Source organism: Trichoplusia ni, chromosome 8 (genome assembly GCF_003590095.1).
Source record: "Trichoplusia ni isolate ovarian cell line Hi5 chromosome 8, tn1, whole genome shotgun sequence".
Taxonomy (NCBI): Eukaryota; Metazoa; Arthropoda; class Insecta; order Lepidoptera; family Noctuidae; genus Trichoplusia; species Trichoplusia ni.
Window position 1 is genome coordinate 10,245,485 of NC_039485.1, and position 72,089 is coordinate 10,317,573.

Genomic DNA, 72,089 nt, shown 5'->3' on the forward strand with positions numbered 1-72,089 from the left:
CCGACACCAAGAAGTATTTTATGAACTGTGATAACTAGATTGAAAGTACGGATGGTAAAATAACATCGCGGCTAAGCGTAGTTTTTTTGTATAAAGGTGTTCAGTAAGTTAATGATTATACATTATAAATTGCAGAAATAGCCGAGTGGTAAAGCTCTCTACGCCAGTGCTAAGTAATGTCATCATCAGTCTCTTTCACAAAACGAAACTTTGAAATGCATAACATAGCGTATTTATTTTATACTAAACTAGCTGTTGCCCGCGACTTCGTCCCCGTGGGTAGATATAAGTTATGATTTATACCTGCCCTGTTTTTTTTTCACATTTTCCATTGTATCTTTGCTCCTATTAGTAGCAGCGTGATGGTTTATAGCCTAAATCCTTCCTCGATGAATGGTCTATTCAACACAAAAAGAATTTTCAATTTGGACCAGTAGTTCTTGAGATTAGCGCGTTCAAACAAACAAACTCTTCAGCTTTATATATTAGTATAGAAGTATAGATGAAGACTTTTAGAAAATACCGCTGTTTGTCTATAACTTGTCCACAGACCACACAAAGTTTGTTTTAGATTGTAAACACGAGTTTTTACGTTGCGCACAATGAGTGAATGATAGCGAATGGAAAAACAAGTCATTCATTTTGTCATTCGTATTATTTGTAGGCAAAGTTTATTCGACCTTCGTATTTAGTAAGTTGTTGATTTATTAATGTAGTTATTGTATACACGGTATTATAGGGAAATTGTATGAGGCTGGAACTGTATTAGCTGTTTTGAGGCGGTGTTTGCGTCGTATACATTCTATTTGTACTTTATGGTGCACTACAATAAAGTTGTCAAGTTGTACAGTAGGTGTTTTTTCTTTAGATATTTTTTGAGACGGAATTATTATATAAATACTGTCAGTCTGCTTAAGCTAACTGCAATTTAAAATAAGAAATATATATACCTATATACTTGTCTCATAAAATGAATGTATGGTAATAAAAAATATGTGTAACAGGCAACAAATCACACTCCGATTTCGAGATAAATTTAAATAACAAAAAATATCGATATGATAATTCGATATTCGCAAATAACAATCATTCGATAAGTCCAATCATTCGTTCAATTCGACACCGCTCATTCGATTCGAGCGTAGCGACATCTACATATCGGAATGATCCCGAGTTGATTGTGTCCAAAATAATTGGATTTCTCATATGTCGGATGTAAGCCCAGCTGTTACAGGGAAACGAACCATAGCACTTATGATTTAGGGTAGAATTTGAGAATGGTCAACGAAAATTTGGCTGATTATGAACAACGTACGGGTAATGCATTCGAATTATCAGCTTTTATGTAACACAATTCGATTTGTGATCTCTTTCATCGTTCTAAATACCAGGATGAACTAGTAAACTGAATAATTAAATGGGGATAACTAGTATAAATAGCTGAAGTCGACCCAGACAGAATATTCTAAAATACCATTGAAATTATGCAACACTACTTACCATTTAGCCAGTTTTACAGAGATTTCAACCATATTCTTTCTAAAAAAAAAAATACGAAAAACGTAATTTTCAAAAATCCAAATAAAATATACGTTCTTTAAAAAAACCATCTTCTCATACACTGTCGGGCACTAGTCCAATACGAAATAAATAATAACTCATCCGTTCATACAAATTAACTGAAATGGGAAATTATAATTCTCATATGAAAGCAACGAACGGACTAAATATGATAAATCAAGTTGAAAACGGTGCCGCGGTCCGCTGACCCCGGTTTGCATTACATAAATTCGTTTTTATGGGACCCATAGCAATCGTACCTTGGCTATTTAAACTTTAGCTCTTTAATTTCGTAAGTTCATTGCTATTAAAGTATACAAAAACTCATGACAACTGGCAAGCATTTTTGTTTACTGATACTTGTCGATTACTATATCAAGATATTTTTATTTAATTTTATTTCACGGTGTTTCCAATTTTGCATCGTCAACAGTCGTATGCTAAAATACTCATCTAATCGACTTTCTGTCGCTACATTCCTCTTTCTTTTTTTTCTCTACATTCCTCTTTACAATGACAACGAGCGCACACTAAAATATAATTTACTATAATGACATTTTGCTGGAAACTCAAGGGTTCCGCTACTTGTCTACAATAAATAAAACAATACCACCAAAAAACTTAATTTCGTTTTGGTCACAGGAGAAACTATTCACTGAATTGAGTGTCTTAGAACTCTCAACGAAGATCGTCTATCACTTCAAATTTTATTTGGGGTGATAGACGATCTTCGTGGCACTGGCATTTATTATATAGCATGTATGTAAAAATGACTCCAAAATATCAGAGACCAGATAGCCTATTAATCAAAAATTGGAAGAGAGATGACTCTCAATCCCGGTAATTGCCAAATACATTATATTTTTAATACCCCCTACAATATCATTGTAACTTAATTGTTTTAGCAAACCTCTTTACAGCCAGCCAAGTTGAAGACTATTGAATTACCCGGTACTATGTTAGTCTGTAAATAAATTTAAGTTTAAGTAACGCCGAAAAACTCGGTTAGCAAGTGCACGCCGTGAAACGAATGGAGGAACGATGTACTGCGTAAACTTATTATATGAGACTTGAAGTTTTGTTGATGGCAGTGTGTTAGATGCTTTTTTTTAGTATTCTGCTCCCAAACAGTAAAAATGGGACCCTATTACTGAGGCTCCGCTGTTCGCTCGACTTTCTGTCCGTAACCAAGCTGTGTCTTATGAACCGGGATACCTGGACAGTTGACATTTTCACTGGTGATGTATTGAACCATATGACATAATATGGTTTCCCATCTATCGGATGAAACGTTACTCGGGAATGGTTTATTTTTTATGAAACTTTCATTTTCTCCACTGAAAAAAATGAAAAAAACACCAATGTATTAAAACTTAAACCTCCTCCAAAAATGACGCACGAAACGCTTCTTCTTATTCCCTTTGGTATCAAAAGCCCTGTCATTACCGAGAATGAGTACAACAAAAGCAAGTTACCGCAAGCTGGAGGCGAGACAGTGTCGGCAACCACTTGCGTACAAACTCTCTATGTGTATACAACTATTATTGGATCAACCGGTAGCTGGTATTATGAACTTTGAGTATTTAAGTAAGTAGGCAATATTGTAACTATGGAAACACCCCTCGCTAGAGACAAGAGATTCATCAGTGAGTGAATGATTCAAGTCACTTTTACTCTTCGATTTACGAGTACTTAGCAAAAAGCTTCGTTCGCTCATATAGAGACTCATGATTCACAAATTAGAAATACATATTTAGAAATTATGGAAGTGAAGAAGTACCAGACTTATTGTGGTATTTAAAATATGTTGTACAATGGATCTTTCTCTACTTCTTAAAGTTTTGGATGTTGTGTTGTGGAAGGGTGACAGCGCTCTATAAGAACGGTGTTACTTTCCAAAACGTGTACCTGGTCGTTCTTCATTTCATCTGAAAGATGTTCATTAGGCTAACGTAGTCTCGTATTATACACGGTTATAACGATTTTTGAGCAAAACAATAAGGTCTGTTTTTAGATATAACCGTTTTTAACATCAATCTTTATTTTTTACTGCAGCAACATAAATATGTACGTCATCATCTGTGAAAATTCAACCGTCAAGCTATCACAGTTCTTAAGACACAGCCTAGTGACTGAAGGACGAACAGATGGCGAAACCTAAGTAATATAGGGTTTTACCCTTTGGATATGGAACCCTAGAAAGGAGTACGAAGTTCCCCACAATTCAATCAAAATGACATTGTAAAAAAAAGTACCTACACTGCCTCCGTTGTTTGCCTGCTTCCGTAGCAAGATGTTTCCTATTACGCCTTGTTTGAACAGCGATATTGAAAGTCGCCTCCTTGGTTCACAGCAAACATTGGCACATCTAGATTTAAAAAAATGAGATGAGAAGGGGCAAAAAAAATTCAAGGAAATTTTATTGTAATACGTAAGTATATTGTAAAGGTGAAAAAATGGTGCTTGTTTGATTGAACTGCCAAGATTTACTTATTTGATAACTAAAATAATATTGTTCATTTATTTATTTATGGTTTACCAACAGATGTTACAGCTAAGCAACACTTATGTTAGGTAAGTTTATAATAAACAATACTGCACACCTAATTAAAGCTAAACACCGCATGCTTAGTGTTTTACAGCTTTGTCAGTTTTATATTCTGTACCCAAAGCGGAATAAATTCATTATGACTGAACTGTCTGTCTGTCATCAGGGTCGGTACTCGTAAACCGTAATAGCTAGACCTGCTAAAAATATTTTTTTACCTTTGATTCCAGTATAGCTTAACATAATCGAAATATAATACGTCCTGACTGCTAACGTTCTCTCCTAGGAGACACACATTCCAAGAAGTTATATTATGATCAATGAAATGTTATCAAAGAAATGATCAAGTGCCAACCCATATCTACACAAACTATAATTAGTTTTGTTACATTTCTAAGAAGGATAACATGGAACAAGTTTGCCCTTAATAAGAAAAGTTGGCGAGACATCAATACCAAGAATAAGAGACACGTATTTATAGTTATTTTAGCTCTTTTTCATATATATTGTAGTGTCAGAAGAAGCCAGAAGTAAATAAAAAAACAAGGTTTAACATTGCTATGTTGCTTTGGAATCTAATTATTCGAAAAGACAATTCATGACATAGAGCTGTCCTGATGCATCCAGCATTAGAACAGCTCTATGTCATGTCAAATTTTCTGGTGAATCGGAAACTTTCAGCTGAAGCAAATTAAATTTATAAGGTTAACGGGAACATTAAAATCGGGATCGGGATTTCGGGACCCAGTTTTATACAAATCCCTTGTCAGTGGTTTTTGCATAAAAGAGGAACTAGCATTCATCCATACTTACAGTTTTGAATTTATAATATTAGTGGGATGATTGCAGGTGATTTTTTTTGTTAAACTACGGGTGAATGGATTTTGGCTCAAGACAAAAATTTACAGAAATAGTACAGTACAAAATTACTTCCTCCAAATAAACGTGGATTTTGAACTCAAAATATAAATTAAATGCACTTATAGTTCATCTATCTATCTCTACATAATGGTCTCCCTCCAGATATTACAATACCAACATTGTTCCGTGTATCCGTCCGTTTGTCTATTAGCAATCACCTGCACAAGACAGCTAACACGCTTCGACGCGTCCTATACGGTCCATACTATATATTCACTAACATTGTTTTATGTAGTAGACCGCACAGGTTGTAACTAACAATTACGATATTCAACCTTATAACCATGCCGTAAGGATACAGTTTATGAATTGTGTCGACAGCTGTGCGGTTACCTGTGTTGCTAATTGGGCTGTTGGTTCTACACCAATTTATAGCTGTGGCAAAATGTTTGAATGAAAAAGGTGGATTTCTTTTGCTAGACAACAGTAAATAATGGGTAGTTACCTAATTGTATTTTCAAGGTTTCTACCCAAAGAGTAGAATCAGATCCCTAATATAAGGATCTACTGTTTTAGTCCTTCTGGCATTAGGCATAATCGCATGGACCGTTATATATAAAACTTTTAAATATTCACAGATGATTTTTGATTACTGCTAAAGTCACCACGACAATCCGTTCTGCACGAAGTGTCGTGGGTTCGATCCTCGCGCTGTATATAAAGCATTTGTGTGATCGACAAATTTTAATACTTGTTCTCAGTCTGACTGATTGTGACAACCCCCCCCCCCCCCAGCACACATGCATTAAACTCCTTAGATCTATTGCTAATAATATAATACATTTATTAAACAAGTATGACAACAAGACCATTAAAGAAAAAGAAGCAAGATAGCTCTCTACATGGTTATAACTCTGTCTCTTTTCCACAGCGTTTCCTTTCAAAGTTAGCAATAGCACCCTAGTCAAGGTTGCCTTATTAATACACCTACCTATCTACATCAATATTGATATTCAGAGGGGAGTGTTTCGGTTGCACCCTCGTAGTAGGCTCTATAATAATACCTAATTGTTTCCTAAACAGACAGGGGGGATGCTAACTACATTATAACATTGTCTGAGTGCAGTTTCATTTGGTATTAGTAGCTACTAAGTACCTATATTTATTATAGTATCTATGTTATCTATAGAATACTGGGCATATTTTGTTTTTGAATTTTAATTTTGGGACGAACCACATTTATTTTTTTGTGTGAAGTTTGATAAATTTACTTACACGTAACCTCAGTACGCAGGGGCGGTATCTCATGAACCTCGACACTTAAGTAGTTGAGGATTTTACAGATTATATGTTTCTGTATGTAACACCAAATACTTAAAATAAAGACCAAGATTATAAAACTGTTGCAAATAAAGTACCAGGTGGGTGACAAATAAATTGATTGTTAACATAAACGAACTAAATAAGTAAATAAATTTAAGGCTGGTTATTAAAACTTTTTTTTTTTTGTGTTGGGAGTTCGACTTGCACTTAACTGGTTTTTTAACAGGTTTTTTTTTTTGTAAAATCAGCAAAAAATGTTTACTGTATGATATTATTTGAATTTACCTTTCCCCACATTGTAGTTTAAATTGCAAGTAGCCAACGTGCTGTTAAAAGCATTCACGCATTTTCGCTTTATTTATTCACCTTTATTTTATTCATCCAAATAAATTATTACAATCGTCAGCAAGATTAATTTGACTTTATGCGTTTTTGTGGACGTTGTGGTAGCTATCAACGCTTTCGCAACAGAATAAAATTTCCACTTTAAAAACTCTCTCGTAAAATCATTGACCCAAATGCGAGTCGACATTTAAAATATTAGCGTAAACATTTCCTTATTTTCGCGTTTCGTCCAGATCAAAAGAATTATCCGACGAAATAATCAGTTTGAGAGTGCTTAGTCTAATATTAATTAATTTAAGGTTCGTTACACAAGTGCCCACTCGGGTTTGAACGAACACAATCTTTTTTCATTTATAACCTTTTAATATAAACGTTGCCAGACGTCCTTTTATGGGACAACTTAATAAAAAAAGGATGGAGTTCAAAGGGAACGTTTCGAGTGTAATTTATGTTTAAGAAATATGAATGTTACTGAACACGTTCGAGTTTTATTGTTCTTACCATTGTGAGGTAATGTGAATATTTGTATGGGTGAAAGGTTTTCGCGATGTCTGTCCCAGTTTAATATTAGATTGTCTTATAATCTTTGTATAAAAAACTAGTTTTTTATGATAAACCTAATTATTGATTACCATCATTATAATATTACATAACTAGGTATTTATTATAAATAGACTCTTGGAATATTTGTTAAATTTTTTACATTAAAAAATGGTACAGCAGTGTTTATAAATAGATTGTTGACATTTTATTTATTAATTTGTTCGCTTCTATCAAGATAAACTGTTACAATGCGTATAAACTTTTCTGTATCCAATCGCTTTATATAACACACACTATTTGTATACAATATACACCGAAAATATATTTATCGCAGGACCGATTTATTTCTTTTCATCCTTTTTGTACACAACCCTCAGTGTCGGGAGACCGCCACTAGAACGGTTATTCACTACTGCGAAATGAATTAAAAACATGGAATGGCATTATCGTCACAACTCAGAAGAGAGTGTAAGACAAAATCGAAACCCCCTGAAGCACATGTGAGACCCTTGTCACAGGGCAGTCGTCATTTCACGGGTACCTTGTTCCTGCAAGCAATTACAATGTGATTGACCACGCCCCAGCTTACGAAGACCTTTACCCCTCCCCTCAAACCGGCTAATCCACGAAGCTATAAGAGAAAAGCGTTAGGTTAGCTAGGGTCTTTGTTGACTGGACGGTGTATGTACCAAGTGTTTGGTCCAATGGCTGGATTGATTGAGCTTTGACTCTGAGCCTCTGTTTCAATAATGAAGTGATTGGGTATATACACAAGTTTTGTGTCCATTTGATTGGAATTCCGCTTTGCTGTGTAGAGTTAGATAGTAATAAAGTTTCTGTCTATGCCCAAATTGGGTAACGAGTAATCATATTAGTGATGACTGCAAAGATAAAAAATATTTGTTAAAAATTGAGGATAGTTATTTAGAGAAAATGACAAATTTTTTAAGCTCCGAATTTAAAATCCAGATTAAACTGATAAAATCTGCAAATCTATGAATTGGTGTATCAATTTCGAATTCACTATCAAAAGCCTCTGCTCCCAAGCACAAAATTAGTCAGGCGTTTCTCGCAGCCATAAATATTTACTTTCTACTTATTTTTTTAAGCGTATTCTTTTATTAAAACCACCAAAACTTACAAAATGTGTTGTATACATCCAAAATATGTTTCGTCCATTTCTTGAATTCAGTACTCTTTTCTTCAACGAATGTCCTAAGGCTTCGGCAACTGAACTGGTTGCTTTAAAGCGCCATTATTCTTTCACAGAAAAGCGAGTCAATAAATTCCTTTGAATGTATTTCCAATCATAAACGACACTTGGAGAAACAGGCGACGCCCTATAAATTGCAAGGATATCTTTGAAATGCACCAGCCATTGAAGAAGTTATTTCAAATCTATTGTTGTTTATTCCACTTCGATACTTTCCTTTAAAATGGTTAGTCAATTCTTTAAATATTTTTAACAGCCGTTATTTGCCATTTATTGGTTCTCTGGGCTCCGATTCTACTATTTCCAATGGCCAATGATTGAATGGCAATTGGATTAAATTGCATTGTAAATAGCAGAAATATGTATATCTTTATAACTCCCGGACGAACTCGCCATCATCAGTAAGTGCTGCATAATTTTGTGACAGTTAGAAAAATCCGTGTACACAGTTTACCGAGCTTGTGATATTTTTAACTAATGTTAGGGGTAAGGTATACGTGAGGGTAAATATAATAACGCGTTCGCCCTTCTTGATAGAATGCTAAGGATGACACAAAACCATAATATAACCAGAAAGTGAAGTCTGCGCAGATGATGAAATTTCGAATCACAATGAAAATCAAAAAGGTTTTATCACAAATAGGCCGTTTTCCAACGTAATAGTTGACAATGACTCTTAATTTCGATATTCCAAAAAGTCATTGCTATGAAGAAGAACCGACAAGAAACTCCATAGGTTACTCTTTTAAAAATAAAATATTACAATGTAATCTCATACGTTATCATTTATGAATGCAAAACAGCGTAAAATAGCAAAACTAGCATCAAAGTGAGAGTGTTAAAATAACAGAAAAGAGGAACTAATCTTAACTCATAGAATTTATGAAATTGTGAAATTGAAATGAAATGAAATTATTTTATTCTGCAAATAGGATATTTTATCACTTTTACGTATTTTTTGAGAACGATGGAGCCGACATTTCCTAGTTGACTACCCTGAGAAGAAATGTCGAAACAAACTCAGGGATGATATGAGGTAATCTTTAAATCTACTGAACTAATTGGATTTCTTATATTTTTGATTATTTAGCTTTATGCAAATAAAGAAAAATATGTACTTCTGTATTTGTTGTATAGTGACGTAGCATAGTGGGTGTCGTCTGAAAGCGGCGGTTGTTTGTCCTCGGAGTAACAAGTTTGTACTGCCATGCCTTCGTTAGTGCGTGTCTACATTGTTTTGTAAAGCAATATACGCACATGCATAGTAAGGCATAATAATAGCGCAATATATTAAGTATTGCAGTTAACATACACGGTGATTTTTTAGTCGTCTTACAAAAGCAGTCCAGTCCAGTCCAGAAATTTAACATGTGTGAAGTGAACGTATTCAAAAGCTGGGCCCCGAGTCTGCTATTCGCAATGGCCGATGAATGAATGCCAATTGGATTAAATTTGATATTATTCCTATTCCCTAAAGCATTTTTCCAACACAATAATTGAAAATTCATTGTATTGACCGTGACTGTTACGCCCCGTACTGAATTTCCAATTATTGTGGTGAACAAAATGCTAAGAATTATACGAATAGTGTCAATGTCAATTTTCATTCATTCATCGACCGCTGTAAATAGCAGAATTGGGGCCCTGAACAGATACAGAATGCGGATTGAAAATGAGACTGAGATTACTGCCAAATCGAATTTGACTGCACAAGTAGTACCAGCATTTGTGTGATCCATGAATGCTAGAGCCCGGATGACTATGTGCATGTGGTTTGAATGTTTGTGAAACCTTATTTAATTCCTTGCAGCGGGAGCGGGCTGTTTTTGAAAGAAAACAAAATAGATGGCCGAGCTGTCACCACGGCAAATCACTGTGTGGATTGTTGATCACCACCCACGACAAGCACTTATGTGATCCACCAACGCCTGTTCTAGTTCTAGGTTGTAAAAGCCCCTACGACAAAAGAATTCAATTCCTAAGTGGGGCCTTATTTTAAAGACACTTTAAATTTGAACCTAATTCCCATATTATATAACTATTATCACAGCTTCTTTGTTTCGGAACACACGTTAAAAATGTATGTTTGTATTTTTCGCGTATGATATGATCTCTGGTTGTGTCAGATTTCCATCACGAGAGTAAAGGAACAGAACATGCACCGGTGTTTGCGCAAACAATATGTGCTCTACGATAAAGTCCTTCGTAGTTGGCTAGTGTCTAATGAATAATGACACTAGCCCCAATTTTCGGAAATCAATTGTGTGAACATAAACAACTTTCTACGATAAAGTTATATGTATATGTACATTCTAATATGGATAATTTCTATTAAAATTGGTGATCCTCTGACTCGAATGTAAGCTAATGCCTATTGGGTATGGTGGCTGTAAGACGAATAAGCTTTCAATGTTTCAAAAGCAGAAATGATTGAGTAGGTTTTCGCAATTCTAAATTTTTTTTTCAAATAAATTGTTTCATATCCATAAATTTCATAATTTAGTGTATTTCTTTCTTAAATTCGTCATTATTTGTACTTGTAAGGTTCGAAATTCAACACATTTCAGCATAATTACGGAGCAAGGTTTCCATTGTCATAATGTAAACTTACACGTTGATAGTCAAGCAAAATGAACCGAGAGTGTTTCGTCTACATCATTATCTAGTGCCAGCCCTATTTTATTTTCTGCCATTTGAAAATATACCTTAGAGTGTAAGCAATAAGGTGCTCAGATCTTGAAGGTCGGAGTGACGAGATAATTTGTGTACAGTCAGTTGTTTTTATGGTGAAAGAGTATTCGTGTCTCGTGGATATGTGAGTATGTTTGCGAGTTCAACACAGTTTGGGGATCGTCCGTTAACGACTAACGACTGTCACTCATGCGAAATGTTTTTGTTTGGCAAATCACAACGGTTAAGTCATTATTAGTATTACGTTAGTACAAGATGCGAAAACACAGTAACAAAAATTCCTGGGGGGTTATTTATTTCTTAAAAAAAAAACGACTGCTGCAATAAGGAATTTAATCCTGGTTTTACGGGGGTTTTACAAACATACAATTCAAATGCACAAAGACACCCAGACTCAGAACAAGCATTCGTGGATCACAAAAATGCTTGTCCTATGCGCGGATCGAACCCGCGACACGACGCCCACGGTGGGATTGGCGTGGTGACCTCAACCACTCGGCTATCCGTGCAGTCAAGACAGATTATATTATCAGAAAGACTCAAGACAAGGACGCTCAACCTTATCAGCGCCCATGTCCTTTTCGTTTATTTTGTGTAGAGATGCTTCTATAAGTCTTTAATGAAAATTTTGTAAAAATTTCCCGCCATCAGCGAGTCGAAGATAGATTCGATGATGCCTTTTCTGCTTGTACTGTAATGATAACGTTTTTATCATAGTTGCGTGATTTTAATATGTCATTTTGGTGGAGAATAGGCAAGAAACTACCTTCTACCCGGCAAAAATCTTAATTCTCTCAATCATTGGAAATAGGGATGATGACAATTTTTTTTGCAGTGTCCGTCTTGTAGTTTTTTTGTATAATAATGGATACGTATTTTTTATTTGTCCCGCAAACATAAATTGACCAAATTACAGTGAATGAAAATTACGCGATTGAGTTTAAATTTTACCATATCGTTACGTCACAAGCCCCCTCTCCTAAACTTTAAAGCAGTTAATCTTTGCCAATTCTAGTTTTTCTGACAAAGGAAAAAATACGTGTCTCATACTTTTCAATTATCTAACTGAAGGACTAATGAGTTTTTTTCTTTCTATACCAAGACATCATCCCTATTCTTGCCAATTCATCATCTCGTCGTTTATTCACTCAGCGGCAGTATGCAAAATTTAAACATATTTTTATACAAATGGTCTGCGTCATCGAGTAACCGGCGCTCGTACGACAAAACAATGCGTTGTTATCGTTGGTCACTTCCCATTACAAAATAAAGATGTGGATACATTAATAAAGCGAAAATGCGAGTGTTCAATTCCACCGATATTTGTTGCTTTAGCGTTGAGCATCGAAAAACGAGTAAAAATATAAAGATGATTCATAATTAAATGATGCAACTGCTTACTCACACGCAATTATCCCGACTAACGACTCCCGCGCTAAGGATTAAATTCCTTAGTGCGGGAGACGTTTAAAAAAAAACATAAAGAAAATATTTAGCGCGGTGGTGCCCGTTTCTGTCGGAATGCCGGGATAAATTTAACCTTGAATCCGGGGCTATATTAAAACCTTTTTATTAACCTATTATTTAGTAAAACCTTCCTTAAGGGACATACAAATAAAATCAGCAATCAATCAAAATTGTCCATCTATTCTTGACTCATGCGCTTACCTTACCTTACATTCATTTTTATTTATATAGAGGATGAGGAACACCACAGCACAAAAATCTGACTTTAATAAGAATCATCGGCATTGAGGTTGTGTTCCGACCCTATAGTTAGTATTTACGGTGATATGACTAATACTACTCGAGTGACCGTCGTAGTAAGTATAGTATTGTAATCAAATAACAACTATATCCAATTGTTTTAAAGTCTCATATTGAGTGTCAAAGCGACTACTTAGTATCAGTATCGGGGACTCCCCTTAATATTCAGTGCTACTATTGGTCGACAAGTTATATTCTGACCAGTTTCTTTAAATGCCAAAATATACAGATTACTGACATAAACTTTCTAAAACTTAAGGAAAAATGGAAAGGTATTTAGATGATAGATACGCTTATTATTTTATTTTCATGAAATATCATCGTAGTGAGTAGATATGAGGTATTAAAGTTTCCATCCTGAATCGCGCAATCGAGGTTTTGTTTTCTGAACGTATAGTTACTTGTATCGAATTATTAACGTCGGGCCACCCCTGGGTTCCTTCATTGACCGACCCGCAGTCGCGGCCTGTCACACGGCTTGCAGCCATGTCGACCACGGACGCCGTTTGTGTGTGCAGACATGCACACTACATAGTAGTCTGTTACACACTCCGTTACTCTCCTCCTTTGGGTATAGTTAGGCGTCCGGGGCACTTCATGGTCTGTGGACCTCAAAGACAAGCCTCGCGAACTGTGGTGGCTTCGCAAGCGCACCATTGGCGTCCAAGAGGCGCGGTGTCCTCACCACGGGACACACGCCTGTCGAACGTCAATGCTGCTTGGGATACGAAGGGAACCAGGGGGGGCATCCGCTGAATAAATCAGCGATACCAAATACCTTTCCGCAAAAACAAAACAACCTTTTGTCACTTTAAAAAACATTTTTTCTAGGTGGCTCCAAACATTAGGGGTTTGTATTTTTTATGTTCGTTATCTTGAACTGCTGTCAGGATGAAGTAATTTTGTTGATTCTTTTTAACACGCTTTTATAAGCTATGTATAAGAAAATGTTTTAATCTCAATTTGTTTTTTATTTAACGTGAAATAGCTCTAATTACGTCCTTTAAAAATTGGATTAGGAAATTAGTTAAGAAGTTTTTACTCGAAATCGTATGTAATCAAATAAATTTCAATTGTCCTCTGTGTGAACTGTGAAGACATGGTACACAGGGTAGGCGTGATTATTTTAAATTTGTATTGAACTTACTAAAACAAAGTACCTTAATTTCTCGAGACTAGTCAGGGCGCCCGTTTTAATTGCATACCCTGATTTTTTTTATATTAACATATTCTTGGACAAGTTAAGGGCTCTAATCTGGCTTTTTTTTACAAGTAGGTGGAAACCTTTAAGGATCTGGTACAATGGAGTTCTTCTCATCCTATTGATCTGGGCCACAATTTTGCTATTAACAATATCCGATGAATGAATGGCAATTGGATACAATATGAAACTATTCCTTTTCTCTTAAGCGTTTTGCCCATACAATAATTGGAAATTAATTGTATTGACCGTAAATGTTCTGCTCTTTCCAAAGTCAATTACTGTGTTGGAAAAATGCTTTGAACAATAAGAAACGCGAAAATTTGAATTTATTCATCAGCCATTGTAAATAGCAGAATTGGGACCCACGCGGAAAACACCTACGGGCACCACGTGACTTTGAAGAACTAATATTGTTTTTCTCATAGCAATAAGTTGCAAACCTTAAATTGTTTGCTCAATGCTCACGTCAATTAAATTAAATTATGCATTGTATGCAATGTATGCATTGTTTTATCCAAAAATAGTAAATAAAGAATTAGTGTAAAACAACAACTTATTTCATATCTTATATTATTTGTAGGAAGTAATTTATGTAAAAAATTACTCCCTTCAAATAATGTAGTCATAACTGTTGCTTTCACTAGTTACTTTGCATATAAAACATTTGTTTTAAAATGTATATTTACTTCATATGTGTTCATCAAGCCATTTTATGTACACCCATGTCAATAATGTAGGAAACATTTTTTTTAGTTGCGACTTTACCGTCCCTAGATGGCGCCACATTAGAGACACGTCATTGTAACCATTGAACAACTTAGACACTTTATAATAACAACACCTACTTCTGTACTGATAATAAATAGGTGGTTTAAAAGTTAAACAGGAACAAACATACATAAATACATACTGGTAAATATCATAATTCTCCTTTTGGTTTTGTCGGTAATAGTCCATAAAAATATTTAATATTAGTCAACTAAACTGAAGCGTAACCCCAGATTATAACTATAGCTTTCTGTCACAACTCAAAAAGCTATGTTTCCGCCCGGGATCGAACCGGGGGCCTTCTGCGTGTTAGGCAGATGTGATAACCGCTACACCACGGAAACTTGAATATGTGAGTTGAAATACCGTTATAGTGATTAAACTGTCTAATAATGTCAATGCTAATAATAAAATACTTGGTGACCCGACAAACTTTGTTTTGCCAAATTAATTATTTGTAGGGAATTTCCGACGTAGAAAAAGACTCACAAATTAAAAATAACCACTGAGGCTGGAGGATCTATGAGGACTTATTTTTAAATCAAAATCGGTCAAGGCGTTTCGGAGGAGTATGATAACTGGTAATGTAACAAATTTGTTTTTTATTGTAACATCGCCAATAAAGTCAAACGCAGCTTTAAATATTTTAATTATCTACAATAATACATTATATAATTGAGGAAGAACTGCACAATCTGTAACGGAACTGCAATATTTCAATAATTTTGAGCGCATCGAAAAAGGGCTATATGTGAAAAAAATCCAGTACAGAAAACTCATTCGACCCCTGATTAAAATCTACAAATAAGCAGTAGGTACCTTTGAGAGATTACTAACAATAAAAAAACGTCAAGTATGAGTCGTTCTCGCGGCAATGAGTGTTAACCATACGTAGGCTAAAGACAAACAAAATTGCAACAAAAGTTAACCAACAACGGTTACGTAACTTCGATGATTATTTCCAATATTTTTTGTTATACAATTTCAAAGCCAAAATTCCAATTATCTAGCTATCATGAGATAAAGTCTAGTACGATATTTTTTATCTTTTGTACGGCACCCTAATAAAGATTCTCTGTTCCAATCATCATCATCATCATCATCTCAGCCTATCGCCGTCCACTGCTGAACGTAGGCCTCCCCCAAAGAGCGCCAACCATCCCGGTCCTGGGCAGCCCGCATCCATCCGCTGCCAGCCACCTTCTTCAAATCATCGGTCCATCGTGCCACTCTGTTCCAATGACCCATTCAAAAGCAACCATATTATCTTACAAGACTTAACTAGACTTAAAGCTACTCCATCTCTACTAATATATAAAGCTGAAGAGTTTGTTTGTTTGTTTGAACCCGCTTATCTCAAGAACTACTGGTTCAAATTAAAAAATCTTTTTTCGTTGAATAGACCATACATCAAGGAAGGTTTTAGGCTATAAACCATCACGCTGCGACTAATAGGAGCGAAGATACAATGGGAAATGTGGAAAAAACAGGGCAGGTATGAATCATAACTTAGGTATATCTTCTTACCACGCGGACAAAGTCGCGGGCAACAGCTAGTAAACGATAAATACCTGTTTCAGTGAAATATAGTTGTACATACTTTGCATTGGACCTGAGCCAAATACTGAAGGTAGATATTCCTCTTGTCACTCCCACCTTATCTGTGACAGAATGTTGTGTCCTAGTTGCCCAGTTTAAGTTTAAATGACATGCACGAAAATGCCTTACTTTGGAACTTCCTCTACGTTTTTCTTACACAAGGGCAACGTACTTTTCCGAATATTGTTTGTCAAATGTGGCCATCTATTTCTCTACCTTTGAGGAGTTTTTTTCTTTAAAAGAGGTGTAATTACAATCATAATGACTGTAATATGTGATGCGGGAGACAACAATAGCAGGTACTTATTTTTATGTACCTAAATATAAATGATGCCGAATGAAACTGTATTTTTCTGTTTAGCCTATAATGTCTTATAGCAGGGCAAAGCCTATTTTTATTTTAGAAGGACATTATTTAATTACTTAACAGCTGTTTTATTAATTTAGGAGCCGCGGGAATAGCGCATTTATCGGGACCCCAATTTTGCTATTTGCTAAGAAACTCAGTAGGTAACTATGGCGTGGAACACTCACGGCCTATACTATCAATTCAGAATTATTGTTTTGATAAAATGCTTAACAAGAATGCATTTTATGTGTATACTAGCTGACAAAGCAAACGTTGTTTTGCCGAATATATTTTTTTCTAATTGAATGTATTTTTAATGCCACATTATAAAAAAAATAAAAACAAACAATTTCGGCCAAAAAATGAAACATTTTTTTAGTGTGAGCAATCCTGTGATGTGAGTTATCACTTAGGGGTATGGAAAATAGATGTTAGTCGATTCTCAGACCTACTGAATACGCATATAAAATTTGGTAAAAATCAGTTAAGCCGTTTCGGAGGAGTACGGTAATTAACATCTAGACACGGGAATTTTATATATTAGAAGATTTGGTATGTTTGAGAATCTGCTACCCTATATTTTTCATACCCCTAATTGATTGATTTATTGAACAACTTTAACCATTTTATATCTACATTTTTAACGTTTACCGGCTAGTACGAACCAACTGAAAAATATGAGAACGATATGAGTATTCTTATCATAAGCTATGTAGGTACGTACATCATCAGATAAGTACGAAATCATAAATAACTAACAGTGAATACCTATACTGTCACAGTAAAATAATACGTTGGTAAACACGTACCAAGTTTGTTCCAGTATCAACAATTTGAACAAAACTGAAGAGACGATAACATAATTTTTAAGTACCTCAATACAATACCTGTTCCTACAAACAAATTGGAGCAATTTACATCCTTAATTACCAATTATCATTGATAAAAGGCATACGATTTATTATTAACGAAATGTTTTAACTAAAATTGCTGCGATCGCGCGTAAACATGTATTGTCAAGGAACAATTTATGTTGGATTTCCTTAATTTAAACCACTATTACCTATTTCTTTAAACTGAGGGAATTCCTAGAAAACGATAATAAGTTTAAATTTGTACTTAAAGCGAGCTAACACTGTAAACTTCTGTGAGGCATGCCATACCACAGTCACACTAAGTAATTCGGTTCCATATAATAATAATAAAATATTCCACAACTTTAACACAACGCCGTCTAGCCTCAAATCAAGCAAAGCTTGTTTTATGAGTTTATACAACTAATAAACATACTTATCATATATTTTTAAATACTATAATAATATGACTTATACGTAAGTTACACCGATGACCAGAGCGAATGATCGAACTCATCACAAAAAAACGTCCTGGCCGGGAATCAAACCCACGTCTTCCGGTATAGCTATGTCAGGGCTATGAACCACTAGACCAACTTCCCAGATTATATTAATATCTGCAATAGATTTGATTTCTAATGGCCCTACCACCTCTTAGATCCAGCAAGCGCACTATGATTCGTAGAGCATCGTCAAGCTTCTGCGTTAGTCTATCTTGAACAAGGTATGCCTCCTGGCCTATAAACCCGAAAATGTATTCATGCAGAATAATATTAATGTCAAAATGACTATTTATGCAGGTCGCATCGTCCCAGATAAGTTGAAAGCCTCATGTTTTGGGAATTTAAGTAGATACTGCATGGAAAACATTTAAGTTACGATTATACATAATTATAATAAAACAACATGATTACTTTTTTTAATTCCTAAGCATTGCAGTTATCAAGAATAGCTTCATGCTCTTAAAAGTATTGGTTAAGTACCTTACTTTAGATAACTTATTGAAGTTAAGGCGTTGCATCAATACTGGTTATCAAAACAAAAAGTGGTCGAAATCCTTCTTTGGCTGATTAGCTCGCATGGCAACGGTAATTTTAGGATTATTGCTATGAAATTTAATCAAGGCGTTCATGAGATTTCTAAAACTTTAAGGAAATACCTTTTAAAATGACCATCATCTTTTTAGGATTTCATGCCCAAATCGTAAAAACGAAACCCTATTACTGAAGCATCATTGTTCGTCCGTGTATCCGTTCATCAACAGGCAGTATTCATTCATTCATTCACGAAGATGTATTTTTAAATGAAAAAATACTATTAAAAATAAATATTTGGGTACCCTGCCCTCCAACTTGTATTTTTTGTTAGCCAGCCGATCTGTTTTTCTTAAGCCAATTCGTTCTTATTTTTAAACATTAATCCTATTATATCTGAGTATATCGCGATGTTGCATTAGACAGCTCAAATTCTCTCCCCGTGCCTTTAACCCTGGCACCGCCAACAATTTGATAGTCCGTGACACGGGTGGGCAATTTTCCATTATTTATTGCTTCAACAAAATTTATGTACGCTCCATTGCCGTTTATTAGTGGTGTTCGACATAACTTATGTTTACAAGCTAACTAGTGGATGTTGTAATTGTGTGACCCAATTGTTTCTGTATTTGGCTTGAGTTTTTGAGCTTTTTGCTGGGAGACGATTGGGGTTCAAATCTTTTATGAATTTTGTTAATGCCTTATTTAAAAACAAAGCTTTTTTTTATTCTTGACCTGATTCGAAGGGAAATTTAAAAGTTTGGTGCCTGGTCTTAACATAAATTTAAACTATTTCAGAGTCATACAGTACTTATCTTAGCCGATTTATGTTAACTACCTTTATAGTTTGAATTCTGTTTGCACGCATATTTTGTGGTGTAAACTAATGTGAGAAACAATGTTTTTTTTCCACTCAGAAAATTCCGTAAATAAAAAAATATAATATGCCAAAACCGTCTACCGGGTCAGTTAATACATATTTATTCCTAGACTCAAGTAGTTAATATTTTAACTTAACTTCCACACAAAGCAATCAGAATATTTAAAACACATGTAGGCTTTAGACTTTGTTAAATCCAAGCGACCTGTTACCTCTACAGCCAATGTGGAGTGCATTACCATTTTTATAGCAGTGTCTGCGTATCATGCAGATTGCCGTTCGTCGGCCGACGACTGAAGTGTGTGACATATGTATGTGGCTTAAGTAGTGGGACAGAGCGGATACTAACTGACTAATATGAATAGTTCATTCCCGATTGAAATGCCAAGTGATTATTTTGCCACGTTCACTTTTCTTGTTTGAAAAGTTCCGTTTGGATTTTTGCAACTAAATTTTTAGGCACTTCACGACAAACTAGCAGGCTGAAATTTTTACAGAAGCTTTAAAACCGATGAAAATGCAATTTGAACTATAAAAACGGCTGGACCTATTATACAGGGTGTAAGGAACACCGTACCACCAAAGTCGCATAATGACTTTAAAATAACGTGTTAATTAATATTTAAGAAGTCGCTACCGTCGGAGATTAATATTTATAGATTTAGTCATTTTTGAGCACGCAATGAATTGGTTACCGCGCGATCCTTACGCTCAGCGTACGTACTTACACGAACTGTAATGTGGTAGGAGGGCGACACTCGGCGACACGATCGAAACATTCGAAACGCGCGCGCATTTTATAAAAATGTTGTGATGTAACGAAAAACAATCACAAAAAAAATACCAATCAATTTACACTATTCTGACTTCAATCTGTGTCTTGTGTATTATTAAATCAAACCTACTCTTACCTTAATCTCGCTCACTTCTAACCAGATAAGGTTCGAAATGTCCGCCATCTACGTGCACACAAATTTTGGCGCGGCGAAAAATTTGCTGCTGAACCCAGGGCAAAAAGTACCGCGTCCAGTAAATGTTCATCGCGAGACTTGCATTGCCACGTGCTTCGCCATAACACATTAGCATGTTGCCATTCTCCCGGGCGGTAAAATAACCTATCGAGCTACTAGGATCGTAATTTAAATAATACACACACAACACACGCACTTATATCACTTAACACAATAAAATTGTCTGCCTACACGATAATTAGTCCGCGAATTACCCGATTGCACATGCACATTCGATTAGCGTAAGGAACAAACTGAGTAAAAATAGGTACTATTTTGAAAAAAGCCGAACTTTCGGTTTTACCTTTGAGTAGTGTTGGACCTAGGTACCTATGATTCTTTATCGATAAATTACATGAGGTCGAAGTGAATATCGTAAAATTATTCTTGACAATAAAGTACTTAACTTAAACCTTTAAAATTGATTAATCACAAAATGTACTTTTGAGTAAGAACATAATTGTTTTATGTGACTGGAATAATTATTCAGCAGTTCGTAGGAAAAAAAATGATAAAAATTTTTAGGCAGGAATTTCATTAGTAGATGATGGATATTAGTAACAAAACAGAGTTTAATTTTAGAAAAAATAAATTATTGTTTATAACACAACATTATTCTAAAACAACATGTTTTAGAACTACAGAATTCTAAACAATAACAAACTGTTAATAATAAAAGGTTTTAATAAATTTCGTAGTACGATAAGTTGATAAACGCTGAGAAAGTGATTTTTTATTTTATAACATGGAACCCGTGTAACAAAAATCGATGTACTATTTTATCCAGTGTCACAGGTACGTCACTCGCCGATACCGCTGTAGGTGTTTGTCGGCGCGCTGGCGGTGTCGACAAAGGCGGCTAGCGGTGCCTACAAAGCGCGCGGCTTTTTTTAAAGGAATAGTAGGCAGGATTACGAATAATGAGTGCGAGTGCGCGCGCAATAGTTGCGCTATCTCTTACGGTTGACGCTCATGTATTGGTTCGGTTTTGACGTCACTTTCGGTTAGATTTGCGAGAGAGCGATGACCGACGAGTACCTTTACGAATCAGCTGATCGGGAGCAGTTTTTAGTGTTTCATTTACATTGCCTTTTTTCGTGAAAACGGCTTAATAATTACTTTCGTTATGAAAATATTATTGAAATACGTAGGAAAAATGATTTTATGACACATAAAATTAAAAAAACGCGAAAAAAAAATGCAATTTTCATGAAAAGACCGATGAAAAATTCCAACGCAGGGGGGTCTGGAATCATGTCTAGAACTCAGGTCCCACGGAAAAGTCGCGGTGTTCCTTACACCCTGTATATACATATACATCTTCTAATATATATAAAATTCCCGTGTCACGATGTTAATTACCGTACTCCTTCGAAACGGCTTTACCGAATTTTACCAAAATTTATATGCGTATTCAGTAGGTCTGAGAATCGGAGACTCTATTTTTCTGGAGAAATAAGGGTTGTCAACCCTTAATATTTTGTACCGTGAGCATCGACTGTTAGACGGTACGTAGTTCGCCTAACAGTCGATGGAGGACGGCTAGTATATTATGTACAAAATCTCAAACAATACTGCAGTATAAAGAGTCGCTGGAAATGTAAATTTGGGACACACCAAAATGTGTTCTGAAAGCGAGTGGTGTGCTAATCTATGCAAACCCGGTTTAAGATTGACTTGTTTGTAGGGCACACTTTGTTCGTGATTACCGAGAGTCGTGCACGTATTGCTCTAATCTCCGGGACTTTGTGTCCGGGATTAACTTGGAAAACGGGATTCTTTGTTTCTATTTCGTCTTCAAGTTATCTGAGGTGTATTTTTGGTAATCCTTAATTTTGGTCCGTATTTAATTTGGGAAAAGGAGAAAGTAATTAAAAAGAATTATTTGTCGTACAACAAATACATTTGGGGATACCTGTAATACCATATGGTACAAAGTTAAACGTAAAAGAAAGCTGCTTTATAAAAGCTGGTGGAAATTGTACATCATAGAGCTAATTAAAAACACATCGAACATACATAAATCTCACTTACAACAATAAAGAGGACAAATTGAAAACCAGTCCTTGAGAAAAAAAAACAAAATCTCAAGAAACATCGATTCATCCCCATTCTACAAAGATAAACACTCAACCTAATTTATTCATCCCCTGCAACCCCTTATTTGTGTATGATCTTTTGTTCAGTACCATTGAAAGAATAATAAACAATAAAACAAGCGTTCAGTACCCACTAGTGTCACAGTGAGAGCGCAAAGGAAGTAATAATCGTAAAGTGAGCCGCGTATTTCCGGCTTTGCTTGCAGCGCGATAGGGTTGCCACTAATTTTATTATATTTAATTTGAACCGGAGGACCTGTTTTGTCAGAAGTATTTATTGTTCAATGTTTCCTGGTAATTTCATTATTTATTTTGTTATATGCAAGATTATCAAACTCTAGCTTATATCAGTAATCAATCAATGGACTGAATTTAATTCAGCCTAATAACAAAAGGTAAAAATTGGAGTATTTTTGTCAATTAACTGTAAAATGTCACTCGTGTACATCCAAACCAAAATGTCTACACTATCCGATATTAGTAAATTCGATAGCTATCAATAAGATACAACCCTACCGAGTACTGCCGCAGTCACTATGCTTAACAACGGATTGGTGATCGTTGTATGCAGCTGCTGTCCACGAATATCCTGGCATAATCCCGTAGACTTGAACCAACCGTAGAATTCGGACGTTTCATACTAAATGACGTTTTATTCTCAAAATTTAAATGAAAATTTTAACAAAATACAGATGTCTATTCAATACGCCTTGTTTTTTTTAATAAATTACATATTTTGCTTTGTTATGATTTAAAGCGTATCCTTGTGTGGACAATGTACTTGCTGATTAGATTGCGGATTTCTTGCGTTTGTTCAGCTAAAAAGACGTCCTCGAGCTTTGCCAATATAAGCGCTATTACGACGATTTTCAAACAAAGTCACCGTAATCGTTTAAATCATCGTGATTGCCATGTAGGTAAAGAAGATAACATTTATCGTTATTGCAGAATAAATTATTAACTTTCATATCATTATAAATAAAATAGAGTCTTTCTACATAAATACAGAATTATACCTTTGGCTTTACCTTAAATGTACAAAAAATGCCTAATACTAGGCAGACCATTGAGTACAAATCTCAGGAATTTAAAAATCTTTTAATGTCCTGGTAGCCCTACGGTATACACTTTTGTAGTTTTATGCAACTGTTTGTAAGGATTTGAATTGCTTCCAAGTGCTGTTTGTATAAATATTATTAACCTTATGACTCAAAGCTTTTGTATTCATTTCTTTTGGAATAAAATGTATCTGATCCTTCAAATTGTTATAATTATAATTTGTTATAATTATTCACTTCTGAAAAGATGCGTCACTGTTTTAGTTCAGTCAAAAAAGCCAGGAGAAACAGATTTTTTTTTACTTATTTATTTATTATACCGTGGAAGACTTACACCTTAAAAGACAAAACTTAATAAATAAACAACTTTATAATCATAATTTTCCTGACCGATTTTCAGTCAAAGCAGATAGTACCTCAAGACACCAGCCAGCTGCGCGGGATATATTACATTGCACAACCGTGTGCCAACACAGGTGCTCTTTCTGTACCCTGACTTTCATAGCCCGATGGGACGGCAATCCGACACAAGCGGAAAGGGACTGATTTCAGTGACTAACTGATTTCTTGTGCCTGAGCACAGGACCCACTGGTACACTAAATCAACTTATATTGATCACCCATCACATTTATAAAAGTTTCATGCATTGCCTAACCTCAATGTTTATTTTCATTATGTTACCAGCAGCAACAGAAAACATCATCGTAAAAGTACAACAGAACGAAGATGCAGAACGGAGAGCCAGATGGACATACCTAAAGTGGAACCTAAGTAAAAATATAACTTACCATAATATAAGTACTCTTCTTCACAGTTTTTAAAGCCTAACCTAAAAAAGGAAACACAACTGAATAATAGCTGGACTACATTAGCGAGGTTTTACAATCTTGCATTTTAACTGTTCGTAGTAAATTTTCCAAAAACAACTGCAAACTCAGCACTCGATATTTACGTACCTATACAAAGCATAGCTGTATAAGGTTGAATACAGTTCACAGCGTTGTTGACTCGAGTCGATCGCAGTCAGAATTCAACCCTTGTTATGACTGACAACCGCATGAATATTCAAGCGGAGCCGCGGGCGTCTCGTAACTTGTACAAGTAACTAGTGGGAATTATGAAAATATTGGGAATGAGGTTTTTTCGAGTTGTGATTTTAGGGGTTGAATAAAAATTGCGGTACTTTTTTTTTGTAGTTATGATAATTCACGGAAAATTCTGAATGGAATATTAGAAACTTAACGGCAGCGTTTATGTGTCAATCTGAAAGGCGTTCTAAATTAAGCCGGAAAAATGAAATTCAAGACGCATTCCGTTCTACTTGTATATCTTAAGCCTGCAAGTGCTGTTCTTTTCGGAATTTTATTAGAAAAATTTGGGACATTAACCAATTAATTGGTGATCTGGTCATCAAACTCACAAACTAGACAGTAGTGTGACATTCCGATCAGAGCGATCACCTTCACCAATTAGGAAAAAAAATATACTTCAGTTACGTTCCTTTGCAAATGCAAAGGATCTCTCCACCCTAGTCACGACATACGTTTACGAGTTAGATACACTTGAGTTTATAATTTAAGTAAAACAGTATCTATGACGTTGTCCAAAATCAGTCTCCCAGCCTCCTCTTATCACGTAATCAACACTTAACTCCAATTATATTTCCATGTCAAGCCATGTCGCTAATTTCAATCATGTGTCATTAGGCATCTAATTTAGAGGCCAGTAGGTACTAAATCGTGTCGGGCCCTTAATTTATTGGATGCAGTCGTTTCATGGTCTGTTAGAGAATTAATTTACCAGGTATTTAGTGGGCAAGAGATGTATGTGCGGTTATATTAATGCAGATGGAATTATGATAAAAAAATTTAGTATATTTATTTATCTTAATTTTCAGAATCTCACATCTGTTACTCTTTTTAATTTCCTATCAGACTTTTTATTTTCGTCCATCATTCCGTCAGTCTATTATTTTTATTTTTAAGCAGTGTTTCCTAAAATGTTATGTGTTCCTGTCGAAAAACCCATTAATTTTTAAGTTCAAGAAAGATGTACTTTTACTTCGCAGATAATGTTAGGTTCATCACAAAATAAAAATAAGTACGCCGCACAGTAGGCCAATATAGATATTTCAACATGTTTCCCGGAGTAACGAATTTCCAAAATTGCTGCAACATATTATACATAAAACAGCTCACCATTGATTTACGCATACATATATCAATTTTATTACACTACTGGCACAGAGCAATAACTTTAGTATGTCGTTTTTGAACAAATTCGCTGTTGCGTACCGTAATAGATATACTAGCTATAAACCATCGACTAAAGTGTTGCTAGAAAATATAAAAATAATCTTGTTCTACAAAGCTAAAAACAGATAATTCTATTTTTACGCTTCTGTAGAGTTCGTTCTTTCACAGGGACTCTACCCTCTTTTTCTTAAGAAACACTTTCGTTCGGAAAACTCTTACCAATTTGGGACGCTTTTTTCTTCTTCTCTCCCAGTCAGCAGAACCCATCCCTCGAATCCCTCTTCTTAGCCTAATCCCAGTTAGAAAGACTCTAATATACGAAACAATCCCATTCCGGAATTCTCTTCCTATTGAGAACAATCTCCACGTTGTGAATATTGTTAATCGAGAACTCTATCTCTATTAGGAATACTCTAGTGTCTACTACCTCGGGAACTCCTTTTCTGGAGAAAATTCTCTCTTTAGGGAATACTCTCTTACCGGAACTCTATCGCTGTTCGACATTCCTTCTTCGGAAACAAGCGAGTGTTTCCAAACAAGAATGAGGTTTCTCTACTGGGGCACCATGCATCATGTTGCACATTTTCATTCATTTTCCAATTCCACTGTACTGTTTGTGCTAAATAAGTAAACAACTAATATTTTCGATCTTAAAACCAAACTGTACTTACTCGGCTCGACGCCACTCGATTCGAGTGCTGTTATCGGTAATATTCGATTCCGATCGATACTCGATGCTTCTCGGTTATGTATCGATGCGTGATCGCCTCTTCATTTAGTGGAGTAGTGTCTACATACGCTTCAAGAGTTTGTTGAAAGTTAAAATGCTTTATAGCCGTCAGCTAAGCTGTTACCAGTCTTCCTAGATTACTATATTTATGAAACCGCTCTGTGTATCTCGATACTGGACCTACAACTTCGAGGAAAATCCTGTATCTAGGTGTATGCAGTATACTATGGTATATTTACGTAGAGCAAACTTTTTCGTGTATTTTGTTTCAAGTTTAAATTAACATATCCATTTCGTATTAATGTTTCAACTATCATTAACAGACTGTCTCTGGCGATATTAATAATTCCTCTCAATCAGCGCCTGAGCGAATCCCGTGGAAAATACCGGATAAAATATAATTCAATAACATCACAAACAGTAACGCGAAACAAGTGCACCAATTTAAATAACGCGAAATCAACCTGCGTTTCACCATCAAGCGAAACCCAACCATATTTTATGGATCTTAGAACCAAATTTCCCTTGACAGAAATCATAGTGATCGCGTAATTAAAGTCAGAAATACGCGTTGTGAGATCTCTAATTAGCTGCCACGCATTTGCTTCAGTTAATTTAGTTCCAAATATTATGTAATTAACATAACTGCGGAAACCTCGTACACTACAGACCATATACGAAGTTATATGTATGATGTAGGTTGGTACATACCACACGAAGTAATTCAGTAGTGCTTTGAACTGACTAAATTAGGTAACCGTTTTAGCTTTAGCTGGTAAATTAAGTTGTGAAGTTAGTGCGGATGGAGAATTAAGGGTGATTCGGAGAGTTAGTGATGGTTCAATAGTATCGTAATAGTAGAGATCAACTTACAATGATATCATTTTTCACAATTTATTGAAGCAAGTTATATTAGGTATTTTAGTCTAATCCAAAAATTTTGTGTTTTCTTCCTGCACAAATCTTGTCCAGCTAAAGAGATTTTTATATGAAAAATTAACTCTTATTATGGCTGACTGAGAGCATTGACAATTGAGAAATATTCAAAAAAGAATTGTTTCTCCCGATGAAAGTTAAATTTAAATAGAACTCCGGTCTATTTGATAACCAAGTTGAGTGCCAGTCGGATTCTGGACACGGGGGGTTTCGTACAAATAGGTAAAAAAAAAACAATTGAGTTTTACTTATTGTCATTTTTTTGTTATTGACACACTTATTGAGCGTGTCTTATACGCCCATAGAATAAAAATTATATGATCATAACATTTTATCTTCGATCGTTATTATTACAAAAAAAAGTCTTACATAATCGAAATCAAAAAGGATAGGAAGTATAATTATAATTTTTGTCGTCTAAAATAATATCCAATATCTTGATTTAATCCGTAGACTTGTATCGTGTACTTGTGTTATGCATTCATATCTCATTGACTACCAACACGTGTGCCAATTAAACACTTTGTTAATTTGATAACAATAGCTTATCAGCTACCCAATCGTCTTATATTTGTGATAATCTGTCTGTAAATTTGTCGAACTTGCATACGACTCCGTGGCGCAACGGTAGCGCGTCTGACTCCAGATCAGAAGGTTGCGTGTTCAAATCACGTCGGGGTCAAATATTCTTTTTGTTTTATGTTCTTAATCTTTGATTAGAAGATAAACTTAGTTTTTTGGAAGTTAAGTATATCTTAGCTTTTTTATTTTAACATATTTATGCTTCTTTTTCTTAAATGATTCCCAAAAGAAGTTTCATGATCTTAGCTAGTGTCTTGTGACTAGACGTTACGGCCAAAATCTTTTAGGATAAGCTTATTAAACGTAACACACTAATTTAACTGAGGTTTTTCTTCATTTATTATTTGTTTTAGGTAAACAGCCAAAAATAAACTAATGGTTCATCAGTCGATGGTAGAGCGATGCATTCTTTTTTTATTAGTAGCTTAGTCATTTTATTAGATCTTGTTAAGACGCAAAAAATATATTTGCATCTGTCTCAAGATTGTGGATTTTTCCTTAGCTTAGAAAGCTTAAAATCGAGTTGCATGTAACTCGATTTTAAGCTTTCTAAAAGGAAACTCAAAGCATAAACGAACACATCACATTATCAAATATCAATCGCTGATATTCTCGACAATTGGACATCCTAATCCTAACATAGGTCATAGGATATACGCGGACACTTTTATTTATAAACCTATGTACATTTGCATGCTGAAAGGCAGAATATGGTGATACCATTTACTATTATTACACCTTTTTGTAAATTCATAATTCGCAAATAAAGAATTTAAATTTGCCAACCACGGTTGATGAACGCATTTGGTTATTCCTTTTTTGTTCCTTTATTGATTTATAAAGGGTTTTTGTATGTGAAAATGACGATGATAATACTATCGTACCTTTAGCTAATACTAAGTACTTACGCTGTTTAATTGTATCTATACTGTCAACTTTGATTGTTGTGAGAATCGCGTCGATGTCGGTTATAAGAGAACTCTTCAAAAGTCCGGTATAAAAACTATCCTATGTTCTTTCTCAAGGTCAACTCTATCTCTGTACCAAATTTCATTCAAATCAGTTCAATGGTTTAGACGTGAAAGCGTAACAGACAGACAGACAGAGTTACTTTCGCATTTATAATATTAGTAATTTTACTGTTCGTGTTAATTTTTTGTAAATTAACACTCGATAAGATAGGATAGGATACTCTACAACAATTAGAAATTAGCTATAGTTTTATTATTGTCTAGTTGTGTGTTGTATTGTTTAGAATCCGACTTTTTTGCCATTTATCAACACACACACAATAAATATATACAAAAATACTAATATTATCTGTAGTATTAAATGATTTTGTGAAATTAAGTAGAACGAAAATTTAAGTAACAATTTTCAACACATTTTTACAAACCTTATTAAACATAAAAACAAATAAATATGTAAAAACTATCGCAAGCCCAATGATGACCCCGACGTGATTTGAACACGCAACCTTCTGATCTGGAGTCAGACGCGCTACCGTTGCGCCACGGAGTCTTACGAACTTTTGTTCCAAATTTCAGTTTAGTTACAGTAACTTATTGATCATTTAAGAGCTCCCTCGAAGAAGTATAGGCACCTATTAGTTGGTGCTATAAGCAGCCGGTTTATTTTAAGTTTATAGATTAGCGGTTATCAATCAATCAATCAATTTTATTTTCAGGCAACATGGCCCATTAATAAATTTTATATAAATAGAAAACATAAAACTATATTATTAGTAACAATTCCTAGGTTATATTACGTTTCTTTATCTACATTACACTCTACAGTAATCTACATTATATCACCGCATCAAAATATGCGTCAGGGAGTCTTTTGTAAGACTGATTAGAATAACCACTTCACAAATAATTACACGCTTCACTACTTTGCCTATACATAAACAGTATCTCTACAAACGCTCTACAAGAACGAGTACCACCAAATATCCTTAAAAAGGACCACAGCCATACAAAACTGGTGTCGTTTCAGTGTAATATTCTCCTCTAAGACTCCCATTGTGCCATAGGTGTGAGGATTTGCCTGGCAAATTGGAAGGCCGAATGGCAAGGTAATCGGCTTATAAGGGCTCGTCTGCCCTTACTTATACAAAATATATCTTATTGTACGAAATTTTGGAAGTAAAGGATGCTGAAGAGATTGTCTTTAAAAGTCGTTTTGAGTTTTTTTTAATTATAAGTGTCATAATGTATGCTATCGTATTTATGCTATGCTATGCTAATATGCTAAATTAATGCTCTTTCCTTCTCTTTTCAGACGTATTTTTGAAATAATATAAATGTAGAGTTGCAAAGCCAATTTATATATTAATTTAATTTTTAATTGGTAGTTTCTTGTTGGTTACTATGAGGGATTGGTTTCCGCAATCAAAGCAGTAAAAGTAGTTTTTATGTCAACTGTAAACCTAAGAAATGAATTTGTTTACTATGAATTAACAAAAGAATATTACACCAACAAAACGCCATAAACAGAAGCAAATGTAAGATAAAGTTACCAAGAAATAACTCATTGTTCTGTCATTTTCAATAAAATTTCTCTTGTTCGTGAAATATGAGGAGGAAGACGAATATAAAAAGAAATCGCCGAATCGATTTGGACATATGAATTTGTAAAGTTATGAGGCAGGTTTGGAGGTAAATCATTTTTCGATTGACTCAAAATAAAATGCCAGCTTTCATATCCAGACATTTCCAACCCTTTGGAAGGTAGAGTGATATCCAGTGATCATTTTTTGTCAATGAAAATAGTATTTTTCCCGGCAACAGTAATTTAAAGCAAATCATTAGCTATTTATTAGCTTTTATTGGAAGATGAATTTTCAAAGGCAGACCAATGATTAATATACTAGACATTTAGTTTTCTTTCGCACTCTATCCACACGCCAGAAACAAAAAGTAATTTCTTTCAGATTTTCCCATCAAAAAATGCTGAATTTGTCATCCCAAAATCCTAGAGCTACATTTAAAAATAAAACTCTACATTTGCACCTAACCATAGTAACCATTCACCACCAAATCCAACGACAAATCCAATTGCGAAACAATTATATCGGAGCCCTTTTTAATAATAATCTCGTGCAAAAATCCAGGTAAAACCTCTGGGTAAAACTGTATGACGTGTAATAGAGTGGCCACATCCAATTTGGTTCAACGTAATCCTCTTACATCGTGTCACGTCCCCGGATTAATTATGTAAATTCTGTTGTTTTTGTCACACCTTCCTTGTTTGCTAGTTTCTGAAGCGATTTGTTTATAAGGCAAGATAAATTAGACGAGATAAGGGTTGCGTGTTGACGATGGTGGTAATTGGTGATTTAGGTGGCTGTGATTTTTTGTGTTGTATTTTTTTCGCTTGGATTGTTTTTTTTTCTGGCAGAATTGATTTATTGTTATTGACTTTAGTTTTAATATAAGATCATTTATGTCATAATATTTTTATATCACCAAAAAAAGGACAGAAATATGTTCTTTAGTTGTTTTACGGACATGTCATTTAAAACATCGCCCAAAGCACCCGTAACAACTTCTCAAAAAATAATTGCTCCATTCACGTCCCCAATAAAAGTACACAAACAAACTCAAGAACAATATCCCGAAATTTGCCCTCAAAAAAAGGTGGGCAATCAATAATATTTCCCCTCTTTTCAATTAGTATAGCGAATGCACCTTAAATGCCCCACCTCGGGGAAAATCCCCGGTTTAACTTAAACGATTTAGGGGATACGCCACTAAATGAAATCTCGACTAATAGAGGGTTCGGGAGGGTAATGATGTTTTAATAAATACGAAGTTTCCTTTTTTTCGTTCCTCTTTTGTTTTCCTATGACGTGCAGGTAATTGTTTTATGATCAAGCCATGTTACCGCTGTGTACTTCATTTTTTGGTAAATAGGTACCTACTACAGCCTCATGGGAGAGTGACATTTTCACAATTGTAAGAGCTAATTTAGTCGCTTAAATGTCAAATAATAATGTATGTAAAATAAATTCGAGCTACGAATTTTCGATAAATTGTCGATGGACTTAAAATTTTAACGAAAAGATCAGAGCGAAAAGAATAGTTTTTGAATTGAATTTTCTTTCCGCTCTGTTATTTGTACTGCAAGAAATAAATCAATAAAAAAGGACGTTTTGAAGCATCACCTTTCCAGAAAAAATGAAAATCATACTTCTTAATTTTCAATGTTTTATAAGTATTTTTCTCTAAATTTAATATAGTTACGAGTTCATTTGCTACGTATTTCATTGAATTTTTGAAAGATTTCCTGGACTTTCTCTATTTTGTTTTGAGGATTACAACTATTAGGATATGTCAATACGTCTTTGTGTCCCGTAATACCTGTCCCTCGGGACTGCGCGTCTCTGCCAGACTTATTGTTTAGAGTCAGCTTCATATTAAATCGGTTTTATTTTTGTAATTTATTTTAAGGCTTTAAGTCTCCTTACCTCGAAAATGGAATTAATTTTTAATATGAATAAAAAATGACTTCTTAAAAATGTTGTCGTTTTAGTATCTATATAATCATTGCTTCGCTAAACTTACTTACTTTAAAAATGTCTAACTTAAAGTTGTCAGTATTTAGAGACTAGCTTAAATTTTCACTTCACCATCTTATCTCAGTTTTTCTCAACATTATTTTTTCCTGTGTAACTGACACTAGCTCGCTCTACGCTTTCAAGGTTGGGCTACTAAAATACCGGGTATTAAAGATTTAAAATATAAAATATTAATAAGAATTATTCGTTTCTAAAAAGGAAATTCAGAAATTTGAAATATCCTTTTTACGTAAAATGTGGCTATGCTAACAGTGAAATTTTCCATATTATGATCTGGTACACAAATATTGCTTTATACTTTTATATTTTAATTTTAAATATTGCTATATAACTTCAAAGCTGGAGTAAAAGTGATACGTATATCTGAAACCGCTATACTCGTGGCCACAAGGCAAGTCACGACATAAATCTGCATGCTTTTTTTAATATTTTGTCGCCCGTGCAGTAATTTATCTTTTGTTTATTTACTAGAACTCTTAATGAGCACTTTCTTACTCTTTGCAGATGTTTTGTTCTTTCCATTGTTTCGACGAAGCGTTTTAATTTAATGTATTCATTTTGATGAGTGCTTTTGTAATAGCTATTGTTTTGGTGGAAGGTATTTTGGCATGATTTGTGGGTAAGTTCTCAAATATGATATCTTCATGTATGTGTTATATGATTGGATTATTTGCCTACATCTTTTATGTGTCTTACTAATAGACTTATATGACTATTAACACATTTTCGTGGGATTATTTATAGACCTTCTATTAATAATTTGACGCCGAAATATTTCCTTAAAAATATTTATAATAAATATTACTGAAAATAAAAAAAAACAGAGCCATTAGGAACAAGCTAGAATTAAACCAATACCTGTGTATTCCAATACTCTTAAATCATAAAGCGTAACTAAGTATATTGAGAGAGCAAGAGGCAACAATACATTAAACGTAGTGGCATCTCTTTTCCACAACGGTACAATCTTTATTTAAGAGTTCATAGAAGTCCCGCTGTGCTATAAATTTAAAAAAAAAGCGTGTCGGTAGTTCATAAATCCAAAGACGGTAGTCCGTTAAAAACTTAACTGGTTCATTTGAATTTTAATAAAAAGCTTTGTAAACTTTTACATAATGAAGTTCAGAATGCGTTAACTAGGGGAACTTAAACTAATATATTCATAATCACGATTCCATTCTTTCGTTTCTGTTATATTTTTAACCACTGAAAAAACATAACTTGGATTTTTATGAAGTAGTTTATTTTTTTGTATTGACCTGTTCTTACGATTTTACAGAATGCGGAGTCACTATCTCTTTATTTTTAAAGAAAATGTGAGTAATTCTTAATACCTTGCGATTTTTCGTTTCTGTTGTAGTTTACCACGGAAAAAAATAGCTTATATTTTTATGTACTAGTCTTCATTCATCTTTTGTTTTGAAAATTTGTTACGATTTTAGAGAATGCTGAGTCACTTTTTTTTTTTGTAAAGAAATGTTTTTAATTCGTAATAACCTTGCGATTTTTCAAGGGACAACGACATTTAGTTGGGTTAGTACCGCAAATATTTTACTAAGTAGTTTCACTATCCATATCTGTCAATTCAGCAGTCCATAGTTTAGTAACTCTCCATAGTGCAGCAGCGCTGATATACACATAATAACTAAGTCAAACATTCAGAAGCTTTCAGTATTAAAACTAATAATGTATTCACTGCCACGCTTCTCTTTTGAAAGTTCGTTAAACAGTCAGTGTTAAGGTGCATTTTTGATCAATGCGACCAATCCCAGACACGCACGATTTGTCTGGTGTGTCAATATTTTGAGTATCTTTTTGATTTTTTATCATAAAACTTTTGAGATGGGTCCACTGTTTTCGGTTAATATTTTCAGAAAGAGATCAAAGTATGCATGCACGGCGTGTGAGACAGAGATAGTAATACACCCATGACTTTGTTTCGACGCTTCTTCTCTGGGTAGCCAGCTAGGAAATTTCGACTCAAGCTAGCTATAAAATGGCATGTAAAACAGATTAAGTCTATCCTATTAGCCGAATAAATTATTTCATTTCATTCATACGAGTAATGTCTTACTTCAACTCAGGCATGTTGCTGCCTTCGGGCACATCATTACACATTCTCATACTCGGATTAACTACTGTCATATCTACCGCGTGTTGGACGCACGCGATGGTCGCAACGGAACTGCCCCTTAACGGAGACGTGTCGTCACACTAAACAAATGAACAAACAATTTACGTCACACGTGTGAGTAACGGGGGTGATGTATAGTGAACGTGAAGTATATTACAAGCTTTACTTCTCTTGCTAAGCTTCAAGCTAAAATTTCGTAGAAAAATGTCATGAGCGTATTCTGGAAGCGTTTTCGTAAGCTTGTCCTGTTCAAATTGAATTTCATGGTTGGCCGTATAATAACTATACATTTTTCTAATTATTTCCAAATTGAAAAACATTAGGCATTTATTCCGCATTATGTACCACATTTTTACGTAAAAGTTTAAATAAATAAATCAAAATACCAGAATTGTTGTAATTACAATTTGAATTATTGGAATATTTGTCAGGAAGAGATTGTTTTCTGATATGTTAAAGTTAGTATTTTTGATATATTTGTTAATTTCTCAAACAATAATCTAAGTTATTATTTCATTCAATCATACTTACAACACGAATCTTATAACTTTCAATTAAGTTGAAGTTTTCTCTTATATAAAACTAGCTGTCCCGGCGAAGAATACGCCTATGAAATAACTAACTAACATCGTGACACGGGAATTTTATATATTAGAAAATGAGGCTAAAAACAAAACTCAAAAACCTCATTTAACCGTAGGTATCGGGTTTTGAAACGAGATGGTATTATTCTCCGCGGGCTATTTTTTTGAAAAACAAGTACCATTCATCACTTCCACGACCCCCTGCCAAAAGGGAACTTATACTTCAATAAGTATCACATCAAATCTAGTTATGACTGGCTGTTGACTGAACTCCAACTATGATCCAGCATACACATGATCTTTCCCCATCAATTACAACACAACACAATTAAATTTCGGCATCCTTATTACTTATTCGTGCGTCGATCGGTTAATACGAAACAAATGGAAATGTTACCGGGATGAAATGCAAATATATTCAATTAATCCTCCCGCCATCCTGTATTGGGTGTCGCTAAGCCGTGATTGGCGTTAAGTCGTTCAACCGTACGAAAGTGGTTTGGCGTTTACAGAATAGGGACGTCGCTGAATTTGAATGTGTTTGCTTATTAGTTTTAGCGAAGGCCTGTTAGTTCAGGTTCGACCAATTTTGCCACGCTTTGATATGGTCTTTGGATATTTGGGATACTTAGCTTTGATTGGATATTGGTTACTGTAGTAGAACCTCATTTGGTGGCGGAAAATATAGAACATTGCAATACATTGCGGAGCGTCATTGCTTAGGTATTTCATGGGTGTATCATTGCCAGCAATGTATGGTAACCTGTTTGATATTACTCGCCTCGTAAATGAGGGTGTAGTGCCACGGTTGGATGACCCCGTTAATATGTTTCATAGAGATGTAGATTGAAGGTGGTCAACTGTAAACAGGGGTTAATCATATATATTTCAGTTGTTTTGTCCGAAATATTTTAGGTTCTCTTAAAAAGAGACTGAATATAAATAGGTTTACAATTTATGAAGAAATACCGCTCGTATAATGAGTTGTAGGTATTTTTATCTTACCTGCTCTGGAACCACATGAACCAGACTACGCCCTAAATAAGAAAGTAATATAAAGAAATATTCCACACCTAACTATTACTAACAAATCAAAAACTGGCAAGTATCAAAATAAAACAGAAATAGCTCCTTGCATTCATGAAGTATTCCAACTAATGACATAGGAAAACGTTAGACGCAGTCGAGACGAAAGCTGGCGTGGAGTCGACAAGTACTCATCTTTTCGGGGACTATTAAATTACTGTATTCACCTCTACACTGACTGCTATGAAACTTGACAACTGGTTTCAAGAATAAGCTTCAAGCGATTTCTCAAAAAATATGTAGTTTTTTTTAACGTTGTTTTAACTTCCGACTGTCATTTAAAAATTATCACTCTGACATAGGTAAACATAGCCGAAAATTTGTAAATTTTCTACATGCAAATTAAAAAAAAAGTATAATATATTTTCATACCAGCATTTTGTTTTTTTTTTCTTAATATATTGTGAGATTTTAATCTGTAGGTCCGTGGATGAGGTAATACCTATACCACGAGGTGATCCGTTTTGGATAGTGGGTTCCATCCCAGTCAGACAACCAGTCTTACTAAGACGTATCGTCTTGCCCTGGGTTGAGGAAGTCAAATAAGCATCCTTTTGAAGAAGAAGAAGAAGAATTTTCCAATAACTTAGTATTTTCTTCCATATTTAATTAAACAGTTTAACAAAATTTTGTCGCTTAAGCTTAAAACTAGAACGCTACAACAACTTAGAAGTCCGTGCAATTTATGACGTACAACTGTGAAACGGACCTGTCCTTTTGTGGTGAAAACGTACACAAGTCTAGAATATTCTAGTTTATGCGGTATAATCGTTTTCCTTCTGCTAGTACTTCAAGGGACTAAAGAAACACGCTTTTAAGACCTAAAATAAACGTAGTTAGAATACGGGAAAACGAGATGCGAGCTATCTCTTTGTTCATGAATAAAATTTAAGTTATGATGATAATAGTATTTGTTGTTTATAATGAATAGAAATATGTCACTGCTACATAGACATTGTGGATTTTAGTCACCGTCTAAATATTCAAAATTGATATAGTGAGCAATGCGTTAACCTAAAAAAAATGCGTTTTGAAAAAAATGATTATAATAGCATCGTCCACGTGGTAACTAAAAGAAAAGGACATCAAAAGAAATTACCATTACAGTTTTGATAAAACAAAATTCTTCTACCTTCATTTATTGCTCCACACTTAGTACCAAAGACATCAATAAATTCTCGTAAAAACCGTCGTGATTAAAAACTCCAATCTGTCTACATTTAATAACATTTTTTTTTTAAATCCATCACACCTGAAGCCTAAATAGCATAAGTTTCATAAATAGGATGATTCGACTTCAAAACCTTAGATGCAGGACAATATAGAAACTAGTTTTAAATTCCAGTCATAACCAGCGTAGTAATAGTTCGCCAACATTGATTGCAGTAGACACTATTACAATATAACTAGGTACATCCAGCCACGTCCACTCCAACTTGGTATCTGCACTGCAATCCACAAAGTTAAATCTATTCCAGTACTGCAAATTCCCTCTTCATAATATCGACGTCTATACAATAACGGACAACATAGTATCTGTATGTAAATTTTGAGTGCATTGTGCGTTCCGGCTGCGTCGATAGCAGACAGGGGTAGCCAACAATTGTGTAGGTTTCCATGTTTAATTGTGTTCAACACTGCTGTACTTTGATTTGACTGTATGGCTGCGTCTGTTTTGAAAGGTTTTGTACCCCTGGTCGACAAAGCTTTAGTGTCTGGATTGTTTGAATGCTGTTTTGTGTTTATAGATTGTTACTTTGGCAGAATATAAGCGAATCTTGTAACGATGAGAACGCTGAACTTTAATACAATTCAACCTCTTTTCTGTGCCTTTTTTCTTAACGTATTTATCAGAACAAAATAATTACATGAGTATGTATACGTTTGTATGATGTGTATTGCGAATATCATAATACGTCTATAAGTATTTGTAGTCTTCTTGACATGTAAGTTTATACAAAAACGCAGGCTATTAATTTAAATTTTATTCCAAACTGCGACTTACTTACAAGAAATTGCAAGAAAGATCCACGAAATTTTAAAGCTAGCTTACCAAACCATCTGAAGACCGAATTATATTTTACTTGGAACAAGCCAGAGCCCCATATTCTCTACATCCTTCGTAACTGACGACCTGGCAATTTAGTTTAACTGAAGGATTTCCCTTCAGCCCCCGTACCATGAACTCATCAAACTAGACTATTACCATTGTGAGAATAAGATGCCGCTACGTGCAGTGTTAAGCCGCGTTTTCTCTTATATTTTAATCAACTTCAAAAAGGATGAGGGTCTCATGTTGTCCCGTTTTTTTATGATAATTTCCTCATAACTTCGAACTTGATGAAATTATTTTGTTGAGTATTTTTACCGTGAAATAGCTGTCCCTGTATCTGTGTTTGGCTCAATATTTTTTGATTTGTAGTCATTCAAACGTCTCCCTCGAAAACAATTATTGTTTCGCGGGGAACTCACAAACATTAAATTCACATGCAAATAGACACCCAAATCAGAACAAGCTTTCATGGATCACACACACGTACAGCTTGGCGTGACCTGTACCACACGGCTATCCGTGCTGTCGAAAGTCTTGCTTGTATTTTGCCAACAGTTTTAGAATGTAATATGTTCATAGTACACGGGCAGATTCCTTCTGTCAAATTATCTTGAATGTAACGAACTGGATTAGCCACGAAAAATCAAGGGAAATGTGTATTTTTTCTCTTGTACGTACCGTAATTTGAATATATTATGCGCTGATTGTTGGCTACGAAGGTTCCCGTCTATTGTTTTACGAAACTAACTTTTGCGTACAACTTTGTCTGGTAAAACAGCAATTTTAACTCGGTGACGGAACTAAGAAAAATGGCGTTTATTTTAGTACACTTTTAGTTTAGCGATGGAACTGAAAAACGTGGAAACTAGATAATCCTTAAAGTTATAAAAATGATGAATATCGATTGAAATGATATAAGTTACTAAACAATAAATTATTAAATTAAATTGATCGTGCGAAATGTGATCACAAAAGTTTTATTTTTGTGAAATTACTGGTTGTACACTTGATTAAATAAGCAACGAGTGTGCTACATTTCAAAGACCAGCCATTTTAATAATCGATAATTATGTAGGGCTACGTGGAAAACATTTGTATTTATTTTATTTTTCAGACTATCTTTAGTCTAAATACCAAAGCCATATAATCTTTTTTTTATAATTTTATCTATTATAATCGATCTCATATATCGTATACTATGTATAATGTTTTATGTACTATGTTTAATGTTAACTACGTATAGGTATGTACGTACATGCTATATTGCTTGCACAATGCTTGTTTAGTCTAGACATAAATCACGCTAACCGATGTTTATTCTAGACTCGTCTCAACAGCTATCGAAACACTCTAGCCCTTCACAATAAAAAGACGTTTAACAAGGTTTTTGAAAATGTATGAAAAATAAATTCTCAATATTACTAACTACTACTATAAAAAATAATACTTGTTAAAAGAGAACTCGTATATTTTCTCTTCTACAATTATTGTAGAACTATTCAACATTTAATAGATTTTAATGAAGTATTTACCTACTCAAGTGTCTCGAAAATCGAGACGGGTCTTAAACTGTTTTCGTTAGACTAAACAAACTTAATGAGGTTTCATTTAACTGAGTTGTACCAATTTAATATCAAACCTTACTATTTCAATTTTACATTGTTTTGTTTAAAATGAGACGAAGCTAGTCTCATCTATTTGCACAGACAGCACAACCGACGACCCCCAAACCCACTGTCCGCAACATTCAATCCTTGCCTATAACAAGCATATTATTATGTGTGATCTTCGAATCTATACTAAAAATGTTTTTAATCTTTGGTTTCGATTTGTGAAACCCCACAAGAAAAAAATCTTCTGACAACTGTACTGGCTATTGTGGAATCGGAACATCGGCGCACCTCGTATCGGCGTATCCCCAAAGAAAACGCAATACTTCAAAAGTTCATGATACAGGTTCTCAAACTAAAAACGTCGATAACACACTGTACAAGGAAATTACAAAACACAAAGCAACAGGGAGAACAGAAGTTCGAAACTTAATAAATTATCTTCAAGGTGTGAAAGTCGAACAAGAATAAAGCGAGTCTTGCCGCAATCTGCTAGATTAAACTGTGATTAAATGCGTTCGACGTTAGGAACAGACGTACAACAATGCGTTGTCTATTTCTCAGATTGAATATCAATGTTTTATGTGTAGTAAGAAGTTTAATACATGCAAAATTATACTTTTGGAATTTGGCAATAGAGACTTGAAAGATGAAATGAAAATACAGAAAATGGGTTTAGAGCTTATCGGACTCGTAAAACTGAGGGTCTGCATAAGCACGAAATCGTAACTTAACCTTAATTTATTTTTTGTTCCTACGTAATTTGTTAACGGGAAAACTGAAATAGGTACGTAATTTTCAATTTCCACTATTTCCCAGACAAATTATCATGCTTTCTTAAATCCCCGATTTAAAAATGTCTCTCGTCTGCGTCGAATAGTCTGGGGACATCTGCTAAGGTATGAGCACACAACCAGAAGGTATCAAAATAAACAACATAGAACTGAGAACGTCGCAGACAAAATGATTTGAAAACCTGTGAAATACTTGTAAAGTAGTTTCTTAGCTAAGGATAAAAAAATACGAACCTATTTAAATTTTCTGTCATAATTAACCCAAACGTTAGATATCTACTCGTAGTAAGGTTTTAGCGTACCTAATTAAGTTTAATAAAAGCCCTTTATAGCATGTTCAATAATTTATAGATAAACAAAGCGTCATCAAAATCGTATTTAATCCATAATCTCAAGCCACTGAGACGAAATACAGCTAACTTAGCAATAAATTCGACCTAACTCCTATTATGGGGTCCTATCACGTCATCAAAAATCGTTTTACCTCGTTTTTACACCTTATCTCATCAGAAACCGTTTTGGTTGACACAAATTAAGCAGTCTTCAGAAAAATACTGCCACTATCAAGGACCCAATTACAGTTCCGGCTGTAGACAGGAATGTCGACTGTGTTATCCTTCGCCGAGTTCTGTTATCAAATAATGAGTGCTTTGAGAATAGGTCGTTCTTCAGGTTTGTTTTCGACGCTATTGTTCATCGTAAAATATTTCATGGTTGACATTGTAAATTATCTAGAATTTTGTAGTAGTTTTTTAGACAAACTGTGGAATACAAAAGAAAGCACACACACAACAAAACGAATAACGAACGGACGGAAATGTATCCCGAAATTCGACCCTCAAAAACCCAACAAAACGGCATCGACATTTCGTAAAACTCCAAAAAATCTTAGTTACCTCCCGAACTATTTTCGCTGTGACTCCGAAAAACTCAATATAGCGTTCTTCAAAAGCTCCCGTTGAAGTGGAGAAATCCAATAAAAGGCGACTCCCACCTGCAGTGTCTTCGCACTCTGGTATGTACGGTATTCCGTTCATTACACCAGCACATCCAACTTGTTACCTATCCAATTTGAACAGATTTTGGACTGCTACTTACTGCGGAGAACGAAAACGATTTATATGAAATTTCTTTGTAAGTTCGATTCGACTGTTCGAAGTTATTGATGGGTTATTTCGGGAGTTTGCAAGTCATTTCGTAATTTTTGGAAGGACTTTTTACGATTACAATTACGATTATTGATATAAATATACATTTTTAAATAAATTAAACTAAACTAATATTAACATTTTTAAAACTATATCAATATAAAAAGAAAACGGCTCAAAAATATTTTTGAGCCGTTTGGGGTCGAAACGTTCGGGACATGGGGACCAGGTGCACCAGTTCTTTATAAAGAACTCGCAAAGCGTTTGGTCGACTCTACACGTGATCAGAAGGCTGGTCTATATTTTGCCCAAAGAATTAGCATTGCCATACAACGTGGCAATGCAGCCAGCCTTCTGGGCACGTTTCCCGACTTTGGCAGGGATGAGGATGTCTTTTTTGACGCTTTGTAAATAATGTATATTTTTCTTTTTGTAGCTACTTAGTTATCTAAGTTGATTCTTTGTCTGTTTGACTATCATGTTGTATCACGAGAAGAAAAACCTTAAACCCTTAATTAAAAAATCATTATAACAGGTCTTTGCGGAAAAAACAAAAATACTAATGCCTAATGCTAAAATTTTTAAATATACCACTAATTACCAACAAGAACACTTTACAAAGCCATATTGTCACGTGACAAAAAGGTATATCTCGTTTAGAAATTACATTGATAACACCGTAGGATAAACTTGCCGCAGTATTGTGTATCCAATTAAAAAATTTCCTATCGCCCAAGCCAGGAGATGGCATTTTTACAAACGCCGGTCGGATTCAACTTTTCTAATTACAACCGTGTCAATTCGCGCGGCTTTCATTAACGGTTCGTGGTAATAATATGTTTTTTATTTAAGTCAGATTGTAGGATTGTTTTGTTTATTTTCGTGTATTTTTTTGTATGAATGAGATTTTGGTGTTAGATAGATACACCCAAGTCTCATTGTCACAGATTTTTTTTCAATGGTTAGTTAAGTAAGGCCACAATGTAACTATTTATATTTAGTTTAATAGGATACACTTTTTACAGCTGTTGTCTTCTTAAAATATGTTAGTAAATAGAACGTGAACTATTTCAATTTCCTTATTAATTCATTTCTTACTTTTACTTCTAGTATTTTGTATCTGTGACTGTTAGTGATTGGCTACAACAAGAAGCGAGTTTTTTGAAAAAAAATCCATTTCTGTTTTACCTTATATCGACAAGCAATTAATATTTTTTTCCAAACACACCTTACACGAAAAATGCTTTTCTCCACACCCTGTCAATTTTTATTTCTTTATTGTTCGCAAAAAAATGTAGCGTAAAACATGTTTTTATTACTGGCAGTCACATACGAGCAATTACTCCTGACTCCGGAAAATGATGTCGTCAAAGAAAACGAAAATTGCTCGACGTCACAAATAATGCGGGACAAACAACACGGCAATAAAGATTTATCGTTCAGATTTTTTACTTACCAGTGTACGTGTAAAGTGGGAGGTGGAAGCGGTTTTGGAAATGATTTGAAATTAAAGTCGTTGAATTACTTCCTCAGTATTTTTGATTTTGTATACCTAAATATTAAATTCAAGAAATAAATCATCTGTATAACATTTTTTTCTACATCCACACAACCAATCTATATTTCTTTTAATATTATTTGGTCTATCTCATCGTCATCGTCTTTATGATCGTACTCGTAAAATACTTTTTCCATAAAAAAACATCTAAAAGTCAGAAGAGATATACGTTGTAAGGGTATTAACAGAAACAAAATATCAACAAATCTTCAATATTGTTATTATTCGAGTCCTTACGAGTATAATCGCCTTTCACTTATGACTTGAAACGGCTGTAAAAAACAAAAAGTTAATGAACTGAGGTGAGATGACGTAGCCGTCGCCATAGCAATAATTTTAGAAGATATATCGGAGATATTACGGCATTTCTCTTGTACCAATATTCTAAATCTGCACAGGGAAAATATGTAGAGCAAGATTTATTTTGTATTTCAAGACCCCGTGTGTCGCAAGTAACGGTCTGATTCAAATATATTACCTTTGTGTAATGTATGTATCGTTTATAACAATAATATCAGCCTTTAATGTCCCACTTGGGCAAAAGTGTCTTCCAATGGATAGCGTAGTTTTTTTTGTTAATTTAATCAATTTCTTTAGTTAAAGAGTACTTATTATATAATAGATACTGATATATTACAAATGCATTTTATTTCGACGAAAAACAATAGGTATAAAGAGACTGATTTTATATTTGTAAAAATTATAATAAATTATCAAGAAACAAACAGTGCCACTGTTGACCTATACAACAATTATTGACTTATATTGCGTGAAGTACCTAATTTACAGCCTTATCTGCAAATAATTATCATTATCAATTAATTATTACTGATAAATGTACCAAATTGTATTTTTTACAATTTAGCAAAACTTCGTCATCAAAGGTCCCACCGAGATTTGAACTCGGATCGCTGGATTCAAAGTCCAGAGTGCTAACCATTACACCATGGGACCGGATGAAAGGGATCGTTAAATTATCGATCACTATTATGACGTCAGACAAAAAAACCACTTTTCATGGCTTCATAGCCAGTACTTGTTAATTGTATTAAGTGTATTGTATCATACATTGATAATAACTCTTCCTTTGGTGCTGGAACACAAACCTGTCATTATATAGAGTAACATTTCAATAGTAGCAAAACGTAATAATCAAAATAACTTTATAATTTATACTCATTGCCTTTGTTCAATTAATTAATTAATTAATTAGAATAAGCAGGCTGCTATTAGTCTTCTACCAGGCGTATATATTGTTGAAATGATGCAACGCAAATAAAAGCAAAGCCCTTGCAAACTTTTGTTGCAAGGGCAGTTGTAAAAAGGTGTCAAAAAAAAGTTCGAGATAACTCGAATAGCATTCCGATATCTGTTCTCACCACAGTTACACGCTATACCGAATATTCAATCGAATTTCCATTAACAACACTCTACAAATCTTAGTAGTAACACCAATAAGGTTGTATACCATTGTCAATTTACATGTGATAGTTTTAGTGCTCTACATATGAATATTTGGCACGTACCCCTAGAGCTCTACCATCACCCATCAAAATGAAACAAATGTTTGTGTGGAAGCGAGTTGCCATGATACGGTGTATAGCGCTGTCTCGTTCCTACAATTGCTACAATATAACGTTGTGGAGTGGTTGTAGGTGTCCTGGCATAGGGTTCAGTTGTTTTGGCTCTTAGTTCCCGAGTCATTGCCGATTTGGCAGTCTTCGTTCGATAGCCTATTAAGGGAATGCTGATGCAAAATGGTCGATGCAAGGCTGTGTGTGAAATTGTTACTATTATTATGATACAGATACTATGGGGGAATTGATATTTGAGCTCGTGAAATGAGCATATTTGTTTGGTATTTTTTTATTCTATAATTTAAATATTTAGTCAATAATAAAACATTGAATAGCACACATGCTCTCTTGAGCAACCCTCAAGAGCGTTTTTAGTTTTCAATATTTGATTGAAAAACAAATATTTTCGTTTCCAAATAATACCATTTTACTGCAAAAAATAACCGGTCAAGTCCGAGTCGGTCTCGCGACTCTGCAACACTAATAGTTCTATACAAATATATTAATGAAAAATATATGGTTTGGGTGACCGATTTCAGGGTGATTAATCAATGCCTAAAATTAATTTGTCATCCAATCAATTTGAGACCATAATAACCGTTGTTTAACATCAGTCTTTATGTTTAGTATGTGTTTTTATTGCTGCTATATAATATCATCATCATGGTTCATGAGGTACAGCTTAGTGATATACAAACGGCCAGACAGCGGTTTCTGTTTATACCTTAAAAGTGAGATTATAATCATAAAAGCCTACGCGGATCCCCCTTTAAGCAATTTTCATATCCTCATCAGAATTTTATGCTCTACTTCGATAAAACCGTAATCATTAGTAATTAAAGACACACCTTACATATTAAGCATTTGACATACTTAATACATCAAAGATGAATGTTCAGTTGCCATTAACCTTTTAAATAAACTCCTTTGCACAAAGTACCGGCGCGTTAAAACCTTCTCAAAGTATTAAAATCTAATTATCGAAGTAAGAGCTTATAATTTATGATTAACGGGTACTTGATCTTTATCGTGTTTTACCATTTAAAGTAAAATTAGAGGCGAAATAAGCACATTATAAATTCGTCGGAAATACTTTTTTGATAGCATTCGTATCTGGTAGTAAACGCCGAATGGAGATGATAGGTTGTGTATAACAATATATATATAAAATAGATACTCATTTTTTTTTATAAAACTGAAGACTTGCAGCCGAATAGCGAGCGGTGCCTCAGTACTCTATTACTGATACACAGCTCTATTCTTGACCAGTTTCGATTTTTGACTTAACCCGTTATTGCGTTTTGCTTTAAGTAACCGCAACGAACTGGCCAAAAATAACAAATGACCTGTATTTAATCTATACTCGTCTAAAGAATATCCTAAGCGATACGTTAGAACCATAAGACTCACACATACCTACATAACCGTAATATATGTACATACCATCAACATACCGTAAGCAAATTAAGCTCACATTTATTCACCCCTCTGAATTGGTGCTAATAACCCCCTCCCCGCTCAACCCCTCCCTGTGACATGGGTGATGGGTGATGGGGTGCTATTGAAAAACGTAGCTGTCATGAAAAGGATGCATTTCTATGAGACGTGATGGATTATGGGATTTCAGCCTTTATAATTATGGAAAAAAAGATTATTTTTTTATGTGTGGAATGTTTTTCTTTCATGTGATGTTTTGGTATGACCTTGCATATTTTTTTGAGTAGTCTGCTTTATTTTGGTCAAACTTTTTAGAATATGATGCTAAAAATGTTCATTAGTTCAAAACTAAAAATATGAAGCTCATTTTTAGTTTTTAATTAAGTAGGAAAAGTCGAGTAAAAAGAATAAGATAAAATAAGACAAACAAATACTTGATTTTACGATAATTAAAACATAAACATGGAAGTTCAAAGTTTAGATCGCAAAATTGTCAATACAAATTTATCACAGCATAGAAACAAAAAGCAAAAAGCGGACCAGGTACCTCATTACCTAAAACATTCAAAAACAAAATATGAAACTCGTCTTTCAACATCCAAAACATATTTCGACAATTAATTACAATAGAATTCAGAAAGTTAACAACATTTCCTACCTCCCGTTCATTTAAGGTGCCTCGAATGTTTCAATTAAGCTCACAAACTCTGCTCTATAAGAAACTTGGCTATTTGTAACAACTTTACATTTAAATAAACGTATGATTTATTCAGAGTTTTGTTTATAACGGATGTTCTCGAGATACGCGCTTGTTAAGTCATAAAATAGAAATGCCATTGTGGAAGGGAGATGCCGCTATGTATTATATAGTGCTGTCTCACTTTTTCATATACAACATTTTTGCAAGAAGATCTCATGGTACAGGCAATGGATCAAAGTTGCTTGATTATAATTTCAAAAGGCAGTCTCGTTTATTTATGTAAATTACTGTTATGACCATTTGTGGTACTTCGTAATCAACTGTGGGAAATTTAGAGAATGTTGTTGCAGATCTGATGGTAGAACCTTATTTTTGTAATAATATGGTAAGTGTTTTAACACAAATTTCCTGATAAAGAGTTTGAGTACATTCAGTATATACGTTCGTAACATACTGAAAGAGAAATATTGCGTGCTTGTAAATGTTCCATATAGCATTTAATTTTGAAGTTGCAACGCGGAGTCAGAATTCAAGACGTATAATTCTTTTCGTGTCCGTCTGTGGCACCATAGCACTTAAATGGATGAAACAATTTGGGTGCGATTTATGCTGTCGCAAGTATTTTAACTTATAAATTTTACCCTGTGCTACCTGTCAAATTTGAAGAAAAACAACAATTATTTTAAAGTTCATCCGACCTAAGTTTGTTATTCCAGTCATCCTTGACACTGATAGAAATATCACTTGTATAAGTAGACTTTGGTGTATAAATATCTTACAATAAAATGAAAGAAAGTTACAAAGCAATATGTGTGATATAAGATGTAATATTTTGTAGGACTTTATTAGGTTCTTTGGCGTCTCGAAAAAACTTAATATCCTTGGTGGAGTATTGCATATACTTCATAAAAACAAGACAGGAACGTTTTCAAAAGGCCTCAGTCCCCTAAGAGAGCAAAAACTATTTGTCTACCAGTGCCTTACGGCGATAATAATTGTCGCAGCCGACACCGATAAAAAAATGAGCGACAAATCTCAAAATCCCAGCGACGGCCAACTAAACACGCCTTGAAAATTAAGCCTTTTTAACAAATTTGACAACGGAATTTAAACTTTAACGACAATATCAGAAGGCATAGTTCCCTTTTGTAAGAAAATTGTGTCTTATAACTTACTCATTTTGAAGAAGTGTTTACGGTGTCGTGAAATTTTACGCTGCAGGGCTTAATAGCCGACGTATGTTTTGTCCTTTTCGTGTAGCTATTGGCGTCCTTTTCTGTGGTCATCACATTCAATCCGACTTTCTCATAATCCAATACTGGACTGGACGGATTTGTAAGGCTCCGTACTTGTTCTGAAATACCGGAAAATATCATACGAGAGAACCTTGGGAGACGGATTAAGGGAAATTGGCAAAATGGCTTGAGAATTGAGTTTGTTGTTTTATGTGGTTCTTTGTCCGAAGATTGCTATAAGGATTTTCGAAAGGACATTATAGTCTATGAACTTTTAAAGTAATTTTTAAGACGTGGTTTAGATAATATGTTTATATTTAATGATTATAAGCAGTTTTATAATTTGCTTCTAACTATGTTACAAAATATTTATTAAGGTCTAAATGTACTATTAAATTAATGATTAATTTACAATTTTGATTTTCCGAAAATAGTATCGGTACAAAATTTACCTTTCGTACATAATTTAAATCGTATCATATTATAAGGTTCACCCTTTCAGAATGGGATGAAACCATAGAGTCTACAGTATGTCAGGATGATATTTCATATTCATCGTCTTACGAACCCATACGTAGCGCTACGGGTGCTACAGAGACTTATTGGCTACGCTTTGCTTGCTACGAGATCGTAGCAAGTACTCAAACTATTTCGATTGCTGGAAGCAATTACGGAATATACGTCATAATCTCTGTCCTCGGAGTAGCGCTTTTAACAGTATAATATACACACCAAGTAAATTTATTCATTTCTTTATACCTTTAATTTAGTTTCCAACCTACAGGATTTCATCAAAGACAAACAAAATTCATTAGATTTGGCCTTCTTCAGGTTTCCTTAAGAAATAAGTTTCCTAAAGGGAAAACTAAAAACGGAACATAATCTGTCTTGAGTCCTACTCACGTTTAACTATGTTTTCTTCTTCGTTATCTAGATAGTATCGAAAGTATGACAAGAAAACGTAAAGTTTCGGTCACAATATAGCCTAATTTGTTTTCCCTAACTAGTCATTCCATATAACTACCCAATACATTTTCAGCCACGGTCAAACATCGTATCACTAGGACGCATATAAGCAGTATATTTACTAAGTAGCATAATTTACATACCAACACATATAATCTCGGTATAGGTCGTACACGAACACGCACCGTCAATTTGGGCCAGGATTTAAAGTAAGGAATGGGGACCTTTATAATCCTGCCGACCGAGACTTGGGTGATGTGGAGAAAGTACCAGAACATAGGATGCCACTCTCATGCTCTTTAAGAAAGGTTGCTCTACAAAATGTATGTATTTATGTTGGTAATTAATTGGTGAATAGGGATGATGGCGAAAATTCTGCTGTAGGGACTAGTACTTTAGTTCAATATTGAAACGTGATTTTTACATATGAACTCTCGCTACGACTCCTGTGACGCATGTCTCCCTGGAACTTTAATGCTCGGACTACCTGCCATATTCAGTGCTTTTTTTTATGTCAAAAAACATTTTATATGAAGGTGAATGAAGCTTTCGCAAACAAAATTTCAGGTTTAACATACGCGTCTACCAAAAAAAATGTATTTTCTCATATTTGTTTTATACTGAAAGAAACGGGCTAAATAAATTCATTACTTTTAAAAACAATCTATAATGTTTAGTTTACCTTTTAGTTTACTTATGGGAACTTTACCTGTCCATAATAAGTAATACCTGCCTTAATGTAATCATCTATTTTGATATTAAACCTCTTTTAATTTTCCCGCAACCGGAACCATTTCGTAATTAGTTTCATATCATCTCTATGTTTGAAGAGCTAGTCTAGGCTAATACTTATTTGCCTCCTAATGCCTCCATGCTACGGCCGGCTGCACATAATCCTGTCAATGGTTGTCGTGCCACGGCGGGATTACTGGACGCGTGATGTTACATAGTGACCTAAGTTAGGAGCTGTGGAGATTACGTATCTCTTTAGTGGTGTACTTAGATTGATTACACGTAGTCGTATAATGGTGTATAAATGGTTTAAGTGAACTTAAATTATTGTGTATGTAGCCGGGATAATGTGGATGTGGTTGACTAAATTGTTAGCTTGAGTGAATTATTAATTTCAACTGAAGTTTTAGTTGACATATATATGGGATACATCACTAAAAAATCTAAATTAAAAAAAGTTAGACTGTTACAGTTGTAAAAACTAAATAATGCACATCTCGGCAAAGATCGGCGAAAGTAAATTAACTGACAATTATCTAAACTTGGTAATTAATGTTCAGATCTTCTCCCTATGAATGCGAGCTTCGCCAAAAGACGAGCTGTAATGAGCTAGATTATTTATCCAAACCGATATTACTTGCATGCCTCACTCAAACCTTCAACCAACAATCATTAGCACCAAACCTAATAGCCACAAAACAGTTTATAACTTAACCCACAATTACGATGTCCAACGCGAGTTTGATTGATTTATTACTCTGTTTGTACAACAATGCAAGCGATGGACAATGAACATTGTTTCATCAATTGGTGTTCCCAATCATAGGTGCACGCGATTACTGAATCAATCATTTTATGTATCGATTGGATTAGCGATATACAACCTCTTATATTAATGGTAGAGAAGATGAAGTACAGTTCTAATGTAGAGCTAAATAAGCAAGCGATGGAATTCTTTACATATTCATAGGATTTTGCACGGGTGTTAAAAAGAATAAGCACCTAACAAAATAGAAAAGAGAACTTCATAATTCGTAAAACAAAACTTTTATCGCTATTTAAAAAATAATAATTGTATAACTCACTGTGTATATTATATACTGATTAGATCGAATAACTACCCTGCCGATTTAAAGTGTTTAAATTAACAGGATTCTAAAAGTTTAGATTAATCGGTCAAAACCAAAACCAGTTCCCACTAGGTTTCTTAACCACCTTCTGGTTCTAACATCAGACCAATGCTACAGTATGCTAGAAAATAGTTAATTAATTCTGTAATATTAACAAGATTTCTATTATAATAATTTATCCAAAAGAGAAATAAAATATTCGAACTACAACTTCACATTTTCAAACGACTCGAAATTCTTTTTTCTTCCCAAAATTCTGGTTTATTAACTATTTAAATAACAAATTCAGTTATCTCTAAGTGCAGTAGGTATTAGTTTTGATGCATGTAATAACGCCGCTGGCTTAAGAGTTAATTTGGAATCTGTCCAAATTTTGCTTTTATCCTCAAATAAAAGTGGAAATACACTCGGAGATAGCGCTAGGGGTCCGAATATCAAAACGCTCGATATTAACTTAGCGTCCACTAAATACCCTAAAACGAAAATCACTTCAACTTTTTAATACTGACACATATTTTTAAACATTTGAAATTCATTATTAATGTAGTAAGCGACAGAAATCCAACATCAACTTAAGCAAAGTAATTTTTTACATTTTCAAAATCAGATAATGTGAGTACAACGCATTGTTTAAAACATCATTAAATACGAGCAAATTGCTCGTTTATGATTACGAAAGGAAAATGTTTTTCTTAAAATTTGTCGTGCTAAATATTGCAGAATAAATTATTCTAATTATTCGGTAGCAAATATGTCGAGTGCTTTGAAAATAACCGCCTTCATTCCCCAAACCGTTTTATTGGCTAGAACCAGCAGATTTGTGATTTTATATTTTATTCTTGGTACTTCGGTAATAACGAGTTTCAGTATTATGTCGCCCTAATGCGAGGTTTTGCTTATTAATATAGGAAAATGCCTTAATAACCACTCTATTGAAATTAATCTTCGTAGAGTACTTTATGTGTGTCAAAACGACACCTTCTTATTAAATGTGTGAGATAGTGAAATAGTTTGTTTGGACAAACCTGCAGCTACTTATGCACTGATACCTTACTAAAAGTATAAATGAGAAAGCATCTCTTTCAGTGTGTGTTACATTTTAACGCGAAAACTACTGAACCCTTAAAAACGAAATCTGGTACACAGATATTCTAGAGCCTCAGGAAGGACTATTTTTTATAGCCTAGCTTTAAAAATCTGTCACCAGCAAATTTTTGCTGCAGGCATTAATTATATAATCATTAAAACCTGTTTAATTATGCATAATGATTTCAGTTAGCAACACAAACTTTGCTGAAATCTCTCGTTAACTATTATTATAACTTCAGCAATTAAATACTGAAATGCTACAATTTCCTTGACTAGATTGTTCATTTGAACAATAAACCATTAATTGTTTCTAACTTAGGCCCGAAAGCATTTAAGCTGTGTAAGTTCGTCTATTGGATTTAAATATAACTTAGTACCTAAGGCTATTAACTCGTATACACACAATTAAGGCAATCTAATAGTAATTTGTTTCTATATGTAACAGGCAAAGTTTGTAGCTAATATATAATTCAACTGTATGCGTGTATGAAATCATCCTAAACGGCAGGAGAGATTTTCAGGTTTTTTAATGTTGTGGTTAGTGGCTGCTGTACAGACGTGATGGGTTCAATTCCCACCAAGAAAAAAAAATCATTTGCAAACACATTTTTTTCTGTGTCTGAGTGTTACTTAGCTATAACATGCATATATACTTCTAAACCTCCCAGTTTTTTCAGTGGATTGTGACACCATATGATAACATCGAATCGTAGCAAGACTTTACAACGTGCTAATATAAAAATAATCCCAACAAGTTGATTTTTTATAGATTAGCACATAAAAGTGGGTGCCTTTGTGCATGTGACTAATTTTTTTGAACCCACCGCGACGCATGGATTAAATTCGTTAGTGCGAGAGTCTTTTCTAAAAATCACAATCCGTTGAGGTCTCATTGAATTTAGCACAATATTATTTCAAACTGTAACTATCAATACTCCTAGCCGACAAACAATAACATGAAGTCCACCTATTCATTTACAAATACTCAAATCTTCATAGTCACATAAACTGAAACTGCTGCAAATGGTCGAACCGAAGCGAGCCAATTAAATTATACGAGCATTGCTTTAAAGCATTATTTACAACGTTACATGAACTTAAACCATCGTAGTCCCTTAAGCCCTTTGACAAGGGTGTTATTATTTATAGGGCCTGTATTATGAAACTCGAGTAAATTAATCCCTTATGATTATATTGTTGTTAACAATGAGTGTTATGGTACTATCTGCGAGGATAACTCGTGATATAGTTTTGGGTTGTTCAACAGGTTAGATAATTTGGTGAGGGGGTCTAGTTTTGGTATCTGATGTGTTATGAATAAAACTTTAGCTTAAAGTTCTCTTGTTATATAGTAAATTATCTTATGTAACGCTGACAAGATGTGGTGGTCTTGCGGGTTTATGAATACGTTTGTAAGCATAAACTGCATGTTGATCCGAACGAAGACAATATTAGTGTGAATTTTAGTGTAAGTTTTAGTATTGAGTTACATATACTTTTATTTATTTTAAGATATCACTGACAAACGGCTGAGGGAAACATCGGGAGAAAAAAATCCGAATATTGCAATCGAAAATCTGAAATCGCCTACCCAGCGCGAGCAAGTGTAGGGTGAGTAGGTGTATCTATACATATAAACATACCTAGGTATATTTATACAATAGTATTCATAAACCACTGAAAACCTAAATTCCATATTTAGGACTTATCCGTGTACCTACTACCTCCTCCTACTTATTCTTATTAACATAAATTAAACACGAATTAATTAAAATTAGTCGTTCACCTGAAACGTTCAGCAAACAAGACGGCTCTTTGATAGAGCCGCCAGAACATAATTTAGGCGTAATATTAAGCAGACTTGTGAATAATTTACATAAACAACTATTTCGTGCTCACTATAATACATAATAATTAAATTCAACGCAAATTAATGACAAATTACTCGAATTGGTAGAAATAGATTTGACAATATGAAGGTGGGGTCCCACTTAAGGCGATTTATTATTGTAGATTTCTCAGAATTATTATTTGTGAGCACAATAATTTAAAACTATTAGTTAATATTTATTAAGCAAGTAAAACTCATATAATTCTTAATGTTTTTATATAGTACAAAACATAAAAAATAGAATAATATTAACTACTAATTCTTCTGTTTGCAGTATCACGATATTTTTAATCCACATTTCTGTATGTTTATCACGTGTTTGTTAAAAACTGGTACATCGTACGTTTATGCCATAAATCTAGTGAATACGCTTGTCGTACTTCAACGAGTGTACAAAAAAACAACCAAAAGTAACGGAAATTGGTATACTACTTTCCAAAGATTATGAGAAAATTATTAGGTACCGTTGATAATGAACACAAGCATAAAAACATAGAAAAATGGAAGTAAGTAATAGCAATATGTGAAATAATTTATTCTGCAAAAAAAGATATCATCACTTTTCCATTTCAAATTTTTAAGCTAACTGGAGTCGACATTTTCTAACTGGCTATCCAGAGATGAAACATCGAAAACACAGAAGTCATCGCCTCTCTTTAAGTCCTAATCAAATACTTAACGTGGTGCTTCACGAAGGGACTTTTCCACAGGCTCAAAATCGCTCAGCGTGCTATGGAGAGGGCTATGCTCGGCATTTCTCTGCGGGATCGAATCAGAAATGAGTAGATCCGTAGACGAACGAAAGTCGCCGATATAGCCCGTAGGATTAGCAGGCTGAAGTGGCAATGGGCGGGCCACATAGCGCGAAGATCGGACGGGCGATGGGGCAGAAAAGTTCTGGAGTGGAGACCACGTACCACCAAGCGCAGCGTGGGACGGCCACCTGCCAGATGGACCGACGACCTGGTGAAAACCGCTGGGTCCCGTTGAATGCAGGTGGCAATGAACCGGTCGCGCTGGAGAAATTATAGGCTGAGATGATGAAATACTTAATTGTATTTCATAGCAGTACTTTAACTTCTTTTTGTAGTGGTAGGTAGTATTTATTACTCAAAACAGCTATCATTAGCACCCCAACTATATTTGAAAGAGCAGTTTCGTCGCCAAGGTAACATTATAGGTATATTAGTAAATGTAATTACATTTGAAGTATGCCGACGTTTTGCATGTTGTGAAGACGTAATGACTGTTAACAGACTCAAGTTACCGTGTACTGACATTAATAATAATGTCATTATTATTAAAACATCAACTAAATTATGTATTAATGTTGCGTGTAGCTCCCTTAGTAAATTAAACTGCTAATAGTAATTTAGTCAGTAAACCTTGATATCTAAGTTTAATAGTAACTTACTCCCTTTCGTAACTAACGGAAGAAACAGACTCACGGAAAATAAAAAAAAACAGATGCCGCTACGTATAGTGTGACGTGCCATCTTGCTTCCACAATGGCAATGTCTTAAAGGGTTAGTAATACTCCACTGACTCATTCATCCACACGCCACGAAGACTAAGAACAATCATTGTTGGATCACAAATGCTTGTCCTACGCGGAGTTCGACACCACGGCTTGTCATGCTCAGTAGCCACTCGGCTATTAGAGGAATCAAAAGTCGCTTTTACCGTCGGGGGTTTGACATATTATAATTAAAAAAGACGGGTGAAAGTGTTGATTCATACTTAGAAAATAAATGATGGCATTTTATTTTAATGCACATGCTAAAAACAATAGTACAATAGTTTAGTAAAACGTAAAAAAAAATAGTGCATAACCAAAAAGGTTTTCACCAGGTCGTCGGTCCATCTGGCAGGTGGCCGTCCCACGCTACGCTTGGTGGTACGTGGTCTCCACTCCAGAACTTTTCTGCCCCATCGGCCGTCCGATCTTCGCGCTAACCGCTGGGTTCCGTTGGATGCAGGTGGCAACGAACCGGTCGCGCTGGAGAAATTATGGAGAGGCCTACGTCCAGCAGTGGACTGCTATGGGCTGAGATGATGATGATGCACCAAAAGGTTTTACACAATTACAAGTTTATTTCATTACAAACATTTTGTTTTAAAGCACTACGTTTTAATTATGCTACATTAAGATGTTGTCTTTACAAAATCGTTGTAAAGACTTGAAGGTTGTTTTAAAAGCTACCTTTATAACAGACTGGCAAGAGTACAATAATCTCTGGTTTAAACGCACAAACTATTTTAGGCCTTATGATGTTAACTTAAAGTTTAATTTCGAATGTTTGTTGATAATTCTGAAACTATCAGCTAAGGTGTTCTGTAAAGAGTCGTTTAGAGTTAAATTGAGTTGTGGATTTGTAACTAACAAGTATCGAGGAAGTAGAAAATCGATTAAACCTATTTCGGAATTGGTTTTGAGATCGGCTGACGAAGGACGAAGGTATTTTGTGAAAACATAGATGAACTCTAAGAAACCAAACGCAACGTTAAAAAAAATTAAAATAATATCGCGATATAACTTTGCTATATAATTAAACTACTCAGTAAATATACGTTTTTTAACCTTCGTTCCTGAAGTGCAAGCAGTGAAGATGCAGTGTCATAAAGCAAACAAAGTACCTGCCAATGTGTTTTTTTCAAAGTTTCATGTATTTTCTTTATTCTTACACACCACTGACAAACGGTTAAAGAAAATATTATGAAGAAACCTTTATGCCAAATATTCCAATCCATGACCTCCAACTCGTGAATCTTAAGCGTGGTGATTAATTCTCAAAATCTTCCTTTACAGAAAGAGGCATATTGCGTCCTGTGACAGGAATAAAACATGTATATAGCTTGGTATAACGTCATTATTATAATAAAGCATTCAATAAGTTTTTTATATCTTCCTATGTAGATAATCTTATATACCAATTCAATACAAAGACATAAAAACAAATCCTTTGATATGATATAGAGCAAACGAGAGCGGTGTAAACATTAAGCACACTACACCTACAATTACGCAACACAATCGTCATTGAACTTGACAGTGCAAACAGAACTTGGTCTAGAACATTCTGTAAACCTACCTGTTAATTAACGGAACCCGAACGAGAATAGAGCTATAACACCCAATTAATTGAATACATTTGCATCTGATTACATTTACATTTCAATTCGGTTCAAATTGCTAGGTGTGTGGACTGTGTAGCGATTGTGAGCGTGCCAAGATTCTGATGGAGCCAAATTAGAAGGTTGTTGGTCAGATTGGGGAGCTGATGTAATTATCTGGTTCAAAAAATTAGTTACTTTTTGGTAATAAGGAAAAAAACTGCTGCAATTTTATGACACTTAAAATAGTATTATTAATTAGGTATGTATATGATACTTTTATAGTGTCTTTGATTGGGTCCCAAATTCCAACATCCCAAACAGTCATACCATTCCAATAAATACGTGTAGCTAAATTATCGGTCTAAGTGCGTATATAATAATTTTCCATAAACTTGTTATTGGTATAGATTTTGTCTAAGTAACTAACGTTTTATTTATGTAGTATTTTTATTTATGTATTGCTGAATATTTTAGGGTTCGATCTCATTATCATCCCCTGACTAACCGTAAAAAAACATTGTGAGGAAACTTATATCCAAAATATAGCAAACCCGTATTGAGTTTTGCTCCAAACCAGTATAGGAAAAGACCTGCATCTAGCAGCAGCGAGACCTGTATAAACAATTATTACTACATCAATAACTACACAAAATCGACTGCAAATAATACCAATCGATTCCAATCAACCTTTCATTTCTCACATGCACTCAAAAGTTCGAGAAACTCGCAAACTAATTAGTAAGGTTTGCATTAAAATACAGTAAAACTTTTAGCATCTCAGCGAGGAACTAATAAAACTCGAACGTGACCCACTCGGCACAGTTTCACATAATCTGCATTCCAGAAAGTATTCTTTTTTTATCCGGGCCTTTCTTGGACATGTCAACTGAAAGCACTTTTATTTTCTGTTACAAACGTCTTCTTTTCAACAGTATTTCATTGTGAATGTTTTGTTTCTTTCAAAGGTGAGTTGTACTGGCGTGTGGGTGGGATATTATTGATAAAGGGTTGACCTATTTTTTATATTGTAGTACAAACGCTTTATATAACATTGTATTTTGCTAAGATTCTCAAAAAAGGTTGTTAGTGTGGACTAGAAGATTGTTACATGGTTTTGTTAACGTAGGATTTTTTTTACTAATATAATGTATATGTTTGTGTCTGAGTGTGTCTGTTGTCCAACTGAAGTTTTTAATCAAGATTTGAACCGGTAAAAAACCTAAACATATCTAAAACCATTGAAGCATTCTACAATTCAAAAATAAAGTCTAGACCATAACTCATCTTTTCAATCTCCCTATTAGTATGCACACATAACAGACACTAGACTGAAACGTACCTAACCTTTTTACATCCAATCCTTTTAACGTGAAACTTTAGCGTGGCTACGGGAATTTTAATAACAATCTGCAGAGCCCGTTCAAACAAATTCAACAGAAAGTTTGCGAACGTTAAGAAAACAAAAGTAATTTTATTATTCGCTGGCTCGTTCATTTATGTTAATGGAGGATGATGATCGTTTATGTTGTATATAACTTGTTTATGTTTAAATAGGTATTTTGTATTATACACATTAGTATCCAAAATGTAAAAACGAAACCCTATTACTGAGGCTTCACTGTCCGAATGTCTGTTCGTATGTCCGCTGAAACATGATAGCGATACAGTTGAAATTTTGAATGTGTTCAAAAAAATTATAAAAATAAATATTAAGCAATAGTCAGTTTGGGAGTGTGTATGTTAATATACTTCTTTAATATATTCTCTACACTTAAACGGCTAAACCAATTTTAATGAAACTTTTCAGGAAGGTGATTGACATTTCACATTCCAAATTTTCAGTTACAATAACTGACGTTCAGACAAGCAAAACCGCAGGAAAAAGTACGCAAGAGATAAAATAAATAACATTATTCTTAGTATCGATCTTAGTTTGAAACTTATATTAATATCTTTGTCACGATAGATATCTATTTCTAAAGATAGAATCGAATGTAATAATATCACGTTATAGCGTATTCGTAGAATTCCAACCGATATGTATCTTATTGGAATTCTAATAACGCAAGTATGATAACACAATTGTACTGTAGTTCCATGTATATGTACATACATAAATTACTCTATATTCTCTTCATGTTTACTACGATCTGTGAAAACACTGCCAAACGCTTCTTGTTACATAACATCATCACCAACATCATCATCAGTAGCCTTTTCCCTACTATAAATAAATAAATAAATGCGGACAACATCACATACATTGTTCTGAACCCAAAGTAAGTTGCTAAAGCACTTGTGTTATGGAATTCAGATACAACGAAGGTACCACAAACACCCAGACCCGAGACAATGTAGAAATGTGAATTTTTACAATGACCCGACCGGGGATCGAACCCGGGACCTCAGAGCTAGCGACACCTTGAAACCGGTGCGTACGCCACTCGACCACGGAGGTCGTCGACTCCGTCGGTCGAATATGTTGGGGTCAGCTTCTAGTCTAACTGAATGCAGCTCAGTGCCTTTGTTTTAGCGACTGCCTATCTGACTTCCACAGTCCACTTACCTGGGCAACACGATACCCTTTAGTAGTCGTACTTAGTCAGACTAGCTTTTAGCTGCCCCTCATGACTGTGAAGTTGTATAAATAACAGCCGAGTCCCACAATTAAATAAATTGTCTTCCGAAACATGGAGGAACTCGAGATGATCTATGTCCAGTGTTCCTTTAAGAATTTTAGCGATTTTAAAGTATATGAATATGGTTTGAAGGCATTTGATAATTTATAGTTGTAACCTCTAGCTAATCAATTGTCAAGGGAATAGTCGTTGTATTTATTCACTTTTATGTTCGAGTTTTTGAAATATATAGTGATAAAGGGAAACACAATATTGCCCCACAACCGTTCCATATCAGAAAAAGAAAATAAAAAGAAAATCACTTTTAAGAAAGGAAATTGACTGGAATAATGCGTTACCATAAAACTTGTTATAACGAATAAACTTAACATCTCAAAAACTTTATATCTTCATTTTCTTTAACCACAGATTTGCTATTCTCACAATAAAGCAAGCACTCTTTTAATACATTAAAAGCGGTGTATTCAGAGAAAATGACTCGAGAGACTGCATTTTTCTAGAAAATTCTGCATTATGAGAAATTAAAACAGTACTGTGGTTGTTGAGGAAGCAGGACAGCGCTCTACAATATGCGTAGCGGCCTTTCGCTCTTACGACCGTAAAAATCCTGGTACAGGGTATAAAGGCACTGTATTCTGAGCATATGCTAATATAGTTTTTGTTCCATGTTGATTTAAGGTTTTTTATGAACGGAGTCGCTGCATTATTTCACGGTTTACTGGACTAATGAGATTCTTGCAGCGATAAGAATTAGTTTACATTGAAAAGAGAAAGAAAATTAGTTATAAATATTTATGTTAGTGACTCTATCTTTGCTCTTTACCGGGCTATATACTCGTAGGGGTTGGCTTCCTCTCTTATCTTATTTAAGTAGTGTTCATTATTCCTATTATAAGGAGTCACTGCCATGCTTGGCTTCTAAAACCCCATTTTATATATTAGAGTAATAATCTTTACTGTATTTTTGATAGACTTAACGCTCAAAGTATTTTTCAATTTTAACAACTAGTAGCTTTTTGTTGATGAAGTGAAAGTGGTTGTCATTTTTTCTTAATGCCAACCTTGATTTCACATCACAATATTCCTCACGATATTTTTCCTCCATTGTTAATGCCACATAATTTTAATTGTGATGAATAAAAAATAATAAAAAGTCACATTTTTACTTGCCAGCGTTGAAATCCTAAGACAACCCTAAACAACCGTATCACCACCACGACATTTAAATCGTAAAGAATAAAACAAATTACCTTTATAAAAAGCTGCACACCATTTTTACAAAGATAAGTTTGCTACAGATAAGCGGGCAGTACAATTTAATACATATTTGGGCACGGAATGGCGGTAGTAAGTGGTATAATGGTGGGTACTGCGAGGGCTGTTTACGCAAATTGCTATGTTTCTGATAGCGCTATAATTGTGCGATTATCTCTTTTGCGAGGCTCTTTACTTGTGATTCTGTTAATTTGGCAAGCTCTGGAAGTTTCTAGATAGAGTTTTTGGTTGGGTGCTCATGTTATCGTTATAGAGGTATTAAGTATTTCGTGTTTAATCCATTTGTTCTGATATGTTTTGAATACTTACTAATTATTTCTTAATACTTTTATAGAGTATTAATAATACCGGTGGATATATATCATGTACATAGAGGTGTATGTATACTAATTTGGGAACAATTTATTTTATAGTTAGTAATTCAGTCGTATAATTCATAAGACAATTCTTTCAGTCTTTCACAAACAAATTACATAAAAACGTTTCGAAGGCTTGCAATACTGAAGAAAAACTGTAGTAATATTTAATCACCAAGCTTAAAACTAACTTAAATCTGCTATTTGGAATCTAAGTTTCCCTAGAATGTTATTCTCGACGATTTCAAGGCAAAAATTGGGCTCATTCGTTGAAGTACATAAGAATCTACAAATAGGTCCAAGAAGACTTGAAAATGCAAATTTCATCTCTCTGATAAGTAGTTTGCTGATACTAACATAAAGGGTGTCCTCATTGCAAGTTATAAAACTGTGCTTTTTCTAACTTGGAAACTAATTTCATTAAAACTTCTACAAGTTTCGCAGCAGTTCTCTAGAATGCTGTGTTGTTAGGTGTCAATGGCGTATCTTTTAAATTACTTTTTTTATATAAATTTCTTTATAGGAGCATAACATAGAAACATTAAAGTAGTCACAAACTGACTTCAATATGAATAAATATTTTGACGCGTTTTAAAAAAAAGAAAAAGAAAAAATGTGTTATGTTATTTTTTCGTTATGCTTTTTTACTGGTTAAGCCTGGTTAAGATACATTATATACTCTGCAAAATTGACTTTGTGATTACTTAGGTAAATTTTTTTTATTAATAATACACTGCATCAGGAGTTAAATTTTATTCTTAATTTTTTTTTCTACTTAATGATAATTATTTTCGTGCTGTTTCATTAATAAAACACACAATAAATACAATTTTCCTACATAAGACCAAAGTTTCCAAGCAAATATTTGTTGCCAATGTACAGGCCGACAGTGCGTGTCAGATATGGGTGAAGACCCTAAGTTATGGGCTTGCGATAAATCAGCCTATTACCCTAAATTGATAAAAAGGTTTTCCTGGAACGAAACTGATATGGCTATGGTACCTCTATTACAATTTGGACCCCTATGAAGGTATACACAGTGATTGTGTTACTTTGGTTTGAGAGACATTGATATGTTTCTTAGTATATAGTGGTAAAGAAATCCTTGTTGTCACTTTGGAATCCTTTTCGGTACAAGTCTGTATAATTGGGACGTTTTTGTGACCTAATGTGGAGATTAAATATATATTTAGCGATACGCATGACTTTAAAATACACAATAGTGGCTCGTGAATTTTTATTTCACTCTAGCGATGATAATGACTCTTTAGTTTATTCTGATTCGTGCCATTTTGAGCCATCAATTACATTATTTTTTCTTATAAAAACGAAAATACTAATTTATCTTATTTCAGACTTCGACCTTAATACATTTCCAAATTAATCTTAATAATATTATTATTTGTAGATTGATATACACACAGATCCAATACAGCACTTCAAAACTACAATACCTGTGTCAAAAAAACAAAAAAGCATCTCTAAAATGTCTTCCACCACTGACAGTGATGTACTACGTCTCTACGCCGTGTGACGTCATATTTCCCTCACCGACTCTTCTGTCTAGTCTACACAAACAATCCTGATGGAAATTTTAATTCCATTCCACGGCGGTGTTTGTTTTAAGAATAGAATGAATATTGCACTTTGCTTGCAAAAATTGTCGGAGATTTTTCAAGTTTTTGAATCATTTCTTTTGTTTTGAAGATTGTAATTGGAGTGCGTGGTCTTGCAGTTTGATGATTTTTAAAATGTTTTTGAACATCACTTTTATGCATTTCAGAAAGGTATGTAAGAACGTAATCAGGTGTAATTGTATAGTACAGGAACTTGTTTCAAAATAAATTCAGCCTTGTCGCTAAAATGCGTGAATCGTGCAGATTAAATGTCGCAATACAAATTCTGTGCGAAAATGACCAGATAGGAAAGTGCGCAGGGAATTGGAAGTCTAGTGAGAAATCTTAGCCTGCTGGAAAAGATTAAGCAGAAAAAAAGCTTCAGACTAGTCTTATCTACCTCTTTTCCAGTCGTCTTTCACAACTATTTTCGATATTTTTATCTCTTACAAAAGAACTTTATTCCTATTCCTTGGCGGACGCAATTCGCATCATACAAAAAAACAACAACAAAATTCCACTTGGACCAAACCACAGTAACATTTTTGTACCAATAACCCAAGAAAACTCTCTTGTATTGTAAAACGTTTTAATTTATGCCGCTAATGAAGATGCTCTATGTCTGAGCGTTGAGGGAAGACAACGCGACGCGACGCAATTTCCGGCTTTTTAGTTTCAAAGAGCCCGCGTTGGGCGCCAGTTTCCAGTATCTACGTGGGAATTACTAAGTGTTCTCGATTCTAGAATGGAGTTCGTTCGAGTTGGTGTGGGTTCAAGTTCTGTGTGATCTGGTTGTGACTATCAATTTAGTTACAAGACGTGCTGTAATTATTTCTAAAGTGCGACGACAAACTGTTTAGTTCTGCGATTTAACATCAGCTCATTATTATATTATTATACGTTTTAAATAGAGTTTGCATCTGTGTTACATGACATAAACGTTATTAACAAAAAAAATATACTTTAACTCCATATTACATTTACGGGAAAAATTACAAGCGGCATTTACCAAAGAGGTCACCCATCATGTAGTAACCACATCAATTGATACATGGTTACAAAGAAACCTGTTAACGAAACAAATGAAAATTAAATAACCACTAAGATCTTCAGCAAGGCCACTTAACAGTTACTTATTTGCATCGTAAATCCTTAGTAGCCACGAGGAAGCACTTTGACAAACAGGGATGAGCTCGAAATTGGTTCCGCTGTTTAGTCCCGGGATCCGGGATTGCCGCTCATTCCCGCTCCTTATTTGCCGGGAACATAATTGGATGCAGTATATCGTAACTTGAAACATATTGTTTTCCTTACACATACAATTAGGGTGAGCGATTTTAAAACGATTTTAAATTCCGCGATCGGGTTTGCTGATTACAAAGGTTTAGGATTCAATTTGGTTGCAACTAAGATTTTAAAAGACTTTGTTGTTCGTTATTTAACGAACTGTTAGTGACTCTCTTTAAAAGTTTTTGAGGTAAGTATTTTCTTTTTTTTAAGGTTAGGTTTTTTATTCCCAGAAGGTACTGGATCGATTTCAAAAGTTTTTCAGAATCAAATGTTTCTTTTTTACTTTTGTACCATCCTTAAAATCAATAAATAATACCAACTGCTTACTACAAACAAATGCAGAAAAAGCCAGTTAATATCCGCAACATGAAAGAAAAGGAAGTCCTCATAATAGTAGAAATGACAAAAATTGCCAATATCTTTGTTTACCATTTCAATCTACAAAGGAAATCGATCGCCTCGGGACATTGTCAAGATTACTAGGAAGGGGCGTTAGGAAACGGGTTGGTCACCCTCCTATTTAATAAATGAATCTAGCCGTAAGCGATACTCCGATACGCGATAGGCAAAGAAAAATTATTGATGGAACTCGTCATGTTATGGAGAAGTTGAAATGATTTGTATATAAAGTACTTGGTGACCTGGCGAAGTTTGTACCGCCTAGCAGTCGGTAACAATTATTTAGACAATTGATTTATTTTGAATGTCTATTTTCAAGTTTGACCAATTTGTAGATGGTTTGCGAATTTGATTAAAGTCGGTTCAGTGGCTAAGATTTGATATAGAAAACGTGACGCGAGATGCATTGTTTCAAATAACTTTGTTATGGAAAGCAATTGATTATGTGTAAACTATATAGTTTTTGCACTAAAATTATGATGATCGTTATACAATTTTCTGAGGAATTAAAAAGTTGTTTAATCATTAAGCTGGTAAGCATGGTTTTGATAGCTGAAGCCTTACTTAGTTTAGATCCTTAGATGTTGGGTTGAGGATACCTACATGTTACGCAGAATAATTAAATGTCATTATACTCAGAATATTGCCTCGTACTTAGCTTGATTTGCTTAGTAAAAATAGTACATCTTTATCAAAGCATACATTTCGGAAATTAATATTTTGACCCGGTGTGAAAAACCTAATAATAATTTTGCGAAAAGGTGAAAGGTTGTTGAATTCTATATTAAAGTAACATTTTATTTCCCTAATTACTTGCGTAAAACCCACTTCGTTTCCCAATTTTGAAATATACTTAAAATTAATTGAATAAATTATCACAATTAATATTTTTTAATATCGGCTTTTGTATAGGTCGCCCCTCGAACGAGCTGTATCGAAAAATTTCATTAAGTCGAAAGTAAATGGAATGAAAGCGAATTTCACACTTGGAAAAATTTCAAAAGAAACCGACTTGGAATACTCAATATTGCGTTAAAAAGAGAGACCGCATAATAAAATTGTATTTGTTGGGACGAAGGTGATGAGTAAACTTTGGACTTGGGCTAATTTAAATGTTGATATTCAAGTTAGGTTAAAGATGCTTGTTAATGATTTTATTTAAATATACATCTAATAGAATAGTGATGTAAATAGAGATTACCAGAAAACCTTTTTTATACCATTGAGTTATTACATTCGCTGTTTCTTTATTCTCATGTCATCCTTTTCTTTGACATTAATAAAGTAAATTTAACTCATAATTTCCAAAAATACCTTTTTCCTATTTTCTCTATAAAACATTAACATCGGGTTTTCTATTTGTCTATACAAGATTAACACCGAGTTTTCTGCCCTACAAGTTTCATCGTATATGTATCCAATAAGTATTTTTCCATTTTTTTCCAAGTCCAGACTATTCGTGAAAAATATTATTACGTAGAATACTTGTCGGTATAAAATCTTCGTCGAGTCGTCGGGAGTCAACCATGCGTATAAAATTCAACGTTTGAATGCAACTGAAATATTTTAATGATAAACACCTGGAATTTTATACGACTCAGATATTTTCTGAAATGTTAGAGCTTATAAATAAATAGGAATATTAAAGTGAATTATTTCTTCGTAGTCGGTATGGGAAGTAGCTTTATAGAGCGTTTTGAATGATTACTTATTACATGTGAAGTGCATAACTATTTCAAAATAAAAAGTTATTTAACGTGGATCAAAGTTAGATCTTTTTTATACGTCATTTCTAGTCAAAATAGCATACCTGCAGGAAAGGTTTTTTCATAAATAATTCTGCAGCTACGAGTTTTGGTTATGCGATTAAAGGAATTAAATTAGAAAACGTCCGGAGTGAAAAAATATCAATATAACGATTTATTTAAAATTAAATCTAACTTCAGATATATTCCAAGATTAAAACAACTACCTATTTTACTCTTTAGATGTCACTTAAATAAGTACCAACTCTCCAATATATTTTTTGTATTAGCAAAACAAATCCCAAGGGTTGTACCGCAAGATAGTTTGATAAGAACAAAGTTTTGAAGCCACTGGCACGCTTATCCCGCCATTAGCATACGTTAAAAGAAAAAACTGATTCAGTGTAAGTTAGGCTCGCACTAAGAAGGTTCCGTAATATTAGATGCAAATAACTCAATGTATTGTTTAATACATTTTTGACAGAATGCCACCATTCTGTCAAAAACGACACACGATTAAAGAAGCGTCGGTCTTCTGAGAGCAAGATGGGTTGATGGCATAGTAAAGATCTCGGGTCGAGTCTGGATGAGGCTAGCACAGGACCGTAGAAATTGACACGAGGCCTATGCCCAGCAGTGGGAGGACAAAAGCTGTCGATGATGATTATGATTGTTTAATAAATTGTATTTTATTTAAATTGTTCTGTGGCTTTATTATATTAGGCTGGTGTGATGTTACATCAAGACAAAATCCTATACAAAAGAAAATCAACCTTACCTGCAAACTTTTACTGAATTCGTTGTGAATCAATTTTTTTTGCTCATATGATAAATCACGAAAAGTCTAAATAGTGGGACCACTGTTACTATCTATTTGCGTATCCCTAAAAATGTAAAAGAAACTGCGTCATGTGTTTCAACCTTCATGTTATAAGAGTTTCGAAGCAATGAAAAACAGATTTGTAGGATGCGGGATGTGCTTAGACTTCTTAAACTTGCTATGTTTAGTAAATTGTTTGTTTATTTTTAACTGACATGTTGTTAATAGTCAATACTAACTGTTCGAAGCCCAGAATGCTTACACAAAAATAGTCAATTTTACGTTCAATGGTGTACTTACGTACTAGCTTTGTATTTTATGAGATTTTTCCAGAAAAATAATAACAAGTTTAACATGTTCTTCTTAAAGAGAAATTCATGACACATTCGTGACATTTGTTTATAAATATGATATTCATTTGATATCCTACGTATTGTAACAGGAACTCTGGTGCAGTGTCAAGAAAATCCTTGTTTACCCTATAGCATATCACAGTTTGACGGAATCGTAAAGGGCCATTTAGACGGTGCGAGAAGAAAATTTGTTTTATAATTTTTTTACAATTTCTTTTGGTCGTAATTTTAAAATATGAGGTAGCAGGTATTTCCAAACTCTCTTACCATAATCATTTACATTTGGCTGACAGGCATATAATGGCATATAAGATAAACATAAATAAATTCACATCTAAGTTGAGCTGGTCTTTTAAATTTAGTAAGCATCACACCATCTGACTGCAGATATAGCCAAGCAAAATTGGATAATTCACCATAAAAACCCACTGTGTTTGACATGTCGTAGCACTTGTGTGATCCACAAACATTTGTTCCGAGGTAAGAGAGTAAAATACTTTCTCTTACTTTTACTAATAATTCTTAAACTCCTTACTATGGGGATAATTTATTTTAAAGCAAAAAAAATATATATACATATATTGCTTCGCATATGTATTGAAACTTACACGATATTTTAAGTAGTCTATATCAGCTTTAACAATACTCGTTCATAATTAATATGTGATTGACAGACAAATTATACTTCAAAGAAATATTGCATGAAAGCATAATTCGTTGACTAAGTAATGTGACATAATGACGTCATTATACGTAATAGGTGGTTCACGATTGCGTGTATCTATCAATTCGTAGTTTTTCCTTTGAATCAATTGAAATAATCTTTTTGTAGTCTCTTTGAAACATTTGAAGTTTTTTTTTATCCAGTGCCATATAATCTTACTAATAATATATACGCAAATGTTTGTATGTATGGATGTTTGTTCTCCTTTCACGCAAAAACCAATTAACGGATTTAAAAGAGATTAACACGATGTTCAGTCAATTAATTATTAGATTTTCTTCTTCATAAACAACATATAAAAAATTCAAAGAATTTTCTTGTCTGTCTGTCTATTTAAGAAAGACTAACGCTCTATTCAGTGTAACTCTACATTACCATAGAGCCTCTAACTAGCAGTTGTACGCGTCATTTATGTCGGCCGGAAGTCGTTAGCCGGCGTCACAAACGTCAGTTCCGGTTGGTGACGGGATAATAGCCGGCCAGTGTTAGCTTTTTAAATAAATTATCCGGAATGGTGATAAAATGAAGGGTGTGTATTTATGAGTAAGGAGTTGTGTGTCTTGTTTTGCAAAAAAACATGTTTTATTTAGTTTTGTTGCATTTTCATCGAGATAAAATTAAATCGCGTAAATTATACAATATTAACGACAGGTCATCCAATTATCTGCTATACGTGCTAAACTTCTTTTACTCTAAAATACCATTTAACATTATTTTTAAATAAACATAAAAATATTCATCTAGCTCATTGTATTTATAAGGTTTCAAAATTTGTTAAAAACATAAATAACTTTTACAACACAACCATAATTTCAAGAAGATTATCACGTTACTTAAAACCATATTGTAAATGACGACACAGCGTTAAAAACCCTTACTAAGTAAGACAGGCAGACAAAGTAACTCAAAAACAAATGAAACACAAAATTAAAAACAATACAAAACCTGCACAGACTTATTAAGGCGACATCCCGTGCTAAAAGCTCCAACGAATCTTACATTTCAACGCCAATCTAAAGTATTAAACTTTTATTTACTCCTCTAAACAAACTTCAGTCGTCAAAATGAATTTCAAACAAGTAAATTGTAGAGTTCCTTCTTCGAGAAATCTTTAAAGTGCCAAGTGGTGCAAGAATGACCTAGACTGTCCTTACCCCAAACACATCAACCCCCAACCTTAACTTACTTACTTCAAGGTGCAATTTTGTTTGTAGGGATTGAGTGATGTAGGATGTTTCGTTTTAGAGGGATATAGTCTGAGTAAATATCATTATCGTTGGTCCACAACAGCTTTCCCTCTGTGGTTTTAGATAGCCACTTTGCCATATACTTTAAGAGAATACGTTATGTAGTAACGTCTTAATAATAAATGCAGATATTGTTGCTTTTGTTAATACTGGTTGAATTGTACTGATACAATGAGAGCATATCAAATTAAGTGTTTGTTCTGAACTTAGACATCTATCAAATGATTTTTTGAATGGTACGCTGTCAAAGGTAGATTGAACTTAACAAGGCGGTTTTTCGTAAAGCGTTTCACAAAAACAGCTTTCTCCTAAAATTTGATCTTATGTTCGAACCATGATATAACACGTATTTTCAATTTATGTACAGTATGGAACTTTTTGTTACAAGAATCATGTCTCACATGATTATCCGTAGAGCTAACATATTGAGTTTAGGAAAAAAGGGATTTTTCTTTATGTAAATAATAAATAAATAATGCGGACAATATCACATACATTGATCTGAACCCAAAGTAAGTTGCTAAAGCACTTGTGTTATGGAATTCAGATACAACGAAGGTACCACAAACACCCAGACCCGAGACAATGTAGAAATAAGAATTTTTACATTGACCCGACCGGGGATCGAACCCGGGACCTCAGAGCTAGCGACACCTTGAGACCGGTGCGTACGCCACTCGACCACGGAGGTCGTCAAATGTGTCGTGTAATAACTGGAAAATCCTTACCTAAACATTTAAACCATTTTCAAGTCTATGCACTAACTTATTTATTAAATAAACAAACAAACGAACAAACACTAATCCCAAACCGCAGAAAATCCCATAACATCAATTTTCAATTTTCCAAAATAGAAAAACATTTTTTCCTTAAAATTAAACCGCAACAGCTAATCAATAGCTCATCAATATTCAACTGTTTAAAACAAGCGGATATTAAACGGATAATAAATTCAGCGGCCGACGTAATATCATTTTCGAGTCCATCATTCTATGGGTAATCCTCGCGTGCAATTTTATTGCAATCCGTTGGCTGCGGGCGTTTCGGGCTAAGTGAATTAAACGCTAACATAGGCTTGCACCTCGTACTATCTCTTACAGTAATACTGGTGTAATTGATAGAAAGAGATGGCGCTCTACATTTGTAGAGTGGCGTCTCTCTTTCTCAGCTTCAATAGTCTTAGTTTTTGGTGTGGTGTTAGGTTCCTTGGGCTCTTTATGCTCTTTAGTATTAAAGTGAGTGATTGAAGACGGTTGTTGGCGGTTGTCTGACTTAGGTTTGACTTGAAGGAAAAGAGTTAAGGAATTTTTAATGTTTTAGTCTTGAAAGAAAACGAGACGTAAAGAACCGAAGGTCTTTGTTTTTTTTTACTTAGGTTTGATTTCGAAAGAGAGTACTAGATACTTTATTTAAATAAAGAGTTATGATACAATGCTAATCATTATTTAAAGACATCGGTAAAGATCTTTAATCGAAAACTTTGACTATACTTAGTTAAAGGTTTAGGAACTAAAAGTCTCTATTATTACAATACTTTTATTTAGTTTTACTTATCTCGTTGACTGTCAATCTTTAAGTTCAGTTTTATCCACTTCTCGCTTTCATTTTGAATATAGGATTTAGGTAAAAATGGGAAGATTTCTTAATCGAATTTAAGTAAAAAGTTAATTTTTGTGGTAGATAAAGAAGGTATATTAAAGTTTATAAGTCTTAGTTAAGACTATATAACTTAATATAAGAAATGTATATATTTTTAACTTAACAAATAATAAACTTTGTGTTTTTAAAAACTTTTGACGTATTTTTTTCCTATTAAAAGAAGATAAAATTTCGAAATCGACCTTGATATTTCATATCAAAATGTAATATAGATCCAGTTACTGCAAACATTTTAACTCCCAAACACAGACACATCACAATTAAGACGACTCACAGAAACGCTTTCTAAATTAATAATACCTTACGTCTAACTTCGCAAATATTAACTATGTC

The 72,089-nt window shown here is 34.2% G+C and overlaps 4 non-coding genes across 4 annotated transcripts; 1 reads left to right on the forward strand and 3 right to left on the reverse strand.

Moving 5' to 3' along the window:
* Positions 1–15,094: 15,094 nt before the first annotated feature.
* On the reverse strand, positions 15,095–15,167 carry Trnav-aac. Its single transcript has one exon. It is a non-coding gene; the product is annotated as a tRNA-Val (tRNA).
* A 13,071-nt stretch (positions 15,168–28,238) lies between these two features.
* On the forward strand, positions 28,239–28,310 carry Trnaw-cca. The gene has a single exon. It is a non-coding gene; the product is annotated as a tRNA-Trp (tRNA).
* Positions 28,311–29,659: 1,349 nt separating this feature from the next.
* Positions 29,660–29,731, reverse strand: Trnaw-cca. The gene has a single exon. It is a non-coding gene; the product is annotated as a tRNA-Trp (tRNA).
* Positions 29,732–44,641: 14,910 nt separating this feature from the next.
* Trnaq-uug lies at positions 44,642–44,713 on the reverse strand. The gene has a single exon. It is a non-coding gene; the product is annotated as a tRNA-Gln (tRNA).
* Positions 44,714–72,089: the final 27,376 nt, after the last annotated feature.